At 46.0% G+C, this 71,600-nt stretch overlaps 4 protein-coding genes across 5 annotated transcripts; 3 read left to right on the top strand and 1 right to left on the bottom strand.

Moving 5' to 3' along the window:
- Positions 1-32,344: 32,344 nt before the first annotated feature.
- LOC127341587 (probable glutathione S-transferase GSTU6) lies at positions 32,345-33,347 on the bottom strand. Its single transcript, XM_051367449.2, has 2 exons — positions 32,957-33,347; positions 32,345-32,878 (listed from the first exon to the last, which is right to left on the bottom strand). The coding sequence occupies exons 1-2, from the start codon at positions 33,272-33,274 to the stop codon at positions 32,489-32,491; spliced, it is 708 nt and encodes a 235-aa protein (XP_051223409.1). The 5' UTR covers positions 33,275-33,347; the 3' UTR covers positions 32,345-32,488.
- A 3,105-nt stretch (positions 33,348-36,452) lies between these two features.
- Positions 36,453-37,510, top strand: LOC127341588 (probable glutathione S-transferase GSTU6). The gene is made up of 2 exons (XM_051367450.2): positions 36,453-36,892; positions 36,971-37,510. The coding sequence occupies exons 1-2, from the start codon at positions 36,575-36,577 to the stop codon at positions 37,358-37,360; spliced, it is 708 nt and encodes a 235-aa protein (XP_051223410.1). The 5' UTR covers positions 36,453-36,574; the 3' UTR covers positions 37,361-37,510.
- An 18,029-nt stretch (positions 37,511-55,539) lies between these two features.
- Positions 55,540-59,239, top strand: LOC127341590 (uncharacterized). 2 transcript variants are annotated; one of them, XM_051367455.2, is made up of 10 exons: positions 55,540-56,334; positions 56,865-57,013; positions 57,112-57,183; positions 57,289-57,354; positions 57,458-57,529; positions 57,634-57,709; positions 57,955-57,994; positions 58,110-58,179; positions 58,383-58,524; positions 58,963-59,239. In XM_051367455.2, exons 1-10 carry the CDS (start codon positions 56,332-56,334, stop codon positions 58,972-58,974), a joined length of 702 nt encoding a protein of 233 aa, XP_051223415.1. In that variant the 5' UTR covers positions 55,540-56,331; the 3' UTR covers positions 58,975-59,239. The 2 variants fall into 2 exon arrangements, with proteins under 2 accessions (XP_051223415.1, XP_051223414.1); XM_051367454.2 differs by having other exon boundaries at positions 57,943-57,994.
- Positions 59,240-64,827: 5,588 nt separating this feature from the next.
- LOC127339368 (protein FAR1-RELATED SEQUENCE 5-like) lies at positions 64,828-66,319 on the top strand. The gene is made up of 4 exons (XM_071827223.1): positions 64,828-64,938; positions 65,041-65,118; positions 65,241-65,423; positions 65,477-66,319. The coding sequence occupies exons 1-4, from the start codon at positions 64,828-64,830 to the stop codon at positions 66,317-66,319; spliced, it is 1,215 nt and encodes a 404-aa protein (XP_071683324.1).
- The last annotated feature ends 5,281 nt before the right edge of the window (positions 66,320-71,600 follow it).

Here is a 71,600-nt window from a genome sequence, read left to right as displayed (position 1 = left end):
TCTCTCGGCGTCTCTTGTTGGCGTAACTCTTCTGCCTGGATTGCGCCGTCTTGAGATATTCGCGAATCTTGTGCACCTTCTCTTCAGCTTCACGAAGAACATCAGGTCCAAAGACTTGACTTTCTCCGACTTCCGACCAATTCAGGGGGGTACGGCACTTCCTTCCGTACAGAGCTTCAAAGGGGGCCATCTGTAAGCTGGCTTGGTAGCTGCTGTTGTACGAGAATTCGGCGTACGGCAAACAGTCTTCCCACTTGGATCCATATTCCAGTACACATGCTCTCAGCATGTCTTCCAATATCTGGTTGACTCTCTCAGTCTGTCCATCGGTCTGCGGGTGATAGGCGGTGCTGAAATTCAGACGGGTTCCTAGTCCTTCATGCACCTTCTGCCAGAATCTTGAGGTGAATTGTGAACCTCTATCTGACACTATTGACTTCGGGGTTCCGTGCAGAGCGACTATTCTAGAGATGTACAGCTCAGCTAACTTTGGGCCTTGGTAGGTGGTCTTGACAGCGATGAAATGGGCTACCTTGGTCAATCTATCAACAACTACCCATATGGAATCATTTCCTTTGCTGGATTTGGGCAAACCGGTGATAAAAATCCATTCCTACAGAGTCCCACTTCCATTCTGGAATCTGTAGTGGTTGCAGCAGTCCCGCGGGTCGCTGATGTTCTGCCTTGACTCGCTGACAGATATCACACTTGGCGATGTAGCTTCCGATCTCCCTCTTCATACCATGCCACCAAAATTGTTCCTTCAAGTCTTGATACATCTTGGTACCTCCGGGGTGAATAGAGTATAAGGTGTCATGGGCTTCCTTCAGAATAACTTGCTTCAACTCTGAGTCTGACGGTACACACAGGCGTCCGTTGTACCAAAGGACTCCTTCTTCATCTACGGTGAATCCCGGTGCTTTTCCTGCGGCTATCTGGGTCTTGATTCCATCAATGCTGGCATTTCCCTTCTGAGCTTCCTGGATCTGACCAATCAAGGTGGGTTGTAACTCCATGCTGGCTAGGAATCCTTCACTGACTAACTCCATTCTAAACTGCTCAAACTCCTGGTATAGGCTGGGTTGTTCTTCGGCTATCATTGAGTTCAACTGACACGGCAGTCTACTCAACGCATCCACTACCACATTGGCCTTGCCGGGGTGGTAGTGGATCTCCATATCATAATCTTTGATTAATTCTAACCATCTTCTTTGTCTCATGTTCAGCTCCTTCTGGGTAAAGATATACTTCAGGCTCTTGTGATCCGAATAGATCTCGCAGCGATTACCCATGAGGTAATGACGCCACACCTTCAGTGCTAAGACTACGGCTGCGAGCTCGAGGTCATGGGTTGGGTAGTTCTGCTCATGCTGCTTCAGTTGCCGGGACAGATAAGATATCACTTTGCCTTCTTGCATAAGCACACATCCGAGACCAAATCTTGGATGCATCAAGGTAAACGTCAAAGGGCTTGGTGATGTCCGGCATGATCAGAATTGGGGCTGAGGTCAGTCTAAGCTTGAGTTGTTGGAAACTCTCCTCACATTTGTCAGTCCATTCGAACTTCTTGTCCTTCTTCAGCAGTTGGGTCATTGGTCGAGCGATACTCGAAAAGCCTTCTACAAATCTACGGTAATATCCGGCTAGTCCAAGAAAAGCGCGGACCTCGGTCTGGGTGGTTGGGGCTTTCCATTCTGCAACAGTCTTGATCTTGGCGGGATCTACGGCAATCCCTCCTGCAGACAAGATATGTCCCAGGAATCCTACTTCCTTCAGCCAAAACTCACATTTGCTGAACTTAGCATACAGCTTATGCTCTCTAAGGGTCTCCAAGACAGCTTCTAGGTGTTGTTCATGTTCTTCCTCAGACTTGGAGTAGATGAGAATGTCATCGATGAAAACGACAACAAACTTATCCAGAAAGTTCATGAAGATCTTATTCATGAGATTCATGAAATAAGCGGGGGCATTGGTCAATCCAAATGACATGACATTGTACTCATACAATCCATATCTGGTGGTAAAGGCAGTTTTGGGAATGTCCGATGCACGAATCTTCAGCTGGTGGTATCCAGTCCTGAGATCAATCTTTGAGAATACTACGGCACCGGTCAGCTGATCAAACAGGTCTTCTATCTTTGGCAAGGGGTATTTGTTCTTGATGGTGACATCGTTAAGCTTACGATAGTCAGTACATAAACGACTGGCACCATCCTTCTTATCCACGAATAAAACTGGGGATCTCCAAGGTGACGCACTTGGTCGAATCAGACCTTTGGCTAACAGTTCATCCAGTTGCTTCTTCAGCTCCACCAGCTCTGCTGGGTTCATGCTATAGGTTCTCTGGGCGATAGGTCCGGTTCCGGGGATTAACTCAATGATGAACTCGATATCCCGATCTGGGGGCATACCGGGTAAACCATCAGGAAACACATCAGGATATCGACAAACGACCCTGATCTGATCCAAGGTTGGTTTGACTACACTCTGGTTGCAGGTAAATTTTCTGGGTAGCAGTTCAGAGACATGTTCTACAATGATGCCGGTGCTACTGGTCATGGTGATGGCTTTCTTGGCACAGTCAATCATTCCATGATGCTTTGCCATCCAATCCATACCCAGCACTATTTCCAAACCTTTGGTTCCCAGAATTATCAGATTGGCATAGAAATCTACTTCATGTATTCTGATGGGTACATTTTTACAAAATTTTCTGGCTTTAGTGGTTGATCCAGGAATTTGAACTATCATGACATGTTTCAAACTGAGAGGTTGAATTTTACTTGTTGATGCAAAGTCTTCGGTGACAAAAGAATGAGATGCTCCGGAATCAAACAACACTCTGGGAGGTACTGAGTTGACAGGAAACATACCCAGTACAACATCTGGTGCTTCCTGAGCTTCTTCGGCATTCATGTGGAAGAGACGGCCGTTGCGGTTATTGGGGTTGTTGGGGGCGAACTTCTTTCCGGTGGAGACGCGGCGTTGCTGCTGAACAGGTGCAGCGGTGTTGCCGGCGAGCTTGGCGAGTCTCTTGGGGCACTCGTTGGAGTAGTGTCCCACTACACCACACTCATAACAAGTGATGGTGGACTTGTCCTTGGTTGCGACGGGGATGGCGTTGCTCCCAGTCCTTGGAGCGGTGTTGATGTTGTTGTTGTTAGTGTTGGGGGCTCTCATTGGGGCACGGTTGAAGTTGTTGGTGTTGCTCTGGTAGTTGTGGTTGTGGTTGGGATGGCCTCCTGGCCTGGGGTTTCCTCCACTCCGGTTCTGGAAACCGGGGCGTGAAGTCTCCATCTGGGGTTTGTTGTTTCTGGGGGCAAAACCTCCACTTGAGCTGGGGCGATACTTTGGAGTATTGCTGGGCCCACTCTGGTGCATCATGCGGCGTTTGCGGTTCTCATTGGCTTGGTTCAACTTGCCCTCCATTTGAATGGCGGAGTCAACAAGGGCTTCAAGGTCGGCAAAGGGGATGTTGACTAGGACAGTCTGCATCTCATCATGCAGTCCGTTCAGGAATCTCTCCTGCCTCTTCTCTGTGGTGTCAGTCTCATCGGGGGCGTACCTTGACAGTGTAAGGAACCCGTCGCGGTATTCTACCACCGTCATCCGTCTTTGCTTCAGTTCGCGGAATTCATCCCGCATCTTCTTGATAAGACCCGGGGGCACATGGTACTTGCTGAACTTGAACTTGAAATCTGCCCAAGTCATGACTTGACCTCCGTTCATGGCACGGGTGCTGGTCCACCAGGCTCGGGCTGGTCCGGCAAGGTAGTGGGTTGCAAACAGGACCTTCTCATTGGCTTCGACTCCGGCGACCTCCAAGTTGTTCTCCATAGTCTGGAGCCAGTCGTCGGCGTCGAGGGGTTCTTCAGTCTTGCTGAACACCGGAGGGTTGGTATTCTGGAAGTTCTTGAGTTTGGATCCGGGATGATCATGATTCCCATGGCCTTGGTTAGCAAGGTTTTGCAGTGCTGCGATGTTGGCTTGACGTTCAGCCCTTTCAGTCTCCCTGTCTTGAAGCAGGGTTTGCAGCAGTTGCATCATGGCATCATTGTTGTTGCGATTGGGAGGGGCCATCTGAATATACAGGAGATTATAAGATAAGAGGGAAATTTTATGGTTTATTTTGAATAAGTTCAAAAACTTGTAAAAACTTGAATGCTTTGGATGACACACACAAACATTCATTCATTCATTCATGCCACATCACACATTACAAACTAGCAGTTCAACACTCCAATGGTTTTAAGAACCATTTCACATGCTACGATACAACTGACGGGATACAACTCATGCCTACATCAGTGCTCAGGTGTGGCTACCCTCATCCTCAATGTCGATGGGAACGACATCATCAGGTCCTGGCTCCAGGAACGCGTAATCCTCCTCCTCAGTGAACTCGTCCTCCTCGAAGTCGTCATCGTCACTCAGGAAGGCGCCTCCTCCCTGAATATCGATACCGGCTTCGTCTTCCTCCATCTCCAGCAGCTGCTCCTCCTGAGCCTTGACAGTGGTCTCAAGGGACGCTATCTGAGCGCGAAGGCGCGTGATGGTAGCATCCTTCTTCGCACACCGCAGGCGAAGCTTGTTGCGATCCCGAGACAGCATCTTGATAGCATCGCCATGGGTGGCCAGGGCGAGGTGAGTCTGGTTCGCATACATCCGGGCGTTATCCAGATCCAGCTGAGTATGATACAGCATGAAGTCTAGATGCTCGGCGTGGTGCCTCAACTCAGGGTGAGACTGCAGAGCCATGGGTACTCCTGCGGCATCACGCTTCACTAGGTGAGCGAAACGGGACGCAAGCAGGCGCACATCATTCTGTCCGCAGAGGCGTGCCAGTGCCTCCTGCAGGCCTCGTGCAAGCCCATCAAGCCAGTTGCTCTCACGGAAAGAGAACAGGATTCTCTCCGAGGTGGGAGACTCCATGTTTCCCCTCAGATCTGCAGTAATGATCCATTGCAGCTCTCCGCCAGGCTGATCATTCACCTGGATCCCATGGAACTCGGGCTGGAGGCGTCCCAGAAAGTTCGAGACCGCGGTGAGATCGTGCTCGAAAATCAAGCTGCCTCCGTTACCAAGTTGATAAAACTTGGTGTTGACGGGTGCGTTGGGCTCCATCTGAAAGTGAATTGGGAGAGTAAGTTAGAGATTTGAACAAGTGTGGCAAAATTTTAAGTAGACATAATAAGAAGGAACATGATTTAGCAAATTTCGAAAAAGCCTCCAAGACAAGAATATGAATAATTTTTCATAAATATTCTCTTCATTTTGATTTCAAAGTTAGGTTTTTATGAACGCCCATTCTAACTAAGGTTTTCTAAGGTCAAATAATGGCTCTGATACCAACTTGTCAACACCCGGATTTTTAAGTCCAGATGCCTATTATGTCATTCATCGCAATCCCAGGATAATGTTGTTGCGAGGCATAATAGTCGAATATCACAGTCATTATTTATTACAAGCCATAATGTCTTACAATCTTGAATCACATGATTCATCTTACATAAATAGTTGATCTTTCAATCAACATACATACACAAGTTCATACATAGCGGAAGCGTAATAGTAAATGGACTCTCTAGTCCACAGGCCAACATTTGACGTCAGAAACCCCTAGTTGTCGTAGGCGTCCTGCTGGTCATCCTCGTGATAGTTCTGTTCATCATCGTACTCTGGCCATTTGAATAGCCAGGGACAAAGCCGTAAGTACTTTAAGTACTTGCAAACTAATACTAATGTAAAATGCCAACTAAAAGTACTAAGCTCTAGTTTAACTTGCATAAGCCAAATTTTAGTTCACAAGCTTGGATCATGTGCTAACTAACTTAAGTGGGAACATTAGTGTCATTCCCACAACATTGGTATAATTCCAAACAAGTCACCAAGTCACCATTCACATTTACTAAAGTTTTCAAAAATCTGACACCGGAAACTGTATGGCCCTTCCAACCGTCCGTAACCGTGGACATGGCTATTCGAATAGATTTACACTCTGCAGAGGTTGCAGACTTGTGCCACAACATTTGATTTCATCCGTCGGAATAACTCCGAGTCACCGTAACACAGTACGCGGATCATCAACCATAACCTTTCACTTACACATCCTAGTATGAGCACCTCTCCCCATGAGCTTGGCCTCCCAGTGAAAACCAACTGTTAACCTGGGAACTGCACAGGGATTGGCCGTACACTTTCACCTCAATTCACATCATTTCTCAACAACGGAGGCAGCCTCGGCATAACCCCTATGACGTGTGTTTAGAGGGAACTCATACTAAAATCTATAAACTTCCAGTTAAGCCCTAACCATAATCAGGTATTCACTACAAGAAAAGTTGCCATGGCCGACGAAGTTGAAGTCGCGCCGTGGTTGCTGGTGTACCATGGCCGACGATTTTGGGTCCCTCCGTGGTGCATGTCAAAACTTTTTTTTTTCTCGTTTTTGAGGCCACCTAGCCCGACGAAAGCGGCCAAAACGTCGCGTATGGTGGCCCGGGACGTGGTGCATCTCGAAATCTCAGGTTCGCCGGCCGAGTCAACGCAAATCCGCACCGCCGAGGGATGTAGGGCCCAGATGGCAGCCTCTCTGGCATTGTTTTTTTTCTAGATCGCGCCATCTCGTTCAACGTTCTCCGATCGAGCCGTTTACGATGCAGGATCATGGGTCCCGCATGTCATCCTCTATGAACCAAAATTCTTTCTATTCTTGGATTTTTTTTGACCCCCTGATTTCTGGCTACTTCCTTTTTCTTTTGATCCCTTGCCGCCTTGGAAATGTTGAGACCGCTGCTGCTAAATGGGACCCGCATGTCATCCTCTATGTGCAATCAACTTTCTTTTATTGGAGTTTTTTTTGGCACCTCATATTTGGTCACTTGCCTTTTTTTTTCGATCCCCTGCCGCCTCTCAAACGGTGATACCGCTGCTGCTAAATGGGACCCGCATGTCATCCTCTATGTACTATAAAACTTTCTTTTCTTGGATTTTTTTGGCACCTCATATTTGGTCACTTGCCTTTTTCTTTCGATCCCCTGCCGCCTCTCAAACGGTGATACCGCTGCTGCTAAATGGGACCCGCATGTCATCCTCTATGTACTATAAAACTTTCTTTTCTTGGATTTTTTTGGCACCTCATATTTGGTCACTTGCCTTTTTCTTTCGATCCCCTGCCGCCTCTCAAACGGTGATACCGCTGCTGCTAAATGGGACCCGCATGTCATCCTCTATGGACTATAAAACTTTCTTTTCTTGAATTATTTTTGGCTCCTGATATTTGGTCACTTGCCTTTTTCTTTCGATCACATGCCGCCTATCAAACATTGAGAAAGCTGCAGCAACATGGGACCCGCATGTCATCCTCTAAGAACAATCAACTTTCTTTTCTTGTTGTTTTTTTGGCACCTCATATTTGGTCACTTGCCTTTTTCTTTCGATCTCATGCCACGTTTGAAACGTTGAGGAACCTTGGCTCATGGGACCCGCATGTCATCCTCTATGTGCTATAAAAGTTTCCTTTGTTGGATTTTTTTTCACCCTCTGATTTTTGGCTTGCCTTTTTCTTTTGATCCCTGCCCCCTTTGAAACGTTGAGTAAGGCTGTTGGCTCAAGGGACCCGCATGTCATCCTCTATGTCCATCAACTTTCTTTTCTTGGATTTTTTCACCCCTAATTACTAGCTACTTTCTTTTTCTTTTGATCTCAAGCCGCATTACAAACATTGAGACCGCTGCTGCAAAATGGGACCCACATGTCATCCTCTATGTACAATAAATCTTGGATTATTTTTGGCTCCTGATATTTGGTCACTTGCCTTTTTCTTTCGATCTCATGCCACCTTTGAAACGTTGAGTAAGCTGCTGGCTCATGGGTCCCGCATGTCATCCTCTACGAACAATAAAAGTTTCCTTTCTTGGAGTTATTTTTGACCCCTATTTTCTGGCTATTTGCCTTTTTCTTTTGATCCCCTGCCCCCTTTGAAACGATGAGGACGCTGTTGGCAGGTCGGTCCCACATGTCATCCTCTATGAACAATAAAAGTTTCCTTTGGTGGATTTATTTTTGACCCCTAATTAATTTCTGGCTATTTCCTTTTTTTCTTTTGATCCCCTGCCACCTTGGAATTGTTGAGAATGCTGCTGCCTCATTTTTCTTTTGGTCCTGTGCCGCCTTGGAAACGTTGAGACCGCTGCTACAAAATGGGACCCGCATGTCATCCTCTATGTACAATAAAGTTTCTTTTCTTGGATTATTTTTGGCTCCTGATATTATGTCACTTGGCTTTTTCTTTCGATCTCATGCCGACTTTGAAACGTTGAGGATGCTGCTGCCTCATGGGTCCCACATGTCATCCTCTCAGAACGATAAATGTTTTCTTTTCTTGTATTTTTTTACCAACTGATTTTTGGCTTTTTTTTATTTTCGATCCCCTGCCGCCTTTGAAACGTTGACGATGCTGCTGGCTCATGGGTCCCCGATGTCAGCCTCCCCGTACAAGAAACATGTGATATTTTATTTTGCAGACAATAAACGTTGTATTTCGCTCTGAGCTATTGCAAACGGATAAATTAAATCTTTATATCTACATAAACAAACTTATATGTTGAATCTCCTTGTTTTTTGTTTTTGCGAAGCATAGGACTTTCCTGCTTTTTTTTTGAGAAAAATCCGACCTTTCCTGTTTTGGAGTGGGCTGAAATTGTACGAGTCAAAAGGCCCAGCAGGATAGTTCGAAGGCCCAGATGTCCAGATACAGCCCAATTGAAATCTTTCTTTTCTTGGATTTTTTTCACACCCTGATTTCTGGCTACTTCATTTTTCTTTCGGTCCTGTGCCGCCTTGGAAGCGTTGAGACCGCTGCTACAAAATGGGACCCGCATGTCATCCTCTATGTACAATAAAGTTTCTTTTCTTGGATTATTTTTGGCTCCTGATATTATGTCACTTGCCTTTTTCTTTCAATCTCATGCCGACTTTGAAACATTGAGGAAGCTGCTGGCTCATGGGTCCCGCATGTCATCCTCTATGAACAATAAAAGTTTCCTTTGTTGGATTTATTTTTTCCCCTAATTTCTGGCTATTTGCCTTTTTCTTTTGATCCCCTGCCCCCTTTGAAACGATGACGACGCAGATGGCAAGTCGGTCCCACATGTCATCCTCTATGAACAATAAAAGTTTCCTTTGATGGATTTATTTTTGACCCTAATTAATTTACGGCTATTTCCTTTTTTCTTTTGATCCTGCCGCCTTGAAATAGTTGAGGATGCTGCTGCCTCATGGGTCCCGCATGTCATCCTCTCAGAAAGGTAAATGTTTCTTTTCTTGAATTTGTTTACCAACTGATTTTTGGCTTATTTTTTCTTTCGATCTCCTGCCACCTTTAAAATGTTGACGACGCTGCTGGCTCATGGGTCCCCAATGTCAGCCTCCCCATACTGCAAATCCTCTTTCTGCAAAGGTTGTATTTCTAGATAGATAAGGTGGATTCGAATCTGCCATGGTTCAGGCAGCTCAGGTAAGCCTTCTTGCACTGATTAATGGAAGTAGTGTATAGCAAGGTCAAGACATGTGGCTCGGTGTAATGAATCTATTTGAATCATGTTGTGGGTTCAATCTGATAGTTCTCTAACAGGTCAGCCAAAATAGAAATTAAGTTTTTTTCTAAAACGGAAATGCAAATTAAGATGAACACAAACATTAGTTATCATAATAGCTGATCATACATACATACTTGCTAAGAGCAAAAGCTTGCGTAGTTTTACCACCCATACAATTAATTAGCAGTTCAGATAAGATAACCTTATATAAGTATAACTACAAATGCATTTGTTAAGGGCTCATGGGGAAACAGAACTAGACAACCGCGAACTTTATGACCAGCATGTCACAGCGGCATCGAAAGATCTTGACCTTCAACTTTGATCCAATGCGAAGTTTGGCACCGTCAATGAACTTTTTCCACCTGGAAGTAACAGCCAAGCGGCCATCTGTGGGACTGACGGAGTACCGTCCCTCCACGGTGAGACCTTCTCTCTCCATGACGAGGGATATCTTGCCCCTTCGGCCAGCATTGAGATCCTTGGAGATACTTTTAGGCAATTTCTGATTCAAAGCAAGAGATACCACCAAAAATTAGTCAATGGCACCAATGCACTGAACCATGTGAGACTTTGAGCAGAGAAGACATCAAGATAAGAGCAGTTATCTTTGTCATATACTCACGAACATAGCCTTCGGATGCGTCCTGGTCACCACACGGGTGGCCACAGCAATGAGCCGAGACCTCGGTGATCTGGTGGGGCGGTGCAGGAGCACAGGCTGGTACACGAGCTGGTGCTGATGCAGGAGACTGCTGGGCAGGTGCGATGTAAACGGTGCCTCTAGAGGAACCGGTGCTGATGCAGGACTAGCTGGGCAGGTGCGATAACGGTGCAGCTAGAGGAACCGATCTTGATGCGGGGAGCTGCGGGCAGGTGTAGTATATGGGGCCTCTACAGAACCAATGCTGATGTAGGGGACTGCTGGGTAGATGCAGATAAACGGAGCTGGTACAGGAACCGGTGCTGATGCGGGGAGAGTGGGAAGCCGGTGCCGGTCTTTGGTGTGGTTGCCCTTTGTGACATCCGCTCATGTTCCATCGGGGATCTGCAGCTTTGATCATGTTAAACCCAACAAGCTAGAACAGAGGGAATGGTTTAGAACAAGCACTCAGAAACGATTATCAAAAGATATGAGTAGAAAAAAGTTACATATTATATATTTGGAAGTGTCTCCAACTACGTAAGCGATTACGTATATCTGCCCGTTTGAGTTTCTGATCCTCAGCTCGTCGCCCTTCTTCAGACCGTAGTCAAAAGCAAACTTTCTCCAATCATGTCCATACAAATATGTGATGGCCTGCGTCTTGTAGACATACACCTCATAGACCGTGTAGGTGTTCATCAATTTGCCATTGCCATGCATAGTGAAAGACCCTTCATGCGGACACATCTGGTTAATCATTGGACGAAGTTCACAAGGTACAGTCTGCATGTGAAAATTGATACAAATGTAAGAAGCAGGAAGACTAAAAACAAGACTTTACTATATGCCAATTCATGCTAAACCACTGAGAATACATACCTGTAACTCTGTGAAGGAGCTACTAGAAAGGTAGATAGAGCCATAGGAGGTGTTATATGCGGGGTATGTACATGGGCCCGCCATATTCCCGCAAGCTCGGCATCGGGATGGTGAAGGAAACATGGGAGGTACTACTGGTGCGTAGCGCTGAATGTAAGTGGAAGAATTAGGTTGTGTAAAGTGCATAGTTCAGAGCAATGCAAATGTTGATAAGCGAGTGCATAACACTATGTTACAAGCTGAACAGTGAAAAATTAGTGTATGATGAATATAAGCATGCTAATTTGGTGTTTCCGAATTCCAAAAAGCATTAGACAGAGCCGGTAATAATATCAGACATAAATCATGGCATGTATATGTGGCTTAAGAAAATATACCCGAACCCTTGGATGGTTACGGCCCAGCTGGTCCTTGGACTTGAGCTTATATAAGCATCCAGAAGGTGGGGCCGATATAACTTGGTGGCAGCCTCTGCAGATGCCTCATCGGCAGTTGCAATCCTTTTGACCAATGAAGGGTTAGCAGTTTCAGTCTGCATATGAAAATTGAAGAGCAACAGACATCAGCAGTGATATATAAAATGAATCTATGAGACACTGATGCATATAGTGCTGGATGTAAGTGTAAGAATAGGTGTGTGTGTTTCTGAACTATTGGTAATAGCCGGCAATAAACAGACAAAAATCAAATCATGTATGAGGATTAAGAAAATATACCTGCTTACTGAAAAGGGTATCACCCAGCTGGCCCGTGGCCTTGTGCTTGAGGAGGTTTTCAGAAGATGGTGGCGGCACCATCGTCTTCACAGCAGCCTCATCAGGATCATTTTTTATCCATTTGAGTAGAGGCACAGAAGTTTCATCCTGCATATGAATAGCAACAGAACTCATCATTGATATTTAATAAATCTATGAGATAGACTGATGCAAATAGTGCGGGTGTAAGTGGAAGAATAGGGTTGTGCATAGAGAACAGTTGACAACAATGCAAATGATTACAAAAGAAGCCAATGGAAATCAACAGTTTATATACTGGATGAGACAGACTGAAAAGTGAAAAATTAGTGTATGATGATTGTAAGCAAACGCAGTGTTTCTGAACTTTTGGTAAGCATTAGACAAAGCCAACAGTAATTAAACAGATAATAATGAAATCATGTATGTGGATTAAGAAAATATACCAGATTCATTAAAAGGTCACCACCCAGCTGGCCCATGGCCTCGTGCTTGTAGAGGTTTTCGGAAGATGGTGCCGGCACCATCGTCCTCACAGCAGCCTCATTAGCCTCATTTTGCATCCACTTGAGTAAAGGCGCAGCAGTTTCAGCCTGCATAAGAATGGGAACAGATCTCAGCAGTGATATTGAATGACTCTGAGACAGACTGATGCATATAGTGCTGGATGTAAGTGGAAGGGTATGGCCGTGTATGGACAACAGTTCACAACAATGCAAGGGTGTGTTCGGTTCTGAAACAGCGTGGAATGGAATGGAATGGTTCCATTTCAGAGGAATGGAATGGTTAAATTTTTGTTCGGTTGGGATAAATGGAGAGCAGAAGAGATCGAGGTTAAACTAACCATTTGTCTCAAAATTGTAATTAACAATTGCAAATAACATTTTAATCTCAAAGTCGTAATTAACAGCGCCTAATGGTGCTCTTTTAATCTAAAAATCGTAATTAACATCATTTTTTGTTGGGTTAGGGGAACTGGAGTAGATGAACATTACTGTATGATGATTGTAAGCAAACGAATTTGGTGTTTCTAAACTTTTGGCTTCGAGATCTTATGGGTTTCAACTCTAGCCTACCCCAACTTGTTTGGGACTGAAAGGCTTGGTTGTTGTTGTTGTTGTTGTAAACTTTTGGCAAGCATAGAAAAAACCGACAATAAACAGAGAAAAATCAAGGCATGTTTTGTGGATTAAGAAAATATACCATATTCATTAAAAGATCACCACCCAGCTGGCGCGTGGCCTTGTGCTTGTAGAGGCATTTAGAAGATGGGGCGGCATCAACATACTGGCAGCCTGATCAGCCGCAGTTTTGATCTTCCTTTTGAGTAAAGGCCCTAAAGTTTCAGTCTGCATATGAATAGCAAAACAAAAGGCAGACCTCAGCAGTGATATTGAATTACTGTATGAGATAGACTGATGCATATAGTGGATGCTCTTAGCCTTTTGCAGCGTGAACACTAGCTATGGACAGACAAAAAACTAGTTAACTCAGCTTTGTCTAGATATGAATGTACTACCACCATCCAAAAGCTTAAGCCTTATTTATTTTTGAGAAATCAAAACAAGCAAAGTTTGACCAAAATTTTAGAACATTCTATCAACAAATATAATACGTAGATACTGTAGGAAAATATATTTTATTATCTATTTAATGATATTAATTTTGTATTTTGCATGTTACTGATTTTTGGTAAAAGCTTAGTCAAACATGGTATAGTTTGACTTTCTAAAAATAATATAAGCCCAAAGCTTTGGGATGGAGGCAGTAGTATCTAGAGCTAAAACACATCTAGATACATTCGTATCTACAGATAGTTGAGTCAATTAATTTGGATCTGAGGGAGTATCAGATTCAGACTACATCATGGTAAGTTGGTTAAAAAAATTACCCCTGGGCGGTCCCTGCCCAGCTCGGCAGTGGCATTTCGCTTCTTGTGCTGCAGATCGGGCCATGCTCCTGCAGCAGGTGGGGCGCTATTCTCGTTCCCCATAGCCTCAGCACGGAACCTGGAGGTACCAACCTGATACAGAGAATATAGAGCATGGTGTCACAGAGGCTTTACGCACAAACACACGAAGACATGTGCTACTTTAAGCATATTCCAGAACGAGGAACAGATTGAGGATGCAGAGACACTTAAAAGGTAAAGAGTGGATAAGCAAACGGAGTACACAGCCGCGGGGCTGGGGACGCAGCCTCGGGCTCAGCCAACCGCCCACATGTGTGGTGGCCTTACGCTCCATTGCCCCCACCGCCGAGGTCTTACCTTTCTGTACAAGCCGACAAAAGATACGGTGAGGATCAGCAGAAACTACAAAGGTTGCAAATGTCGACAAATAAAGGAAGAACACCCCAATCCAAGCAAAGGTAGCCCCCGCCCCCACCCCCATCAATCATTCCCAGCTCGAGGGTGACCGAGAAAGACACCCCTTCGCCCGAGACTAGGAAAGAGATGCGCAAGATATCGAGGAGAGAAAAAAGAACCGATCTCGAGAAAGGAAAGAACATTACTAGTCCTACCTAATCCGCTTGGTCTAGATGCAGCTTGCCCCTCCAAGCTGGATGCCTGGACGGTGGAGGCGAAAGGAGGGGATCGAGCTAGCGGCTTGCATCCGTCGGCAATCGACACTCGATCGGGAGAGAAGGGGTGCTACATAAAGGGAGGGGTAACATATTTTATTACACGGTGAACTTACTGATGTGACTAGTCATTACATGTCTCATCGAAACTAGGGCCCATAGCGTGGCACCCCAAATTCACTTGAAGCTGCCCGGCAGGACGCATTGGCGCGTCAAGAAACCCCGGATTGTAGCGGGGAAATGAAACATTTCACAAAAATTCGAAATTCAAGCACACCGCCACGCGCCAAGCACGCGGCTGTTCCTTCCTCTTCCTCGGTTCCTCCTCCCCTATCCGAAAAAACCCCAAATCCCAAGCTCAAACCAAAAAAACAAATCCCCGGCCGCCATGCATGTGCTCATTAACCCGCTGGAGATCGTTCCCGGACGATGCGGACCCCGCCCGAGATCCAGAATTCCGTCCACCTCGAGGCACCGCGTGCCGTCTCGCGCAGCCAGCCGGCTTGAGGGCGCTGAAGAGGAAGTTCCGCCGGAAAGTGCTCATGGCAACCGTGCAAGCTCACCGGCGTGCTGCATCCCGAGAGGAACTGGTCAAAGCTTTGCTATTCGCCACACACAAAAAATTGCGGGCCAAGATCTGGTCAAAGCTTCGTCGATGGCTTGCCGCGAGAGGCTTGGAGTCCGAGTCAATAAACTAGCCGCTCGAGGATCAAGGCGGTTTACACGGATTCATATTAACTCGACTCAAGTTTGTTAGTCTAGTTAACAAATGCATCTAGATACATCCATATCTAGACAGAATTGAGTCAATTAATATGAATCAGAGGGGAGTACCTGAAAGTGTTTCATGCTACCAACTAATGCGCTGGCAGGAATCGCTGTAGAAGTAATTGTGCTACTACTCATACGATGAACTGATTGTGTGGGTGTCGAATTTTGCAACGCGATCATCCACTGAATGCTTAATCTAGCGCCAAAGGCGTACAAATCATAACATACTACAGCACCGTAACATAAGAGTACGAATCATAAAGTAGCTCAACATTTTGCATCAGGGCTGGGTGGTCCTGAGACTACCGGGACGCCCCTGATGATCTCCGGGTGTGCATCCTCTTCAACGCAAAGCTGTGTACTCGGTCCACGGCCTCCTTCTATAGGCTGGATAATCTCAGGTGCTGGACCTTCGTCTATGAGAGGCTCGTCATCAGTACCATCCACAGGTGCATCAGGGCTGGGTGGTCTTGAGACTACCCGGACGCCCCTGATGATCTCCGGGCGTGCATCCACTTCAACGCAAAGCTGTGTACTCGGTCCACGGCCTCCTTACGTAGGCTGGATAATCTCAGGTGCGGGACCTTCGTCTATGAAAGGCTCGTCATCGGTACCATCCACGGGTGCATCAAACTGAGATTCATCTTCAAATCTCCCATCAAACCGAGAGACCTCTTCAACTCTATGCTTCGCAATTAGTACATCAACCGATTAGACAAACATCTAAGGGATGCAACCTTTGAACAAATGCCGTTTTACATATTTACCTTCTCATCCGGCACAAAGACATGTCCCGTAGCTGAAACCCGTTTCTGAAGCAAGCGCTTTTTCTCTCCTTCCTGTCCATCCATCTCGCAACAAGTTAAATTTGAGTACGTAACCTTGCACAAAGAATGCAAACTATTGATTGAAACAGCGGCAGCATCAATATAAATAATTAACTACATATGCCGGCACACATACGGTGTGAGCAAGATCTCGCTTCTCCCGCTAAAGGATCATTATATGGTTCACCATGCTAAACCCGCCTAACATATGTGCGGTCCATCCCAAAAATGTGTAAATGATCTGCCACTACAGGGTGAGGCCTCTTCTCACCATTCATACATGTGCAGCGCGGGCAATACACGTCCAAGTTGTGACCTTCATTAGCTCTAATAAACCCCATAAAGGGTTGAACACCATTTATATATGAAGGGGAACATAAGTGTCCATGCAGTATCCAAGTTCTGTCCATCTGTTTAATTATGAGATACAGTGGTTGGTGATTAATTTAAGGCGAAGTAGGAAATGTATATCCCTCGAGTACAAAACTATACTACATGATTATGCATTTCAGCAATCATGTCGAGTACAAAACAAAAAATGCCCATCGACATTTTAGCAAACAGATCGTGTACAAAACTCTGCCATGGCATTTCAGCAAATTAACGGATCAAGTGCAGAACTGACTCTATATGCCCACGCAAATGAACAAATTGATCGATGACAAATCGAGCGGAAAACTATAAAGTGCCAATTAGTTCGAGCATACTGACGAATTTTTTTAGCAGCATCAAGAAAATATAAATCGTTAGGCCATCTTGCCCGATACATGATTGAGCTAGAGATAGCAGCCCTACCGTGGATCAACTTGACCGCCGGTGCATCTCGAGAAGAACGACGGGGAGGGGAAGCTTCTTCTTCGCACGGCGGGGCGGGGGTGGGGACGCTCTTCGCACGGCGGGGTATATGTTGTGTTGGGGTGGGTGGGGGGTCATGCGGCCGGGCCGCCGGGGTGATAATTAAGGTCGGTAGGTGGCGTTTAATGGAGTTGCGTGTGTAATTTGCCGTGCACAAGGTTGAGGAATAGGCGGTTCCCTTTGCCGCGCGCACAATTCAAACTATCCCGCCCATGTAGTTTAAATTCGCCATATTTTCGTTAAATCGACATAAAGTCATGTGAGTGGGGGAAAATTAGCAAAGTTGCTTGAAAAATAGTAAAACTCTGGAATTATCCTTTAAATATGCTCTACTTCGTGTGGAAATCGGGGTGTGGAAGCATGTTGAGCTGTTTTATTTGTACTTTCTTCATTAAAACTCCCATTTTATGCACTTTGGATGGAAAGAAATCATTTGTACATAAATTTTGACAACGCCATTTGCAAACACTAATTGTTTTACATGCCAAGATGCACCCATCCACCAAATATATATGGGGCAAAAGTTTATCACAATCTAGCAGATATGCACAATTAGTGAGGGACCCCTTTTGATTTTGTGCAATTTCCACTAATTAGGTAGAGAGAAGGGGTTAATTAATTAGGCCATGTTAGGGGTTATGTGTTTTAGATTAGGTTGTGTGGATTCAAATACAACTTCTTTATTTGTGTGCTATGATTAATCAAAACTAGATTGATCGATCACGCACACATTATTAGAGGCGCATGCCTTTGCGCACAAAGTGCATGTGTGTGTTGTTGGCCACCAATTAACGAGAGAGAGAGAGACAGAGAGAGAGGTAGAGAGAGATCTACATACGAGAGAGCGATTGAAATCCCCAAATTAAACACATATATATATGCATGGCACATTTAATTTAATTAGAGGACCGCGAGGCACCCCCTGGCCTGCTTGATGCACAATTAAGTGTCATTGGCCTATATATAGGGTTTAATTAGGGTTTAGGGTTTAGGGTTAGGAGGTTAGGGTTTAGGGTCTAGGGTCTAGGGTTTAATGTTTATGGTGTTTAGGGGTTTAGGGATTAGGGATTAGGGATTAGGGTTTATTTAATTAGGGTTTAAGGTTTATGGATCATCGATCGAGTGCGCACACACACATTATTAGAGGCACACACGCCTTTGCGCATAAAGTGCATGTGTATATGTGTGTGTTTTTTTGGCCAACAACGATATATAGATGATCGAGAGAGAGAGAGATTGAAATCCCCAAGAATATGTTCAAATATATATTAAAATATATGCACGAATGCATGCATGGTAGGCCATGCATGCACACTAATTATATATATATTATGAGGAAACTTAATCAAATGTGTTTTCATTCGAGAGAACTTGTCAAAATTCAAGTTAATTAATTTATCATCGATAATTATATAATTAATTAATGAATCTCAGGGAGATGTTATACAACATATGATCGATATAGGCCATGTCGTATATATTAATTGGTGTTAATCTACCGTTTAATTTGCTAGCTAGCTGCTATATATAGATCGAGCATGTTTTTATTAGATCGGGTTATAGCTAGCTAGTATAGTTTAGGGTTATGTGTTTTAATGAACTAGGGTTTGATTAGCTAGGGGTTAGTTATATATATGGTTTAGGGTTAATGCATGGCACATTTAATTTAACTAGAGGACCGCGAGCTAGGCACCCCTGGCCTGCTTGATGCACAATTAAGTGTTGTTGGCCTATATATAGGGTTTAATTAGGGTTTAGGGTTAGCTAGGGTTTAGGGTTTAGGGTTTAGTGTTTAGGGTGTTTAGCTAGGGTCTAGGGTTTAGTTTAGGGTGTTTAGCTAGGGTCTAGGGTTTAGGGTTTAATTAGTGTTTAGGGTGTTTAGGGTTTAGGGTTTAGGGTTTGTGTTTACGGTGTTTAGGGTCTAGGGTTTAGGGTTTAGTGTTTAGGATGTTTAGGGTCTAGGGTTTAGTGTTTAGGGTGTTTAGGGTTTAGGGGAGTTTTAGGGTTGTTTAAGGTTTAGGGATCATCGATCGAGTGCGCACACACATTATTAGAGGCACCCCGCGCCTTTGCGCATAAAGTGCATGCGTATATATGTACGTGTGTGTTTTTTGCCACCAACAACGATATATAGATGATCGAGAGAGAGAGATTGAAATCCCCTAGAATATGTTCAAATATATATTAAAATTGATATAGTCCATGTATATTTTAATTGGTGTTAATCTACGGTTTGCTAGCTAGCTGCTATATATAGAGCATGTTTTTATTAGATCGGGTTATAGCTAGCTAGTACAGTTTAGGGTTATGTGTTTTAATTAAGTAGGGTTGATTAGCTAGGGTTAGTTACATATATATGGTTTAGGGTTAATGCATGGCACATTTAATTTAATTAGAGGACCACGAGGCACCCCCTGGCTTGCTCGATGCACGTACAATTAAGTGTCGTTGGCCTATACATAGGGTTTAATTAGGGTTTTAGGGTTAGCTAGGGTTTAGGGTTAGGGTTAGGGTTAGGGTTAGGGCTAGGGTTTAGGGTCTAGGGTTTAGGGTTTAGGGTTAGCTAGGGTTTAGGGTTAGGGTTAGGGTTAGGGTTAGGGTTTAGGGTTTAGTGTTTAGGGTGTTTAGGGTTTAGGGATTAGGGATTATTAGGGATTAGGGATTTAAGGTTTTAGGGGTTGTTTAAGGTTTAGGGATCATCGATCGAGTGCGCACACACATTATTAGAGGCACCCGCGCGCGCCTTTACGCATAAAGTGCGTGCGTATATATGTGTGTTTTTTGGGCCACCAACGATATATAGATGATCGAGAGAGAGAGAGATCGAGATTGAAATCCCCAAGAATATATTTGTTCAAATATACATTAAAATATATGCATGAATGCATTGTAGGCCATGCATGCACACTAATTATATATATATTATGAGGCAACTTAATCAAATGTGTTTTCATTCGAGAGAACTTGTCAAAATTCAAGTTAATTAATTTATCACGATAATTATATAATTAATTAATGAATCTCAGGGATATGTTATACAACATGATCGATATAGGCCATGTATATTTTAATTGGTGTTAATCTACGGTTTGCTAGCTAGCTGCTATATATAGAGCATGTTTTTATTAGATCGGGTTATATCTAGTATAGTTTAGGGTTATGTGTTTTAATTAAGTAGGGTTGATTAGCTAGGGTTAGTTACATATATATGGTTTAGGGTTAATGCATGGTGCATTTAATTAATTTAATTAGAGGACCGCGAGGCACCCCTGGGCTGCTCGATGCACAATTAAGTGTCGTTGGCCTATACATAGGGTTTAATTAGGGTTTAGGGTTAGCTAGGGCAGATGGTTAGGGTTAGGGTTAGGGTTTAGGGTCTAGGGTCTAGGGTTTAGTGTTTAGGGTGTTTAGGGTTTAGGGATTAGGGATTTAGGGTTTTAGGGTTGTTTAAGGTTTAGGGATCATCGATCGAGTGCGCACACACATTATTAGATCGAGGCACCCGCGCCTTTACGCATAAAGTGCATGCGTATATATGTGTGTTTTTTGGGCCACCAACGATATATAGATGATCGAGAGAGATTGAAATCCCCAAGAATATGTTCAAATATACATTAAAATATATGCACGAATGCATTGTAGGCCATGCATGCACACTAATTATATATATATTATGAGGCAACTTAATCAAATGTGTTTTCATTCGAGAGAACTTGTCAAAATTCAAGTTAATTAATTTATCACGATAATTATATAATTAATTAATGAATCTCAGGGATATGTTATACAACATGATCGATATAGGCCATGTATATTTTAATTGGTGTTAATCTACGGTTTGCTAGCTAGCTGCTATATATAGAGCATGTTTTTATTAGATCGGGTTATAGCTAGCTAGTATAGTTTAGGGTTATGTGTTTTAATTAAGTAGGGTTGATTAGCTAGGGTTAGTTACATATATATGGTTTAGGGTTAATGCATGGCACATTTAATTTAATTAGAGGACCGCGAGGCACCCCCTGGTCTGCTCGATGCACGTACAATTAAGTGTCGTTGGCCTATACATAGGGTTTAATTAGGGTTTTAGGGTTAGCTAGGGTTTAGGGTTAGGGTTAGGGTTTAGGGTCTAGGGTTTAGGGTCTAGGGTTTAGGGTTTAGGGTTAGCTAGGGTTTAGGGTTAGGGTTAGGGCTAGGGTTAGGGTTAGGGTTAGGGTTTAGGGTTTAGTGTTTAGGGTGTTTAGGGTTTAGGGATTAGGGATTATTAGGGATTAGGGATTTAAGGTTTTAGGGGTTGTTCAAGGTTTAGGGATCATCGATCGAGTGCGCACACACATTATTAGAGGCACTACATGCGCCTTTACGCATAAAGTGCATGCGTATATATGTGTGTTTTTTGGGCCACCAACGATATATAGATGATCGAGAGAGAGAGATCGAGATTGAAATCCCCAAGAATATATATGTTCAAATATACATTAAAATATATGCACGAAGGCATTGTAGGCCATGCATGCACACTAATTATATATATATTATGAGGCAACTTAATCAAATGTGTTTTCATTCGAGAGAACTTGTCAAAATTCAAGTTAATTAATTTATCATGATAATTAAATAATTAATTAATGAATCTCAGGGATATGTTATACAACATGATCGATATAGGCCATGTATATTTTAATTGGTGTTAATCTACGGTTTGCTAGCTAGCTGCTATATATAGAGCATGTTTTTATTAGATCGGGTTATATCTAGTATAGTTTAGGGTTATGTGTTTTAATTAAGTAGGGTTGATTAGCTAGGGTTAGTTACATATATATGGTTTAGGGTTAATGCATGGCGCATTTAATTAATTTAATTAGAGGACCGCGAGGCACCCCTGGGCTGCTCGATGCACAATTAAGTGTCGTTGGCCTATACATAGGGTTTAATTAGGGTTTAGGGTTAGCTAGGGCAGATGGTTAGGGTTAGGGTTAGGGTTTAGGGTCTAGGGTTTAGTGTTTAGGGTGTTTAGGGTTTAGGGATTAGGGATTAGGGATTTAGGGTTTTAGGGTTGTTTAAGGTTTAGGGATCATCGATCGAGTGCGCACACACATTATTAGATCGAGGCACCCGCGCCTTTACGCATAAAGTGCATGCGTATATATGTGTGTTTTTTGGGCCACCAACGATATATAGATGATCGAGAGAGAGATTGAAATCCCCAAGAATATGTTCAAATATACATTAAAATATATGCACGAATGCATTGTAGGCCATGCATGCACACTAATTATATATATATTATGAGGCAACTTAATCAAATGTGTTTTCATTCGAGAGAACTTGTCAAAATTCAAGTTAATTAATTTATCACGATAATTATATAATTAATTAATGAATCTCAGGGATATGTTATACAACATGATCGATATAGGCCATGTATATTTTAATTGGTGTTAATCTACGGTTTGCTAGCTAGCTGCTATATATAGAGCATGTTTTTATTAGATCGGGTTATAGCTAGCTAGTATAGTTTAGGGTTATGTGTTTTAATTAAGTAGGGTTGATTAGCTAGGGTTAGTTACATATATATGGTTTAGGGTTAATGCATGGCACATTTAATTTAATTAGAGGACCGCGAGGCACCCCTGGCCTGCTCGATGCACAATTAAGTGTCGTTGGCCTATACATAGGGTTTAATTAGGGTTTAGGGTTAGCTAGGGTTTAGGGTTAGGGTTAGGGTTAGGGTTTAGGGTCTAGGGTTTAGGGTTTAGTGTTTAGGGTGTTTAGGTTTAGGGATTAGGGATTAGAGATTTAAGGTTTTAGGGTTGTTTAAGGTTTAGGGATCATCGATCGAGTGCGCACACACATTATTAGAGGCACCCGCGCCTTTACGCATAAATTACATGCATATATATGTGTGTTTTTTGGCCACCAACGATATATAGATGATCGAGAGAGAGAGATTGAAATCCCCAAGAATATGTTCAAATATACATTAAAATATATGCACGAATGCATGGTAGGCCATGCATGCACACTAATTATATATATATTATGAGGCAACTTAATCAAATGTGTTTTCATTCGAGAGAACTTGTCAAAATTAGAGTTAATTAATTTATCACGATAATTATATAATTAATTAATGAATCTCAGGGATATACAACATGATCGATATAGGCCATGTATAAATTAATTGGTGTTAATCTAAGATTTGCTAGCTAGCTGCTATATATAGAGCATGTTTTTATTAGATCGGGTTATAGCTAGTATACTTTAGGGTTATGTGTTTTCATTAAGTAGGGTTGATTAGCTATGGTTAGTTACATATATATGGTTTAGGGTTAATGCATGGCACATTTAATTTAATTAGAGGACCGCGAGGCACCCCTGGCCTGCTTGATGCACAATTAAGTGTCGTTGGCCTATATATAGGGTTTAATTAGGGTTTAGGGTTAGGGTTAGGGTTTAGGGTATAGGGTTTAGTGTTTAGGGTGTTTAGGGTTTAGGGATTAGGGATTAGGGTTTCAGGGTTGTATAAGGTTTAGGGATCATCGATCGAGTGCGCACACACATTATTAGAGGCACCCGCGCCTTTGCGCATAAAGTGCATGCGTATAGTTTAGGGTTATTTGTTTTAATTAAGTAGGGTTTGATCAGCTAGGGTTAGTTACATATATATGGTTTAGGGTTAATGCATGGCACATTACATATAGTTTAAATCTCAAGAATGTTTATACATGATAGGCCATATGTGCAAAGGAATTTTTTTCCCTGTGAACTTGTCAAAATTCAAGTTTATCAGTGCCAATGGAAACTAGTCCAAAAAATTACATGGAGGACCAAAAGTACTAGACAATAACTAATAGAACCTGCAACTTTACAAAAAGGACCCCAAAACATATAGAAGAAAATCAATCGAGTCCTTCTCGACCGCACATCAGATCTCTGCTCCGCATCCTTTCCAGCAACTCCGTCGCCGGGGACGCACCACTTGGGACGGTGTCGCCGGTAGTCGCCATGACGAAGGAGAAGAAGGGCCTCAGCAACGGCATATTGGCTCTGAGAAGGGCCGCTGAAAGGCCAAGATGTGCACGGGCAAGACGGATGACGCCGTCGTATGCCCCGAGCTTGTGAACTTTAGCAGCTTGACTTCCCCATTGGCCAGATCTGAAGCACTGACCAAAGCAAGCCTCACCGTTAGCGCCATCACATTGATGGCACCAGATCGGGGTTTGGCCGGCAAGATCCGCCAGATTCACCATAGGCCAGATCTGAAGCCGATGACGAGATCCCCGACTCCATTGCGCCATTCTGCTCATGGGAAACACTGGATCTAAGCTTACAACAACACTAACTCCCTCGGATCCAAATTAGCTGACTCAACTTTGCTTATCTAAATATGGATGTATCCACACATGTTTTTACTCTAAATACATACACGTCTAAGGAAAGTTGAATCAATTAATTTAGTTCGGAGGGTGTACAATATACAGAGAGAAGTCGGCCTCGTCTCCGGCCGGCGAGGCCGCCGGAGAGAAGGGGGAGAGGAGCCGGGGGAGTGGGAGAGACTCGAGAGAGAAAGAGAAGAGGAAGAAATGAGAGCTCCCTGGGGAAGAACATTATTTTCGTCGTTCTGCTCGTAGCTTGAAACTGAAAATTTCGGCCGCGCGCCAAATCATCCCGCCGCATCCATTCGAAAATCCCGTGACCAGTTTTACCCTTTTAACCCTGGTCCGGAAGCTACAACCCACCGACCATGGAGGGCTCATTCGGTAACAATGAAATATCTTGCCTAGATCCCGAACCCTCCCCACAGGCCCACACCCACCCACCAACCATTCGCCCCATTAGCTCAAAAATACTCTCACACGCCAAAGCTCTGACTCTCTACAATACTAGATCTGCTTCGCCGCCGGCATACTCCTCCACAGCGTAGCCTTGATCGTGTTGGCTGTCCACCCACCTGATCCGCTCCCCCGCCGCCCTCGTCACCGACGGATCTGCTTCACCACCGACCTCGCCACCGACGGATCTGCTTCACCGCCGACCTCGCCACCGACGGATCTGCTTCACCGCCGACCTCGCCACCGACTACCTCGGCGCAGCGGCTGTATCAACTTCACCGAATCCCTTGCCAGCCAACCAGATCTGCTTCACTAACGCCCGCTTCATACTTGAAACAGGGTCGATTCATCGTCTCCCGCGTTCGCGCCGCTGGAATGCAAGTTGCCGCCCCCGTCCACCCCGCCGCAGCTTGGTTAGTACGCTGGCCCGTTAGATCGCGGTGTTTCTTTAGCCATGTTTTGTGTAGTTATTTGCAGATCTCATATGCCGTTAACTTTCTTGATGTGTTGCTTCGCATGAAGTTTGTTTAAATATTGTACAGTACAAAAGCATTATCCGGTCGCTACCATCCTGTTCATTCTACTGACACCTGTGTGCATCCACATATTTATAGCGTTATACCCATTCATTTGCTGCCAACTGTTTTTGTACTGCATGCTATTGTCGCATCGTTTATAGTCATGCTATGGGCATTTCCAATCTGCTTGTTCTTATACCACGTCATTAGCTCACCGCTAGCTGCTAGCTGTTTTCTCGTGTCTGCTATTCTCACACTGCTTTTATAATCATGCTATGTGCATTTCCAATCTGCTTGCTCTTATACCTCGTCTTTAGCTTATATAGTTATTCTTTAACGTGCATGTCTGGTCTTTGTATTATCGTAGACTGACTTGTCAATGTTATTTTTCCTAGGGATTGATCATGCGAACCACTTATTAGAACATCCAACATTAACAGCGGGGACGCTAGGGAAGGTTGGAATCTGAGTTCTTGGTTGGTAATTTTGGCGCTTTACTTCGTTATTATCTATAACCTATATGCATTGTTCCTTATGCAAGAGATTAACACTTGGAACCCTGCCATAGCAATGCCATTCATGCTTTACTATGTTTCTGCCTATTTGATATGCTTGTCTTGGAGAAAGCTGCGAAGGTGATTTGAACCTGACATTTGGTCATTCTTAATGCCAGTTTACTTTATGTGGAAAACCTTGGCATTACCCTACTCTAAATCTGAATGTCTGAAATTCGTATCTCATGCAAAGCAACATCTAGTTGGTTTTAATCTGATATCTGGTAAATATTGGCTTATTCATTTGGCAGCTCAAGTTTTTTGTTATTTGAAACCAACTGACTTGGTCTTAAATGTGATATCTAAACACAGATTAAGGACAATCGAGCAGGAGGATTAGCATTTCACTTGATGGCTGAACCTAAAATGACAGGCATGTTGACCACGACTAGTGCACGCAAGAGAAGGACCTGCAATGAGCCAAGATGTGCTTAGTACATGCATCTTATCTTATCTTGTGCTTATTTCTGCTACATCTTTGTTATCTGATCTCTACATTGCGTAATACATGTTTGAATAGTTAATTGTTGTAACTATGTTTGCAATGTTACCAGAATGCAGTTTTAATGAAGCAATCATTATTAGAAGATAGTCGCCAAAAAAGGATCTGTAGCGACCCTGTGCAACATTATGATGTAAGTTTGTGCTTAGTACAAGTTCCATACATTGTCTTATTTATGCAACTTGTTATTATCTTATATCTACATTGCATAATAAATGTTTGCATAGTTCATCGTTTAACTCTTTTTGCATTATTATCGAATGCGATTTGTGATGAAGCAATCTTCATTAGAAGTGAGGCCCACAAAAAGTTCGATATTTCTTCCGATGCATCTTCTCATAGCCGTCAACCTAGACCATTGCTTTCATCAAACAAGAATATCTCAAGGCTGTACTTTATAAAAGACATGGTATTGCTGCTTTAAGATCTGTAGCTGATATGTTGACAAAGAGTACACAAGATTCAATCAAGGCGATTGCCAAATGTCAACGTGTTATTGATGATGCTAATAGAAGTCCTCAATGATTCTATGTAATTTTTTTATTTGGGCACATTAATTGCCTTGTAATTTTCCTACTTGTTTTATTTGTGTATGTAATTGTGTGTATCATTGATATCAGATTTTAGGCTCATGAAATTTAATGCAAGTTGACTAGTCAAACAAGTAGGGCACTACAACAGATTGGGCCGGCCCACTTACAGTAGTGTGGGACCCACTTTCATTTTGGGCCAGCCCACTTCTTTAGTAGGCCGGCCCGGTTACACGATAGTGGGATCCACATGCTTATTGGGCCGGCCCACTATCTTGTTGGGCTTTGCTCTATGGTGGTCCCACATGGTAAATGGGCCGGCCCTTTAACAGGAAGGTGGGACCCACCTGTGTTTTTGGCCCGGCCCACTATCTTGTTGGGCCGGCCCACTTGCTATATGGTGGACCCCACATACTAAATGGGCTGGCCTTTTAACTGGAAAGTGGGACCCACCTGTGTTTTTGGCCCGGCCCACTATCTTGTTGGACCGGCCCACCTGCTATATGGTGGACCCCACATACTAAATGGGCCGGCCTTTTAACAGGAAGGTGGGACCCACCTATGCTTTTGGCCCGGCCCACTATCTTGTTGGGCCGGCCCACTTGCTATATGGTGGACCCCACACACCAAATGGGCCGGCCCTTTAACAGGAAAGTGGGACCCACCTGTGTTTTTGGCCCGGCCCACTTGCTATATGGTGGACCCCACATACTAAATGGGCCGACCCTTTAACTGGAAAGTGGGACCCACCTGTGTTTTTGGCCCGACCCACTTGCTATATGGTGGACCCCACACACTAAATGGGCCGGCCCTTTAACAGGAAAGTGGGACCCACCTGTGTTTTGGCCCGGCCCACTTGCTTCTTGGGGCCCCGATTGCCGTAAGGTGGACCCCACATGTTAAATGGGCCGGCCCATTTAAGTTTTGACCCGATCAACCTTAGAGGTTAGGCCGGCCCACGTAACTAATGGACCAGCCCAACTATATAGTTGACCGGTCAAACTATGTCATTGCCCGGCCCGCTTAAGACGTGGCAGCCTCGTGTGGGCCTACCATCTACCACGGGGTTTCGGCGGTTAACGCCGTTAATCGCTTGCCGATTAACGGTGTCCGCCACGTGTCGCTTGCATGACGTCAGCAGTCAACGGGCTCCCGGAAACACTTGCGCAACGGTCCGATTTTCCGTGGCGGAAGGGCGCCCAAGCGCGACGGACCGAAAAAAACGTCGTTGGACTTTGCCTGACGCAGTTTCCACAACAGAACCCATATCGTCGGGTTAGGTCCATATGCGACGAAAAATACCCCTTAGCGGACGATTTTGAGACGTTGTCTATCAGAACTTTTCTTGTAGTGATTGTGGGGGTACTCAAAAATTGGAAAGGTATCGCATTCAAACCAATATCAGGTTTTCATCAAAAATCACTATCTTCTCTTGTTCACATTCAACCTCAAATCATGCAATGGAATGTTTCATCATTCCAAGGTTTCAAATTCAACCATTCATATGTTCCCATCTAGAGTAGTCAAGTTTTAGTATTTTAGCACTAGCACTAATCATGAGGGGTGCTACATTGCTTTGCTATCTATAAGACTAACTTTGCTACTCTAGTAGTTTGATTCACCTATACCATTTGAAATCAATCTTTGAAAACACAACAAGTAAGACTTGTATGGTATAAATGTAGGATAGGATTGTATGAAGAAAGATAAGAATCATGGTGCCTTGCCCAAGGAGGGCTTTGCACTTTGCAAGAGTATTAGCCTGCCTTGGTAGTTCTCTAGGTTTTCTTCTTCCTCTTCTGGGTAGAATTCTCCTTCCTCTTGGTAATCTCCGGTGCTAGCGTCTAAATTTGAATACGAGGGATAATCACTAAACAAGCTCAAAGACCATACTAAGCACATCATTACTTAACACAAACTATGCTAAGCACACACATAAAATAATTAGGTGCATCGATTTTCTTTGTTAAAGAAAAGTAATTTCTTCTCATTATATATGTAATTAATAATTTCCATTTAGTCTTTGAGAAAAATAGTTTCCTCTTATTGAAATCTTCTTAAGATTTAACTTCTCAAATAACCATACATGAATTCATATTGACCTAAGTCAAACATTCATCATCATTATTTGAGAAAATGATTTAAATGAGGTAAATCACCCCATACTATTTTATAATTCCCCAAATGATTTAAATCTCCAAATATTCATATAGGAGTGTTTGGACCAGAGGTGCAAACATGACATGAATTCATTTGGGACAAGATTTTAATGAAGTAAAATACTTCATAAGACTTACATAATATATTTGCACAATATCACTTAACTAAACTAACCATTGTGTCCATTAATTAATCTAGGGCATGATCATGCAAAGTGAACAAACCATTTTCTTGCAGAAACAATTAGTGTAAGTCAAATGTGAGCTATAGGAGTTGGAATTAATTAAATATCTATTTTGGTTGATTTTTAATAATTATTTGAATATGAAAAAGTCCCTGCCTTCTTCTTTTTATCATTTTATTTCCACAACAGATCTCGAGGTGAGACCAGTGGCATAATGTAGATCTTTTTACTAGCTTTCCAAATATATAAAGTTTGTTAAATTTGGCCAAGCCAAACAGATTCTATGAATTTCCAAAGTTGGGTTCAGTATTGAAATTGGTTTAAATTTATTTAAACAAGATTTAAATAAAAGGGCCGGCGGGAAATGCTAACGTGCCAGGTTTTTAAACTAACGGCCTGCTCAGCCCAACAGCGCATCCAGTGCGAGTGGGCCGCCTGACAGCGTGGGTCCCGCATGTCAGCGGCTCTTTAAACCCGAAACGGTATGGAGCATCGCGGTGCGTTGGATTAGAACTAGATCGAACGGCTCACGCGTGTCGTCATCGACGGCGAGAGAGAAGCTCGCCGGCGGCGCAGGTAGGGGGTCGGAGGGCTTACGGTGGCTCCAGCTAGGGTTGGCAATGTGCTTGACGAGGTTGTAGACGACGGCGAGGCTCCTGGTAACAGTGGCGTCGTCAGGGGCGGCCTCCTTCTCCGGCGATTGCTGCAGGGCTTCCGCGGCAGTGATGCGTCGATTGGGCGGTGGCAGTGGCTAATCGAGCATGGTGAGGTGCTTAGGAGGTCGAGGAAGGAGAGGGGAGTGTTGTGGTGTGCTCGGATCGACGAATGGATGCCTCCTTTTATAGGCGCGCGTGGGTGCTGAGGTGCTGCGGCAATGGCGACAAGGGCGCGGCGTTTCTGGTGGGCTAGCGAGCTAGGCGTTGGCGCCGTGGTGTTCACGACGTCACCGCGGTCCTCGGAGCGTCAACGGCGCGGTAAGTGGTGGCGTACGGTGGTCGGGCGGGTGCGTGTACTGTCGCGGCCGTGGCGGGCGCGTTCGTCCTCTCCGGCGTCCGTGGTCGCCACGGCATGACGTCGGCGTGTCCGGCGAGCTCCGCGTGGCGAGGAAAGTACTGTGGCGCGCGGATATGGTCGGGGTACGGCGAGATTTGGCGAGCGCCGCGTGGCCGGGTCGCGCGCGTCCGTGCGCCAATGACGTCGCCCATGCCGCTCGCGGCGTACCTGGGCGTACCTGGGCGCGCGTCGTCCGGGTCCTGTCGTCATCCTCGCGATCAACGGCGTGCACGGGCGATCTCAGCAGGTCGTGGGCGACGCGTTGGACACGGTGGCCGTGCAGATGGTGGAGAGAAAAGAGGGGAGGCGTGTCGAAGGGCGACGTGGCCGGCATGGCCATGTCCACGCCATGTCTGGCCTCTCCTGGGGTTTCCTTGGCATGGGCTCGGTGTAGGAGTGTCCCATGGTCATGGCTAGGGCAAGTGATGGTCAAGTGGTGGCCTGGTTTGATCACATTTTGAAAATGGAGATTGTTGTATTTGTTTCAATGTCTCATCTTTGCTTGCTCATAACTTGTGATCAAAAGTGAATTTGGTATCATGATCTTTACAAAAGTTGTTCACCTTGTTGTGTACTTGGATGACATGCCAAGAGTTGGATTTGTTTAGTTTAAATTTTTTGAAATAGAGAGGCTCAAAGTGGTGACCAGACTATAAAAGTCAGAAATGACCATTATCTCATGTGAGCATATTTGAATTTTTGGATTTGGTTTAAATGGGATATTTTTGATTCTCAAAGTTGTAATTACTCTTTAATATCATATTACAACTATTGGTGAAGATCAAATGGGTCTAGGGTCAATTTTACAAAAATGACATAGACCATATGTTAGGGTTTTTAGGTTTTTTTTATAATATTTGATTTCTTTCTCTTTTTGATGGATTTGATTTATGATGATCACTTGATCACTCTAGAGTTTTGGAGTTCATCACATACACAAAGTAACAATCATCATGGCATATCACTCAAAATGCACAAGTCCTATGCATGGTACTATATGCAAAGTAAAAGTTTTTGTTGGTTCTGAATTTTGGATACTTGGAATTGTTCTTCTTCCTTTATTTGAAATTTGGGATGTTACAGCATGAGATTAATGCTGCAAAAGTAATTATTTTTTAATCATTTGCGCTCTATATCGGCCTCTTTCGTTCATTTCCTAATATCAAGTAACTAATAACTCCCTTGTTCATTTAATTTTCTTTGCCCTGTAGGGTTTGAAAACGGTTCAAACATAAACTAACCGATGAATTCAAAGATGAGCTAGAATTTAGAAGGTTAGTTAATGTGGATACTCAGCCACCGGGGACCAATCTATGTGGATACTATGTTTGTGAGTTCATCCGGAGATACACCTCTGAGCGAAGGCCGGCGGATATCAACTTGCGGAGGAATGACTTGCGGAAGAAGCTTAGTCCAGAAGCTCGCTTCCGACCAATTCAAGAGGAATTAGCATGATTTTTGGTGAGGAAAGTCCTCCATCCTAAAGGAGAACACTATTACGAGGATGAAGAACTTCTGATGCCATAAATTGTGTATGGAAACTTGTTCGAAGTTGTATATGGTCACCCAAGATTGAATATATATTGTATATTCCTCTTGAATTCTTCTTGTTTGAAATTTCAAACTTATTTGAAATTGTACATTCATATGCATCAACGTGTAACATGTATATAGTAGCGTAGAATATGTGTACTGAAACTTCTTTGAAATTAAAATAAAACACAAAATAAAATATAAAAAATGAAACGCAGCAAAAAGAAACCAGATTTAGGGAGGCTAAAACCCTAAACCTGCGGAGGAGGCCAACCGCGACTAAAGGTCCTCCGCCCCGACGGACGCCTGCCGCCCACGTGGACGGGCCTTTAGTCGCGGTTCGTAAGCAACCGCGACTAAAGGGGAGGGGGGGGGGGGGGGGACTTTAGTCGCGCATAATTAGTCCCGGTTGCGCAATCGGGATTAATGCCCTTTGCGAACCGGGACTAAAGCCCTTTTTCTACCAGTGATGCATTGTTAGCACCATTAATTACTGATACATCGGAGGAATAAAGGGCAGAACATAGCCAACTTTTCTTACAAGTATACATACCGTCTGAAAGTTTTAACAGAAATGAAATCACTTAGGAGGCATAAACTGGAATTCAAGCAAAATATAAAAATAAATCTAGTTGTAGAAATGTGCGGATTATGAAGTCAAGCTGCACAGACAACAATTATTGAGACTGTTTTATTGTGCAGTAAACAGGCTTTTTCAGTTGGTTTGATTAGTTGTTCGGCGCCGTAGCTGCAGCTGCAGCCATCCGGGCCTGCCTCATCTTAGCGAATTCAACCACCTTGTCCACGTCCGGCAACTCCGCCTTCGCAACGGTGAGCTCGCTGAAGCGCGCCATCCACGCAGCAAGGAGTGGGGTGTTGTCGCCGCCAATGAATTTCTCTCCGGCCATCACCTCCGCCGCCTTGAGCCACGAGAGCTGGCTTCCCAGCGCCAGGTCCACGAGCCCGACGCTTGCCCCGCCGAAGAACGCCTTCCCGTCGGAGCACTTCACCAGGGCCCCCTCCAGGGTCTCCAATGCCGCGAACAAAGCCTTCTTCCCATCAGATTTCTCCTCCTCTGTCTTCCCCCTGAACAACATGGTGGCCCACGATGCCAAGAGCTGCGCACCGCACATCATAGTGATCAGAAATGACGCTGTGTGTAGTGACAGACGTGAAATACAGAGTGAAACGTATACCTTGTCGTCGACATAGGCGGCCCAGAAGCGAGCAATGGCTCGTTCGTACGGGTCGGCGGAGAGGATGGACGGGCCGGCGAACACCTCGTCGACGTACTCCACAATGACGTTGGACTCACAGACCGGCAAGCCGTTGTGGATGAGCACGGGTATCTTCTTGTGCACCGGGTTGGAGCTAAGCAGGAGGTCGCTCTTGCTGGCGAGGTCCTCCTCGGCGTACTCGTAGGTCAGGCCCTTGAGGGCGAGCGCGAATTTCACCCTGATGGCGAATGGGCTTGCCCATGTGCCGAGCAGCTTCAGGTCGTCTCCGCCGGCCATGGTGCAAGATCTAGACGTATCTGTATATCGTGAAGGCTGAGATCGTTTTGGATTGTGTTCCGTTGTGTAGTTGTGGGATTAATCTCACAGCAGGGGGAACTGTATATATAGTGCTCGTGTTTGGCACATGGACGGGGAAACATCGTGCGTCATCCGTGATGCTGCTTTGAGGCGAGCGTCAGCCGTGATGGAGAAACAAGCCGTAAGTTTGCTTTGATTTGGACTCCTCACTACTTTATCATAGTATGAACCTGAAGAGCTCCTTCATATCTATGTCGCATAATGGATGTCGATCGATCTCCTAAGACTGATGTATTCAAAATATGGAACCAGTTTTAAGACGAACTAGCAGGAAGCAAGGGCAATATGTTTCTAACTGGATAAACTTTATTTTGTATCGCAAATAGAAACATATATTAATCTATTAGGATTTAAAAAGTTCCCTAGTCACTATAAGTATTTATGGTAAATAGAATATCTAGTGTGAGGGAAACATTTTAATCATCTTTAATTTGTGTGCTAAAAATTAATGTCACCATAAAAGTCATGCCCAGAGTGGTAATTAGATATTTGTTTATAATTAAATTTCTATTGGAAGCTATACATTTTTATTTGTCTATAGTTACATTTCTATTAGGGTGCGCTTGTTAAAACTCAAGTTATACTTAGTTATTTTAAATCTATTTAGTGGTGAAGAAGGGGTGCCTCCTTCGGCGTCGGGAGGAGAACGGGTGAATGTGGTTGTGGTTGTGGGGGGGGGGGGGGGGGGGGCTTAAAGTTCGGATGGACCGTTTAAGGCGGTAATTTGCATAGGGCGGTGTGGCAACGTGGCGCCGGAGCACCTACTGGGCACAACGGGTGGCGGCTAGGCCGGTTCCGGTGGCAGGGGAGTGGAGGTTGGTGGGGATGCCGGTGCCGCTTGTTTCTCTCCGGTGGTGGCGCTTCTCTCCCTCTGGTCTCATCTTCTTATCTTGGGGTTCGATCCGTTGCACCAACGGGTGCGTGGGGGTAGCTAGACTATTCAAAATAACAAATGTGTGAATCTAAGCATAGTGAATAGTGCACATTTCAAAACTAAAAAAATTGTCAGATTTTAACATTTTTGTGTAACCTAGAATATAAAGAATTTCATGCTAAGAAGTTGCACTCTTATAGCATACATCATTCTTTTCATTTTTTTGAAACTTGTAATTATGTTTTTCAAAATTTTGAAAATAAAGGCCTACCGTGTAGCTTGGCCTCCACTTGTCATATTCATCCATCATAGGCTATAGCCTTTGTAGCCACGTGACTTTTGTAGTCATATCTTCTCTTTGTCATGCAATGTGCTGGATACCAGTGTGACATCATCGAGATTATGTTCATATTTAAAATTTCTAAACTTTAGCTCTTGAAATGCTAATTCAGTTAGTGTCCTCTTTTCACCTTGGCTTAGTCCTAAAATTAGATCTCATCTTGACATGTTTCTCGATAATTGTCAAATTGTTATTACTTACTCGCTTCATTCTAAAACAATTGAAGTTCTTAGTTTGTCCTACACAAGTAAGGATATGCTTAGCGGGGACGGATATTAAGTGGAGCACCACAATCATGTAACACCACTTATAATAATAGTTGTATTGCAAAAAATGGAAAACCACCATAAGTACCTACATTTAGTGTTACCAAATTAGTAGCACATCGCCAACAATATATGGGACCCAGCAGCCCGTCCTTTGGGAAATTAATAGTGGTGCGGCACTCTGTGCAACGCCACCAGTACTTAGTTGGTGGTGGCGTGATATTAAAAACTACCACTAGTACGTCCTTTACGATGGCGTTCCACACTGCGACTAACGAGACCAATGTTTTGTGGGTACCACATGCGGGGAGGGGGGTATCAAAAAATGGTCCACTGGCAGGTGCCTTATCTCTCCCAAAAGGAGATAGATCCCGTGAGGCGCACTTGCGCATACCTCGTCGATATCGTTGCCGCTGCCGCATATCCTCGGCGCTGCCGGATCTCCGATCGTATCTCTTCGGTGCCGCCGCATCTGCCGGCTCATAGCGTCAACATGGAAATGGAGGTGTGCGAGGGCGAGACCCTTCAACCGGCCGCACGAACTCTGCTGCCCGCCGAGTGCATCAGGGTGGGTATGTCCTCACATTTTCCATTTACCAACAAGGTATTTATTTTTTCCATTTTGTCTATTCATGGATAGGATTACATATGTGATCTTATTTGAACCTTGGAAGATCCAATCGCAGAGATGGAGCAAAAGAAGAGGCCGCATGTATACAAAGGAATAAGGTGAGAAATTGAAGGCTCAAATCGGTGGAGTTCAACCGACGGAATATGGTGAAAAGAGATCCATGAGAGGTTTAACAAGAACAAAAAAAAAGTGGGGAAGAAAGGACACAATCGTCTCTCACACATAGATGACACATAACTAATGAATGTATCAACAAAACAAGATACTGTAAACTAGATTTATTTGTATGAATGCTATGAATCACTATTGTGCACGCATTATGTTTGTACGAAGCTATGAATCGCTATTGTGCATGCAATCTTTTTGTATCAACTAGGACCTATTTTTTTAAAAATAATTTCGAAAACTAAGTTTGTGGCATGCTGCAATAGTCGAACGCCGCCGGTGCATAATGCCATAATCTACTAGCAGTGGCACCATGTTAGTGGCATCAGTATATATTGGGCTATTCTGTACCAGTGTTAAGTCAAACTATTTTAAGTTTCATCAAGTATGTAAAAAAAAACATCAATAACTACCACGCTAATTTTTCTCTATTCATTGTAGCAGTTTTTGCAATACATAGTGCAAGCCAAGGTTGGGTAGCTGGTCTAAATGGCTGGCAATATTCCAAGGAGCTGGAACATAAAACTGGAACAAGAAGGAACCTGAAGAAGTACTACATCAGGTCGGGACAGGGATTCAGTGACATTTAAATCAGGTCGGGACATCCAGTTTGCGACACAAAGTGTGAAGGAGATCGTCATGTTGAGACTATGATAGAGCGGGAGTCCAAGTCAAAACGAACCTAGTGCACACCTAATTCAGTAGGCTTCTTCTCCATCACGGCTGACGCTTTTCTCAAAGCAGCATCACGGATGACGCACGATGCTTTCCCTCCAATGCGCCAACCACGAGTACTACATATATAGTTCCTCCTGGCGGGAGATTCATTTCACAGCCACCCAACGGAAGATAACCTCATTTCACAGCCACCCAACGGAAGATAACCTGAAACGATCTCAGCCTTCACGGTACTCAAACACATCGTGATCTTGCTCCTTGCACCATGGCCGGCGGAGACGACCTGAAGCTGCTCGGCACATGGGCAAGCCCGTTCGCCATCAGGGTGAAGCTCGCGCTCGCCCTCAAAGGCCTGAGCTACGAGTACACCGAGGAGGATCTCGCCAGCAAGAGCGAGCTTCTTCTTAGCTCCAACCCGGTGCACAAGAAGATACCGGTGCTCATCCACAACGGCGTGCCGGTCTGCGAGTCCAACGTCATCGTGGAGTACGTCGACGAGGCGTTCGCCGGCCCGTCCATCCTCTCCGCCGATCCGTACAAACGAGCCATAGCTCGCTTCTGGGCCGCGTACGTCGACGACAAGGTATACCTTCTGTCTCTGTATTTGACGCAAGGTGCTAAACAGCGTCATTTCTGATCACCATGATGTGCGGGTGCGCAGCTTTTGGCGTCGTGGGCCACGATCTTGTTCAGGGGGAAGACGGAGGAGGAGAAATCCGAGGGGAAGAAGGCGCTGCTGGCGGCATTGGACACACTGGAGGGGGCCCTGGCGAAGTGCTCCGATGGGAAGGGGTTCTTCGGCGGGGACAGCGTCGGGCTCGTCGACATGGTGCTGGGGAGCCAGCTCTCGTGGCTGAAGGCGACGGAGGTGATCACCGGAGAGGAATTCTTTTGCGGCGACAAGACCCCACTCCTTGCCGCGTGGATGGCGCGCTTTAGCGAGCTCGACGCTGCGAAGGCGGCCTTGCCGGACGTGGATAAGGTGGTTGAGTTTGCCAAGATGAGGCAGGCGCGGATGGCTGCCACTGCAGCTGCTGCGTCAAACAACTAATCAAGCCGGCTCGGCTAGGACACGTCATATGTGACAAAAGAAAGCCCCATTGTTGCTGAATAAAGTAGTAGTCACAATATGTGTCAGGTTGATTTCATAATCTGCATTTTTTTTCGATAAAGGATGCTTTATTACTTTAATAAGCAATTACATCCAGCCTCTGCATAACCAGGATGCACACAGCCGTTTTGTTGTCTCAAGTCCAAAAGGATAAATAATAAAAACTAGGCGAAATACATATCGGAACGATGAATCATATAACGCCTAAAGTGTAGGTGGGGCATCTATCCGTAGACTATGCTGCCACCCATGTAGGGAAAAAGTATCCCTAGTCGTAGCCTCCAACCGTGTACAGACCTCCGTACATAGCTGTCGGTTCTCCACTCGCTGTAGAGGTAACCATGAACGGAGAATACCTGTACATCTGTAGATGACCTGCAACAAAGAACAATTTTTGTCATTAAAGATCTTGTCATTTCTACATAGCCAAAGCGCCCAGATAACTGCTAGCGCCCCCACCCTAAGAAGCAACTTAAACGTTGAATCTATACCATGAAGCCAATTGCCAAAGACATTGGCGACACTAGTAGGAGGATACAAGGTAGACGCTACTTGGATGACAGACCATATAGATCTCGCGAACTGGCACTGGAAGAATAAGTGTTTGATTGTTTCGTCCTGATGACAAAAAACACACCGTGTACTTCCATGCCAATTCCGCTTAACAAGATTGTCTTTGGTGAGAATAACCCCACGACGAAGATACCATCCAAAATTTTTAATTTTTAATGGTATCTTCATCTTCCAAATCTTCTTATTGTTGTCAACTGGTAAGTCAGAAAGAAGGATCGCATTGTAGAAAGATTTTACGGAAAAGGTACCATCTACATGAAGGTTCCATCTAAATTCGTCTGGTTCAGGTGATAAATGAATATCTCCGAGCCGTTGAATTAGGGTATTCCATGCCACAAGTCTTTGTCCAAGTAAAACCCGTCTGAACGTCACATTCGGAGGTGAGGTAGCCATTACAATAGCAATGGTATCCCCTTGGCGACGAGCAATCCTATACAGAGCAGGATACTGTTCACTTAAGGGTGTATTGTCTAGCCAAGCATCTTCCCAGAACCGTATCTGTGCTCCATTCCTGATTGAGAAAGTACCATGGCGAAAGAATACATTTTTTGTCGCCATAAGACCAGCCCAGAAGTGAGAATCCCCAGGTTTCCAAACCACTTGGGATAATGTTTTCGAACCGATATACTTTCTCCGAAGAATAGTTTGCTAAGTCCCATCCTCAGTAAGTAGCTTAAACAGCCATTTACCCAGAAGAGCTGAATTCTTGACCTCCAGGTCATGAACTCCAAGCCCTCCTTGATCTTTGGGACTACAAACTATACTCCACTTAACCAGTCGATATTTCTTTTTCTCGCTGTCCCCTTGCCAAAAGAATCTGGATCGATAGTAATCAAGTTTATGCAGAATTCCTTTCGATAGGATGAAGAATGATAACATATACAGTACCATATTTGTGAGTACCGAATTAATGAGTACCAATCTTCCTCCCAGGGACAACAATTTACCTTTCCAACTACTAAGGCGTTTTTGTAATCTTTCTTCCACTAATTTCCATTCCGCTATTGTAAGTCTCCGATAATGAATCGGAATACCCAAATAACGAATAGGAAATTGGCCTTGCCCACAACCAAACAACTCTGTATACAGAGCCGTATCGTTTTGGGCATCACCGAAACAGAACAATTCGCTTTTATGGAAATTGATTTTCAATCCTGACAACTGCTCAAAAGCCGCCAAAATTAATTTCAGATTTTGAGCTTTTTCAAGATCATGATCCATAAACAGAATTGTATCGTCGGTATATTGAAGTATAGATAGACCACCATCAACCAGATGTGGAATCACTCCTTCAATCTGGCCATCAGCCTTGGCCCGCTCTATGAGTATAGCCAGCATATCCGCTACAATGTTAAACAACATCGGTGATAACGGATCCCCTTGGTGTAACCCTTTTCGTGTTTGGAAATAGTGGCCGGTGTCATCATTAACCCGGATTGCAACACTACCTCCATACACAAAATCATTTATTAGAGCGCGCCACTCTGGAGAAAAACCTTTCATCCTGAGTGTCTGCTGTAGGAAAGACCACTTAACTTTATCATACGCCTTTTCAAAATCTAGTTTTAGAATAACCCCATGTAATTTCTTAGAATGCATCTCATGTACCGTCTCATGCAAGACCGGCACTCCATCAAGGATGTTCCTTCCTTGCATAAAGGCTGTCTGTGATGGCTGGACAACATGATCCGCAACCGTATTAAGTCTAATGGTGGCCACTTTCGTGAAAATCTTGAAACTTACATTTAAAAGGCAAATAGGTCTATATTGTTGAATCCTTTCTGCCTCATTAACTTTCGGTAACAAGATTACTTCACCAAAATTTAGACGAAATAATTCTAGTTGTCCAATATGTAGGTCACTGAACAAATCTAGAAGGTCCGATTTAATCGTATCCCAGAAAGTTTGATAAAACTCCGCTGGAAAACCATCAGGACCCGGTGCTTTGTTGCATTCCATTTGGAAAATTGCCTTCTGAACCTCTTCCTCAGTATAAGGTGCGGTTAGTAGACCATTTTCTTCCATAGATACTTGGGGTATATCGTCCGTTAAGTCCTCATTAAGAGAGAAGGTGCTTTCTTCTGGAGGACCAAACAGACCTTTATAATAATTAGTAATGTAAGATTTGAGTTGCTCATGGCCTTCAATCAACCCTTCATCTTGAATAAGAGAATGAATACGTTTTTTCCGATATCTCCCATTGGCTAAGCCATGGAAATATCGCGTATTTGAATCTCCTTCCAATATGAATTGAGCTTTGGAACGTTGATACCATTTGAGTTCCTCCTCGCGAAGAAGACTCGCCATCTGCGCATTTGATTGATTTTTAAGTTCAATCTCCTGCGTGGACAACGGTCTAACCTCCGCAACAGCCTCAAGCTCATCAATTACATTTGATAAGCGAGCCTTCTCTTTTTTAAGGATACCGGCCGTATGGGTAGCCCAACCAGAGAGATGTTTGCGCATTGTCCGCATCTTATTATTCCATCTCAAAATTGGAGTGCTGCCCCCGACCGGTCTCTCCCAAACCTTCTTAACCATATCATGAAATCCCTCTCGATGTAGCCAGCCAAGTTCAAATTTGAACGGCCGTTTACAAACAGGACGGGGATTCCCAGTAGTTAGGAGGATGGGAGCATGGTCAGACAGTTTTTCAATACGTTCTAGTGCACGGACTGACACCATAGGGTATTTATTTTCCCATTCGGTATCCATCAACACGCGATCTAGTTTCTCGTATGTGGGTTCAGGTAAGCTGTTGGCCCAAGTAAACTGTCGACCGGACATAAACACCTCTCTTAAATCAAGGCTATCAATGACAGCATTGAACAAGAAAGGCCAATGTCCATCGAAACGGCCTTTACTTTTCTCGTGAGGAAATCTTAACAAATTAAAATCGCCTCCGATTAAAATCGGATAAGGATTATCTTTTGTAAGATTTACCAACTCACGTAAAAAGTCAGCCTTAAAAGCATCCTGGGCGGCACCATACACAGCAACCAGACTCCACGTGAAACCGTCTGCTTTATTCTGAATGTCGAGCTTAATGTGATACTCTCCATCAGAACTAGCTAAGACAGTCATGGTGTCTATACGGACGCCAAGTAAAATGGCACCGGACCTACCACGAGGCGGGCGAGAAAACCACTGAAAGTTAATCCCGCCTGACAGTCGGTCGAGAAAACTTTGTGTGAAATTTCGCCTACCCGTCTCCGATATAGCAATGAAATCTAAATCATAATCTCTACAACCATCAGCAATGTGGGAATGTTTAGCCAAGTCACCAAGACCTCTGCTATTCCGAAACATGCCATTCATCGAGAAACTATTTTAGATTTAGTATTCTTCCTATATCTACGAGATTTCTTTCCAGCCGACGATCGAGAACCACGTTCAGAAGCTTGTAGATCAGAACTAAGCTCCACGTGTTCTAAATCGACTTCTGAAATATTACCAATAATAGCCGAGAGAAGCTGACCATCTAGGATGTCATCCTCTTCCTCATCGTCTACTACTGTTGTTTCATGCCCAGTGGAAACATTCGGAACAACCGTTAGACGGTCAAGCTCCGTCTGTCTCAACACATTGGCCGAAACTGAAATCTCATCAGACCTGCTACCCATATTAACTCCTATGCTACTCAAATTTGAAGAAATACGAGTATCTGAAAATGAATTAAACGACTTGGATGGTTGCTTATTACCAGCCGTGTCGAGGTTCTTCTCAGCCTTACGCCGCATGGCTCTCTGCATGGCGTCCTCATCCGTCGGCCCCGCCCCATCCACCGCAAGAGCGTACCTCCCACTCCGCCTCACCATCGGATGAACAACGGGAGGAGGGACCGTGGGTGGCGGCTGCTGCAGGGTGGATACCGGCGATGGAGAAGTCGAGGGCGGTGGAGACCAAGCCGGTGAGGGAGAAGAGGTCGTCAATACAGGGGTAGAAGGTGATGTAGCCCCCTGTATCACAAAGAGCCCCAGCGAGTCCCCTTCGCGGGGGAAGAGGGTGTCGAAGAAGAAGCGCCCTTCGTCCCATCAGCCTGCCCTCGGCCGGCCGGTGCATCGGCCCCAATGCCGCAGCCCGTGGTCACCGCGGCGACGCTGGGGTCACCGCGGCCGACTGCTGCATGTTGACGATAGGGACGCAGCGAGGCGCCTTCTGCACAGCCATCACGGCCCGACCGAACCAGACCCATCGACTTTGCGGCCCACTAGATGAGACCTCCAGTGCCGCATCCGCCGGTTTGAATCGCGGCTCGAGACCCGCCGCGATCAACGGCCGCACCGCCGGCTCCTCGGCCGCCACCGAAGGCGAAGCTGCCGACGTCGCCTCCACCACCACGCAAGGGCGAGCGGCGGCGGTGAAGATGACTCTGGAACGATACGGGACCTGGTCGATCTCCCGTGATCGAATGCTGTTGTCGATAGGGACGCAGCGAGGCGCCTTCTGCACAGCCATCACGGCCCGACCGAACCAGGCCCAGCGACTTTGCGGCCCACTAGAGGAGGCCTCCAGTGCCGCATCCGCCGGTTTGAATCGCGGCTCGAGACCCGCCGCGATCAACGGCCGCACCGCCGGCTCCTCGGCCGTCACCGAAGGCGAAGCTGCCGGCGTCGCCTCCACCACCACGCGACTCAGCGTCGGAGACGCCCCAAGCACCACGGAGGTAGCAGACCCCAACGAAGGATCCACCGGCGCGATCGCTGCCGGCCGACGTGCCGTGGCTGCAGCGAGGAAGTCCCCAAAGACAGGCGCCGGCGTGACTCGACGACGCGGAAGCGGACCTCTCCAGGGCTTCATCCGCGGCATCCGGGAAAGCCGTAGGCCTACCGGCGACGAGGACGCCGCCCTCATCACGGACCTCTTGACCTTCTCCCTCGGCGGCGGCGACGCAGACCTTGCCCGCTCCGACAACCTGCACGACGAAAAACGTACCTCCGGCGACGCAGACCTTGACCATTCCCTGGACTCAGACGTCGGGAATCCGATCTTTGTCCAGAAGTCTTCTCTCACCTCCTCTAGGGACAATTCCGGCAACCGCCCGATCTGCTGCACTGCTGGTTCAAACCCAAGCACCGACCACGCCGCCTCCTCCGCCGTCTCCCTCGTCTTCTCATCAGAATCCTCGTCCTCCGCTAAGCAGCAGAATCTGGATCCAACGGTTGGCCGCGCCGGCGAGGGAGGAGCCGATGCGCCGGCGGCACGCGCAGGATCCGACCGAGCCGCCCCATCACGCGCAGGCCCCATCACGCGCCACGGAACTCCAGTTCTTCGATCCGATCGAAATGCGGGCGATGGGACGGATACGTTGCCTCCGCCTCGCGATCTGGACGTGCAGGGCCGGCGGGATTGGGTAGACCTTCACAGGGACGCCGGATGGACAGGAGCAGGAGCGAGGCGTCGTGAACCTCCGGAGTACGGCGGGAGCCGGCGGCCGGATGAGCGGGATCCGGCGGAGATATACTCTTATGGTCTAATTGGATTCTAGTTTATACTCCTTCCATTCACATAATCCAGATATTTCATGATATGTCAAACAATATTGATTTTGTATTTTGAGTGTAAATATTTTTATAAAACAATTCGATCAAATTTCAATGGGTTGATTTTTAAAAAATAATAGAAACTTTAGATAGAAAGAAGGTAGTACCTTCTAAGTGGGCACATTATTAGACTCAGAATTAGTCAATTCAGGTGATGTCATCGAATTTTATTTACAGCTCATGAATAAGACGAATCACAAAGCAATTTAACTGTCTAGGTTATCTTTTTTTGGTTGCAATCCATGTTGCAAATATTAAAATCTCAGTTACAACCTCGTGTGTTAGTGTGTTGCAACTCAGATAGCACGAATCATGATGCAATCCAACAATTAGAAAGGTATAGAGAGTACATGTACTCCGTCCCTTCCGAAAAGTATGCAGATACATCTGAATTTAGATAAATCTGTAAAAAAAATTAGACTAGGGAGTATCATTTATAATTGATGCACAATCCCTACAAAAACCCACGTTCCGATGAAGTGCCTGAATATACAAGGCAAAATTATTGAATTGGCCACATTTTTCCATTGTGTTTTCCATCTCGAATTTAGGGTTTTGTCTCTGGTGCTGTCTCACCGTGTTGGCTGGCCCGTGCAAAGACAAAAGAAAATGGAAGAGAAACAATACTGGCAAAGATCGTAAAATTAAGTATCGTAAATTTCATTCAAATTACATGATACAAATAGGACAACAGTGGTTTGGTACATACTTTGGTCATCGATTTTGGTGACAACGACAGCAAAACATTTTACCAAAATGAAGTTCCAAAACGAACTATACAAAACAAGAAAAAGGAACGACGGTTTACTTCCATTGCTCGTATAGCTGAATGGTTGAAACCCTCTGCTCAGGGGACAGGTCGTCGAGATCCTTCTCCCGCCAGTTAAGTTCAATTAAGTTCCAAACAAACTTTACAAAAACAAAAACAGAAAAGAACGGAACCATGGCTACATCCATACCACAGTTCCACGTATACTTCAGACCCTATGCTACGGGGACAGCTCGTCGAGATCCTTCTCCGGCCAGCGTCCGTCGTCGTCCGTACGGGAATCACTGCGGCGGACGGCAACCATCAAGTACAACGCTAGGACCATGGCGATGCCGGCGAACACCCACAGGAAGATCTTGAGGGCCAGGACCGACGCCGCCTTCACGACTAGTATCGCGGCCATGCTGCTCCAATGAAGCGAGATTGCCCACGCGGCGAGCCTGAACCGCTGCCGCTCGCGCGCCGCTGCCGCCGGGTCGCCGCCATGGTCTCGCCGGTCGAGCTGGAGCATCCATAGGCAGAAGCACCAAACCGCGAGGTAGAAGGTGCTGAGCACGAACACGAGGTCGTAGCCCTGGCACAGCCCCCACCCGAAGGCTATGGCGAGGAGGATGAGAATCGTTGGGAACGCCCAGCGGGCCCATCCTCCATGCGCCGGGCCCTGGCCCTCGCTCAGGTGCGCTGCCTTCGTGGGTGGTTGCGGCGGGTCTTTCTCGCCGGGGAAGGAGGTCGCTGCCGGCTCCATGCACGCCTCTGGATGCCGGGCGAGGTCTTCGTGAGCTTGAGGTGCAGCAGCTGGCGGCCGGCGTAAGCAGGGGGCGTACGTGGACGGATTGAGCTATAGTGGTCGGTGTGCTGCGAGTCCGTTTGTTTGCAGTGAGCAGGGGCCGCTCTTACTGGTTATAGGACAGCAAACAGCGCACAGAAGCAGCTGGGAAGCGACTCTGTCCACCATTGGAGGCAAAACAGCAAGCGCATCTAATAAGAAAAAGAAAAAGAAAAAGAAAAAGAAAAGCTTTCCCCTCTCGCCAGATGTGGTTAAGAGCATCCTCCAGCCCTTGGGCTCCTCGGGCCGTAATCCGGGGCTAAATAGCGCCAGGTTAGACGAAAGTTTGGCCTGGGGAGCACCTGCAGTCATCTCCCCGATAGACACCCGGGGTTCGGCGTTTTTTTAGAGGAAAACGTCCCTGGATATCAAATTTCCGGCATAATTTGGCGATTTGATCAGTGTTGCTAATATTTGGCTTATTTTTACAAATAAACGTTACAGTTCAATAAAATAAAATAAGTTTTCAAACAAAGCAACGGGAGGGGAGGAGGGATTTGCGTCGGCAAAGTGGTGGGGTTCGTCTATTCTCTCGTCGATAGAGCGGGCCTGTCCCCGCTTTTCTCTCGTTCGGAGTCCCCGAGCACACCAGGGGGATGGCATGGGCTCTCCGGACGGATGAAAGGCCTAATCCGGATGAAAATGAGGAGCCGGGGGCGCGACTGAGCTGTTTTCGTCCATCCGGATGAAAAAAAAAAGCGTCCTGGGGGCCTCGTCGGGGAGACGGCTGGAGATGCTCTAAGCTTCTGACTTTGCACATCTGACCAAGTGGATGAATTGACAGAACAACTGCCGTTTCTCCAAAAAAAAAAGTGGTAGTTGACAAATTCTGCAAATGCCCATGGGAGAAGATTCGTTCTTGACATGAGAAATACAGTGTGGGTAACTCCGGACCTCGAAATTGCAGGCGAGTCAAGTTGTTGTTAATTATACCCACCTGCTGCGCATTACCTCGTGAAGCTTTTAGGGTGTGGAGTGTGGACCGTGGCCTTTCCTTGGGCTAAACCGACTACCCACTATGAGCCTTGACAAGTCTTCCATCACAAGCATTAAAAAGAAAAACGGATGATCTGTTGTAGGAGCGAGAAGACAAAGACAACAATCAACGAAAGACTCAAGGTGTATTCTTATCCCGCGGCCCTTCTTCGTCTTGCGCTGGGTCCCTCGACGTACCATCGTGACGAGGAGGAATTACCACAGCGTGCATCAGCACGCGTGGCCCACATGGTTGGCGCAAGTAACTAACCACAACACCCATGGACGCCATTGGCTTGGCACCTTCCAAACGGCGGTGTAGGCGGAGAAGGCCTATCACATCGCATTGGTTAGCCTCCACGACGTTGATCCGAAAGTCGGCTTACAAATTGGTCAGCCATGGCTGAAGGACATCAACCATCATGTGGTCGGTGACCGCGAGGCTCGGGAGGATTGGGAGGCTCGTGAATGCCTCACGATGAAGCGGGCCGACTGGGACTACATGGAGGAGCTCCGCCTCAAGCATATGGGGAGCATCGAGCGAGAAAATCGTTGATGACAACGATGACTCCATGAAAAGGGTCACTATCAAAACATAGCCAGACCTCCCGAGTCGCTCCCGCGAGCGGCCGGGAGGAAACCCTAGGCGCCGCCGCCGGGGGTCGCCCTCCTCTTCCCATCCCTCCCGCCGCCGCCGGAGGGCGTCGCCGGGCAAAGCCCGGGCGGCGTCGGCGGCGGCCGGTCATCTCCTCTCGCCCGTGGAGCGCGGCGCGGGCGTGCCTCTTCGTCGAGATCCGGCGGATGCGCGGGCCGAGGCTGGCCCGAGCGGCGGCGGCGGCGACGCCGGCCGCGGCTCGGCGTCAAGGCGTGGAGGCAGGGGCGTGCGTTGAGTGGTGGTGCTGCAGCGGCGGGCGCGAGTTCCCCGGTCCAGCGGGAGCTCGGCATGGAGCGGCGGCGGCGCGCGCGGTCGTTTCGGCAGCGTCGGCGGCTGTTCCAGGCAGACTCGGGCGGCGGGCACGACGACGGTCGGCGGGCGCGGCGGCGATGGGCGGCGGGCGCGGCTGTCTGCGGTGACGCGCGGCGGCCGTGCGAGGTCGTGGCGCTGCTGTTGGTGACGGCGGGCGGTGCGGGCCTCCCGGGCCCGATCTGGGCCGCGCGGGCGGCGCGGCGGGCTGTGCCGCGGAGGGCCTCTCCGGCAGCGCGGGGACGGCCGGTGGTGCTGCCCATGTCCGGGCAGGTGCGGCGGTTTGCCGGGGCGGTGTCCCCGGCGGCGGCGGCGGCCGTGACCAGAGCTCGTCGCGCGCGGTGGACGACCAGCGGTGCTGCCCAGCGCGGGTGGGTGTGGTGGCCGTGGTGGAGATGGGGGTTGAGGGATGGAGGCGGTCTGGCCTTGAGCACGATGCAGGATGGCGCGACATGTTCCGGGCTAACGCCTTGTCCTCGGTGGCTGGCTGGCCGGCCGGCAGCTGGCCGAGGCCGGCGATGGCGACGGCTTCGGGCGCCGCTCCCTTCTTGAAGACATCGCCGAGGTGTTGTTTGTCATCCTGTCTGGTATGCTCCAGGGTAATCCCTAGATCCGACATGATCGGTCGATGGCGGCGCCCTTGCGTCGTCTCCCCTCTTGAGGGCATCGATTTGGAGCTGCTTAGGTCGGAGGGACCCGTGGAAGATGGTTGATGTTGGCGTCGTGGGCTGCGTGGCAACGATGACAATGGTGAGCGGATCGGAGTTGCGGTATCGTCACCCCTACCATGATGGTGAAGTCGGAGCTGCGAGGCGACTTGTGGCAACGATGCCACTTGTTTGGTGCGAGCGTTGGTGCAAGGCGTGCAACTTTCTCCTATGAAGGTCACGGTTGGAGTCGGAGCTGCCTCCTCCTCGACGTGCTTGGGGGGGTCGATTGTTTGGCATAGGCCCACTTGGGCTCCGATGTCATTTGCGGCGAAGGTCTCGGTGGTGGTTGTCTAAGGCGAAGTCGGAATCGCTGGCTCGTGGAGGAGTGACGACGATGACGCTCGATGGCATCCTCAACGATGGCTTTCTTCTCGATGGCGTGTGTGCTTTGTGTGGGTAGCCAGGTTGGCCGAGGTGCTCAGTGTGCGTTGTTGGTTTTCGCCCGATTTTCTCCTAAAAATCGGGCACTTTCTTCTTTATCAATGAATTAAGGCAAATCTTTTGCCTTTTCTTCAAAAAAAAAAAGGGTCACTATCGAGAGTTTCTCGAGCAACGAGGATGAGTTGTAGACAAGATTTAGGTTAATTTAGTAGTATTATTAAGTTTATTACGTACTAGTTTGAATCAAATTGGGATGAATTCGTGTAAAATTGCGATTCATATCGGTGTTACTCCGATAAATTTAGGAATTCGATTAAAATGGCTAAACTTTAGAGGAGAAAATATACTGCTCTAAATGATACTTGGCCGGTTACTCCTCTAAAATTGGAGGAATCGGTTAAGCTGTGTGTTCCGGTGTCCCCCACCCACAAGGAGATCTAGATGGAGGTGCAATAAAATTAGCATACGAAGAGGTATCAGTTAAAGATGTTCTTAGTCTGATGGAGTACCAAGTCCAGAAACCATCATCGGATGTCTTAAAAAGATGTGCCTGGATATACGAGGCAAACCTATTTATTTGGTCACAACTTCTTACTATGTGCAATGTGCAGGTTTTCTTATCTTGAGTTCATGGTTTCGCGACTGGTGCCCAGTTACCGTATCGGGAATTCAGGATTCGGGAGGCCGTCCAAAGAGGCATCAAAATGGAACGGAAAACAGCTGTGGCAATCAAATAAAAAGTGTGGTAAATACAATTGTAAGTTGAACTATACAGGAAGGAATGGGTCAACGATATTTGGTCATCGATTTTGGTGACAACGGCAAGTCGGCAACTAAGAAAAGGGGAAAGCAATGGTTTACTTCCATAGCTCCATTCCACGTATAGCTCAAACCCTCTGCTCCGGGGAGAGCTCGTGGAGATCCTTCTCCGGCCAGCGCCCGGCGTCGTCCGTTCGGTAATCGGCGCGGCGGGCTTCAAAGCACAAGTAAACCGCCAGGACCATGGCGAGGCCGGCGAGCACCCACAGGGCGACCCTCAGAGCGAGGCCCGGCGCCGCGCTCGCGACGTGCACCGCGACCATGCTGCCCAGCCCCAGCGAGGCTGACCACGCGACGAGCCCGACCTTCCGCCACTCTCTCGCCGCCGCCGCTGGGTCGCCGCCGGGGTCGCGCCGCAGGACCTCGAGCTTCCAGAGGCAGAAGCACAGCACTGCGAGCAGGTAGGCGGTGGGGCCCGGGAGGAGGTCGTAGCCGAGGTCGTAGCCCGCGCGGCGCAGCCCCCACGCGAAGGTGAATACGAGAAGGACACAGAGGATCTGCGGGAAGGCCCAGCGGACCCATCCTTCCAGCGCCGGGCCATGGCCCTGGCCCAGGTGCGCCGTCTTGGTCGGCGGTGGTGGGTCTCGCGCGACGAGGAAGGAGGTCGCCGCGGGCTCCATCTGCGCCGCTGCCAACCGGGCGAGCTCTTTGTGTGCTTCAGTTGCAGTAGCTGCCGGCCGTCGTACGTCGGCTGATTGAGTTGCAAGTATCGGCGCTGCGCGGGCGTTTGTTTGTTGCGAGCATGGTTGTCGGTCGTGGTTATATAGGACAGACACCGGGCTGAGCAGTGCATAGAAGCAGCTTGGACAGCGACTATGTCCACGACTGGAGCCAAATCAGCAAGCGCGTCCGATGGAAAAAAAAAATACTCGACAGATATGGTAAGGACTCCTCAGCTCTGACCAAGTGGTAGTTGACAAATTCTCTCGTCACGTCTTTGCCCTTAGTGCTAGTTCGTTTCTTCATAAAGAAACAACAAACAAACTATCCTCCCTAATTACATCTCTCTCTTCCTCTTCTTTTCGTGTGACGACAAAGAAATTTCGTTGACATGATGAAATTCTTGGTGATGCAATCATCTACGGTTATTGTACTTGTGTCATTGGCACGATTTAGTCCTCATACTTGCCAATTGCACAATCGTGCGCCTGAACCTGGCATTTTGACTCGATTTGGTCCAACTCACCTCAGTAGTTGAAATTTCGGTGACGTGCAAGACACGTTCCACCCGCGCAGGAATTTTGTAGATTGCCACTAAGCCAGCGCCCCCGCTGATTCAGCTCATATGTACCTTCAACTAAAACGCACCACAGAAACTGGTCACAATTGAGTTATCTATTTATAATTGTAGTGTTTCTCCTATATAACTAATTTTAGGGCATTTTCACAATGATAATATGTAGAAAATGTAGCATTCCATGTTTATAAAACTCTTATTGCAGTAATAGAAGCTAAGACCTTAAGCCAATTAGCTAAATGGATGTCCCATAGGCCCAGATCTTGAAATGGATGAGTTTAAATTAAAATCAAAATGATTCGACAAAAAGCAGGAAAAACAAGAATCCCCTGTCCAAGGAGGCCCAGATCTCGGAACAAACAGATTCAGCAAACTCATCCGTTTCACAAACAAACATGAGATTAGCCTTGTGGCTTACACGATTGCTGTCAAATGCTCCAGCTAGACACTGATGCAGAGGCCATTGTTGGGGGTGGTGGTGGGGGGATAATGGCTAAACATATGATATTTTAGACAAAATTTGCCAAATATAAAGGGATTTTAGAAAGAAAGAAAAAAGTTGTTGGGCTGGGGTCGGTGCCCCCCTCCCCCGAGTTGCACATAGCTCTGCCTCTTTGTAGAGGTCTTATTTTGTACTCCTGGCTACCTACCTCTAAATGACGAGGTGAGTACAAACTTCTTCATCTTAGTTTGTCTTGCTTGTTGTGGTGGGCAACAATGCTCATGTTCTTGTAGGCGCTGGTGCGCGTGGGGTTGGGGGCGTGGGGGGCTGGAAAACTCTTATTGCGGTAATAGAAGCTAAGACCTTAAGCCAATTAGCTAAATGTATGTCTCATAGGCCCAGATCTTGAAATGGATGAGTCTTAATTAAAATCAAAACTGATGCGATAAAAAGTAGAAAAAACAAGAATCTGCTGTGTCTCAAAGGAGGTGGAGGGCCGATTCGAATACTACATCATTATCAATGTTGGGTAAAAACATCCTTGACCACCCGCTCTAAACACGTACACACAACCGTAAACAGTTTGTTCTGGTCGCTGAAGAATAGAGGACATTTTTTTTTTCGAAATGGGGGCTGACCCCGGCCTCTGCATCAATCGATGCACGCAGCCCTCTTTTATTACCCAGATAACATAATCCTTAGTTTTACAATTCACGAATCACAAAGCGTGTACACAAAAACTAGCCAATGGAAAATAAGAGAGACTCGCTTATACATCTGAAAGTCGTTTAACAGGACGCCAGCCATCCTGGTTGTATATAGCCCGTGCCACCGCATCCAGCCTGCGGCATCCAGCATGCATAGGCTCGCGTTGCGTCTCCGGCAGTAAAAGCGACCATTCGTGGATCCAGTGTGAGACCATACGGGTAACCTGTAAAAAATTTGAGTTCGTACTCTTGTTAAAGACAATATCATTGCGGCAGTTCCATATAGCCCACATGAGCGCGCAAAACCCAATTCTAATTCTGAACTTGGACACTTTGTCAACTCCGTTTAACCAATTTCCAAACATATTTGTAACATTTGTTGGAGGAACAATATTGAAAGTAAACTGAATAACTCTCCAAATAAGTTTAGCGAAAGGACAATCAAAGAACAGATGATTGATTGATTCCGATGAATCACAGAACGCACATTTCATGCAACCATTCCAATTTCGGCGAGCTAAATTATCTTTAGTGAGTATAACTTTTCTATGAAGAAACCACATAAAAATCTTGACTTTCAGTGGTATCTTAAGTTTCCAAATATATTTACGAAGATAGATCGTATGACCGTTCATATAATCTTCATACATGAACTTTACCGTGAAAGATCCAGATGTTGTTAACTTCCATACAAAAATATCCTTCTCCTCTGACAAGGTTACAAGAATAAGGCGTTGGACCAACGCAATCCAAGCATCCCACTTGTTTCCTGTCAAAGTCCTTCTAAACTCTATATTCAGAGGTGTATTTGAAAGAACATCGGCGACTAAAACATTTTTTCGTCGGACGATATTATATAACGAAGGATATTGGGACGCTAAAGGAGCATCGCCCAGCCAAATGTCTTCCCAAAAGCGTACTTGCTGGCCATTCCCAATTGTGAACGAACCTCGTGAGAAGAAATCGTCTTTCACTCCCATGAGTCCTTTCCAAAAGGGAGAGTCGGTTGGTTTCGTAGTCACTTGTGACAAAGTCGTGTTCTTGAGGTATTTATTGTGTAAAAGTTCTTGCCAAACTCCTTCTTCATTAAGAAGTTTATATAACCATTTACTTAACAAACATCTGTTTTTCAGTTCCATGAACGGAACCTCTATGTCCGATGGTAGATAGCCCACAAAACCAATTTATTTTTGGCATCAAACAACATGTTATTTCTAAGTAATCATATAGACCAAATTAAGGCTACATGATGCAGGTAAAAGTTCAAAGCCACCTTAATGTTTACCATATAGTGTGCATAGACCTATAAGGTAAGAAAGATGTTTAATTGTTTCTAGCACGCGGGTAGAGGAGGTTCCGCCACCACTGGCTCCATGCGGGCTTTGCCCGGTGGCAAAGGAGGAGGGGAGGGGACAGGAAGACGAGGCTGCGCTAGGATTAGATGCATCTCTGTCGACCACGCGACACACGAAGCATTTCTTTCACCGCATTGATGGAAGACCGATGTTTGTGTTTAGCCATTTACCCTCACATCACCGAATCTTCAACTCGTCCATAATAGAGAAAGTTTCGAAGGGCAAGAAATGCTTCATCATCACCATGAGACCTAACCAAAAGTGTTATTCCCCAAGCTTCTAATATAATTATGAGTCAGCTTTTGAACAAGTATATTTTCTGTTCGTTGATATACTTGATACAAAAATATAGTTTAGACGTGAAATTTTCCTGGGTTGCAGTGTGCTCTAATTCCCATGTTGGACTACGATCGTTGACGCTTATTGCGGGCCAAGGAAATAGGAAGCGAAATGTATGAAAAATAAGCGAAAATAGTAGTATGAAATCCGTGTAGATACAGTGTGTGAAACATCAGGTGGTAATCGATTTCCAACGTGTACAGGTCAAACCCGGTGCTCCGGTGACGCCTCGTGGTCGTGAAGAACCTCCTCCGGCGCCGGCCGGCGTCCGTCGTCGTCGTCCACACGTGCATCACTGCGGCAGGCGACATCCAAGAAGTAGATCCCGAGGGCCATGACGAGGAGGCCGAGCACCCACATGCCGAAGGGCGGCGCTAAGCTCGGCACCGCGTTCAGGACGAGCAACCACATCCACCAGACCAGATACAGCAAGATCGCCCACGGGACAAGCCTGGCCCGTCGCAGCTCGGTCGCGGCCGCCGGCTCGTCGTCGCCCACACGGGCAACATCACTCACTACACCACGGTATAGATATAGGGGCACTTGTCCTAGTGGCACTTGTCAAAGTGCCCCTAATAGTAGCCAATTAGTGGCACTTTTCCGAAGTGCCCCTAATTGTATACCTATTGGGGCACTTCTCAAATGCCCCAATATGTGTATACCTACTAGGGCACTTTTTGAAGTGCCCTAATAGATGTTGACCTTTTGGGACACTTTTAAGTGCCACAATTGATCATTACTTGGATAAAACAATGTAAACAATGCTATAGCTAGCATATAGTTAACAGGGATAGAAATATAACGGTAGCATATACAAACATCCTATAGCAGCCACCAGTAGCATTGGTAATCCTATAGCTAGCATATACAAACATAACAGCTAGTAGCATTGCCAATCCTATAGTTAACAGGGATAGAAAATTTAGTGCAATCTTTTCATAATCTGATAGAAAGAGGAAACGCTGCACATGGAAGCAACATTCCATACATATATACTAACACTGCAGTTCATTCAGACTTACCCATATTGCATAGTAGCAGTACTTAACAGTAGCATAGAAACATATCAGTTCATTTCTAATAGTCCATACTTAGCAGTACTTAACAGTCACTTAACAGTCCGTACTTAGCAGTCCATTACTTAACAGTCCATTACTTAATAGTCCATTACTTAACTAGATTACTGAAGTCCAACATTTCAAACTAGCACAACAGTGCTATGAGAAATGCTACCACCAAACCAAAATGCTACCACTGGTACCGTTGCCACCGTCTTCATGGGTTCAGGTACCGTTGGCACCGTCTTCATGCTTCCAGGGGGTCGATGAGAAGCCAAGGGTTATGGCCATTCTTATCGACAGAGAAGCAGAAGATGTAGACGCAACCTTCTTCTAAGCCGAACCTCCTTACAGCCTTCGCCCAGCCACTTGTCAGCATTGCACTCTTTAGATCTAGTCCCAGCCTCATCTTGACATTGTAAGACTTTTGATATCCCGCACATTGGACTGGTAGCTCAATTGCATCATCTAGGTACTTCTTGAGGTACCTCTGTGTGAACTTTGCGGAAAATTCCTTGCAAAATAGAAACATTTGAGAATCATTAGGATATAATACACTTGTCAAAGTTAGGGTTTTTTCCCCGCGACACGAAGGCCTAGGGTTCCGCCGGGTGGGCCTGGTTTGCTCCTGTCGATGCGTCCGGCCGGTGCTCGCAGGCGGCGGTGGAGGCGGGTCCCTCCAGCGTGTCTGCCGACCTGCTGTCTCTCGTTCTCGGCTGGTTCTCCTTGATCCTGTTGGTCCCGTTTTGTTTGCCACGGTGAGACGGCGGCGATGTCTGCAAGGCCGTGGTGGCGCGTGCTGGTGGGCGGCAAGTATGGTGGAGCACGACGGCGCGTCCGGGGCGGGGTTGCGAGGGTCGGGAGAAATCCCTGTCGGCTTGGCTGACACCGACGTGGTGACGCCCGAGGGCGCCACCCTACCTTCCTGAAGGGCGTTGGGTGAAGCCCTCCTCCGCTGCCCTGCGTGTACCGGGGGAAACCCTAGGATCCGTCCGGGCAGCAGCGTCGTCATCGTCGCATTCCTTCTTGGAGGTGTTGCTTGGTACGGCGTTCCAGAGTGCTAGGAGCGTGGTAGAAATTTCCGGAGGGCGCAACGGCTGCGAGACATCTCCGTTTTTTGTTGATCCGACCATGTCGACATTCTTTCTCTTTTCTTTCTTTTATGTTTTCTTTTGGGCGTGCTTGTGCTGATGCCCCAGCAAGTTGTATCGGGTTGTTGCTATATTAATATAGCGGGGCGAAAGCCTATTTCGAGGAGGAGAATATTTGTATTCTTCCTAAAGTACTACTCCTTTACATCAGGAGAAGAGCCACAACTAGTAGTTTCGAGGAGGGAGTAGTATATTTGTCTACTTCTTTACATCAGGAGAAGAGCCACAACTAAAATTACACAATTTGAAGAAAAAACAAGATTATATAAATACAGAGTGCCTGGCATATATAAACTACTAGAACAAGATCACCTAAGAAAACAACAGATCAACAAGTAGCACATGATCACGTAAGGAAACAACAAACACATGATCACCTAAGAAAACAAAACAGATCAACAAGTAGCACCTGATCACCTAAGGAAACAACAACACTAACAAACCCTACAAAAGCTGAGTGTAAAACGGCAGTTATAACTAGTTGGGAAGTGTTGTTTATACATAGGCAATTCTCTTTCTTGGGCAATAGTACCTACTACGAGTAGTTGGGAAGCCATCCCAATCTCGCCGCTCGCATGACAGCCTCTCTCTTCTTCCTCGCTCCCCGGCTCCTCTTTTTTCCTCTTCCCTCCCAAGCACACAGAACCTTCCAGACCATTTCAAAACCCTAAACCCTCGCTACCCAGGCGAGCTAATCCCCGCAGTTTCGCAGTCCACCTCCGGCGATTCGACTCGCCCCGATCTCCGGCGTCTCCGATTCGCGCCCACATTGCTCGATCCGGCTGCGACCCCGCGGGAATCGGCGCGGATTTGGGGCAAGGAATTCGCTCTAGCGGCGTCCCCGCTCCCGGATCTCCTCAAGCTTCTGGAACATCCGCCACACGGCGCGGTAGGATCCTCTGGTCCGTGCTCGGTTTGCTCGATTCGGGAGGGGCTTCGCCGGAACCGGCGCGGATTTGGGGCGCGCGCAGGGGGTCGGGATGGCCGCGGCGCGCCATCTTCTCGCCGCGGTGGTGCTCTGGGCCGCGTTCTCCTCCGCCGCGTCTTTCACCGACCCCTCCGATGGTACGTTTGCTCACCCACGGCATGTGGTGATCGAGCTCTCACTCCGTGGTTCCTCTACTCTGTGCGTGCATTACGCGTGCACTTCCTCTGTGAATTTTGTGAGCGCGCGCGTGGTTCCGGTCGTTTCTCCTCTCTGTTCAGTACGCACACGCTGGGCTTGTTTGTATCGCAGTGAGGGAGCTTGCCTGCGCTCATGGATTGGATTGGTGTGCGTGCGTGCAACTCTGCCTTGCGCGCGCTTGTGCTTGTGTCTGCACGCGCTCGCACTTACATTTAGATTTGTGGTCACTGGATATAGAAATAGCATGTCTTACTTCTGACCCTTGCCACAACGATTGCTGTGCCCATGTAGTGCCATATAATATATAATAGTGTGCATGATTTTGTGTTTGTGATCCCTTTGTGCAATGGCTCTATCTGATGCCATCCCGTTGTCTGTGTATGTCTCTTCCTGCTCTCAAAATTTTAAGCTGCCTGTTCTAACAGGTTCACTAATTGTTTTGTTATACTGTTCTTTTGTTACCGTACAGCGATCGGGATGTGGGAATTATATCGCACACTGGAGTCGCCATGGCAGCTTTCTGGGTGGACATTCATGGGTGGTGACCCCTGTGGCGGAGACGGGGAACTTGGATCGTGGCGGGGGGGTCTTTTGCAAGGACTCATGTGTCGTGGCTATGTAATTTTCTCATTTAATTCTTAACTTGCCGGTCAGCTTTGCCTGCAAATTTACAGAAGCATTTATTATATTTTTCCTGTTTTGTTACTTCCTTGCAGAAACATCAGTGGGCTCGGGGTCGGAGGGTGGCTTGGCCCAGAACTGCTCAAACTCCACTCTCTGAAAGAGCTGTAAGCTTATTGTTACAAAATTTGTGGTATCTGCTTACTGGTCGTCATTCTGCAATTTTTGACACAAATTTCTGTTTATGGTGCTTTGATGCATCATGATGATAGTGATGTGAGCTTCAACAACATCGCTGGTGAAATCCCGCCCACTTTGCCCCCAAATGTGGAATACTTGTACATTCTTCTTGCCTCTTCTGCTTATACTCTTTAAGTTTGGCTAAGTATATTTAAGTATGAAATATGAGTGATATGACTGGTACGGTCTGGTCTCTTGCAGAAATTTGGCAGCCAACAAGTTTGAGGGAACTGTACCACCATCATTGCCATATTTGCACTCCCTTAAATATATGTGAGTTGATATTTTTCGCAACTGGAGCATTCCCTAGCCTCTACTCAAAATCTGGTTGCTGAATCAATGATTGATCTGGCAGTCGACATTTTGGTGGCTACCAGGAACTTCAATGAAGAATGCCTTATCGGTGAAGGTATTACTGGCCGAGTTTACAGAGGTGATTTTCCTGATGGTCAGGTATGATACTGTTATCATAACAAGTGGGTCATTATACCTTTCTATATTGCTAATGTGTTATTCTGGAATAGGTTCTCAAATCTAATTTCTATACTTCTATTTTAGGACCCTGACAGTTATCTGGTTTATTGACTATACTAGATTGAATACTTTCCTTGTCGGTATGGCATAACGTCTTGCCGTATCGAGGGCCGTAGCAATACTTATTCTTGATGTCTTAATAAGATTTACAGTTCAATGTGCAGGGAAGGACATTCTTGTTCTCACATGCCACTTTCAAAAAATGTGAATACTTTCAAAAAAATGTGAATATTTTCAGTGTTAAAATTAATATTCTCACATGCTCTTCTATATGAGTATGCGGAAAATGGCTCCCTTGATGATCTTCTGTTTTCATCAGCCACAAGGTCGAGGGCTTTGTCATGGAAAGCTCGGATGAAGATTTCTCTTGGAGTTGCCTATGCTTTGGAGTAAGTGGAGTTTGTCTGGACTGGATTCACACCAATCCTCTAATCAGTTTTATACGAAGTTCTGCAGAATAATGGATTACACCCATCTTGTAACCTTAATAGCTTCGTTCTTATTGTTTAGTTGAGTGCTGCCAACTTCTTTAGACTTCTATAGTGGAACTGGATTTCCCAGATATTTTATAACTATGTTTTTATCCCTGCAGATACTTGCATTTTATGTGCTCTCCTCCAGTTACCCATGGAAATATTGAAGCTACAAATATTTTGCTCGATGCTCAGCTCATGCCCTACCTAAGTCACTGTGGGTTAGGAAAGTTCAGCCATTTTGTCAGCGCCACAAGAATGGTGAGTGTTCCAAGGATAGTATTGCTACTCTATGATTATTTTGTAAGAAAGAATGGTGATGCAGTTAACATTTACTTTATCAATTCAAGGACACTTGAACTATCTGGGATTCGAATTTGAGACATGGATAGATGCATTAGAAATGAATAATTAGAACTGCTCTTTTCCAGATTAGATTTTTTCTCATTCAATGTGAAGCTAGATTATCGGGCACTCACATATGTACAATGTGGTAATTCTGATGTTTTGCGACAGTATTTGCTTAAATCAGAGAGCACCCCTCCAAACAATTGAAAATCGTTAAACTACCCATGCTCCCTCCAAATATAAACAATAAGGTGGAAAAATCTGATGCTATCCAATTTGAATCTGAGCATGGACACTGCACTTCTATTTTTCATCTCCGTTTTGCTGAAACATATTACTGCTTCTCTCAAGGTACAATTCTGAATACTCAAGGTGATGGTGATCACTGATGCCGCACCATCTCAGTCGTCTGGGTTCAACTGAAGGTGATGCTGATCAGTTATGATGTTCAAAGTCGAAACATGGTGATGATTTGACAGTATACAAACTGAGAGTGTCACAATTTTCGTCTCCGTTTTGCTGAATCAAATTACTACAAACTGAGAGTCATAATTTCTGTCTCCGTTTTGCTGTGTGAGACATAGTGAGATATTATGTTGGACGCGATAAAGTGTATTGGATTCTTGTATGGTACTGTGTGTTCTTATTCTTGTATGATAGTATGTGCTCATTCTTGTATGAAATAATGTTCATATTGTGTGCTCATTCTTGTATGACAGTGAGCAGCACATGAAATGGTATTTGCGGAATTTGGAAATTGCCACAGGTTATGGGGCACATCTCAAAGTACCCCTAATTGCATTTAGTGGCACTTGGCATAGTGCCCCTAATTGGATTTAGTGGCACTTGGCAAAGTGCCCCTAATTGGGATTTAGTGGCACATCTCAAAGTGCCCCTAATTGGATTTAGTGGCACTTGGCAAAGTGCCCCTAATTGGATTTAGTGACACTTTTAGAAGTGCCCCTAATTGGATTTAGTAAGACTCAAGCAAAGTCAGCTCTAATTAGATTTAGTGGCAAGACTTCTAAGAAATGTCACTGGTGAGGCCCCAAATACTTTTAGAGACGCAAGTAAAGGTGACACTTAAAAAAGTGCCCCTATAGCTAATTAGTGGCACTTTGGTTCAAATTTGGGGCACTTTGAAATGCCCCAAATCTTATACCGTGATGTAGTGACTGCGGCGGGCGGCAACCGCGAAGTAGAGCCCGAGGCCTATGGCGAGCACGGCGAGCACCCACATGCCGAACTTCGGCCGGAGGTTCGGCACCGCGCTGGGGACGCGGAACGCCATCGAGCAGCCCAGGAACAGCGAGGCCCTCCACGGGAAGAGCCTGACCCGTCGCAGCTCGGTCGCGGCCGCCGGGTCGTCGTCGTCGCCCCGCAGCAGCTGGTGCTTCCTCAGGCAGACGTAGAGCAGCCAGAGGCCGTAGTAGGTGATGCAGTAGTCGCCGACCACGTACACGAGGTCGTGCGCGTCATGGCGCGCACGGTACAGTCCCCACGCGAAACCGCCGGTGACGAGCGAGAGGATCGCCCAGACCGCCCATCCGGGCTGGCCCAGCTGCACCGTCTTCGGCGGTGCCGGTTCTCGCGGGACGAGGAAGGGGGTCGCGGCGGGCTCCATGCGCGCCACTGGACGCCGGGTAAGGTGGTGGTCGTGAGCTTCAGGTTGAGCTCAGCTGCTGCTTTCCGGCGTGCGGGAACTGATTGCGGTGCGACGGTGGTGATGCTTGGTTGCGACTTGCGAGCAGCGGCTGCTCTTTACAGCCAGGACAGAGAAAAGGGTGTCTATGTCTGACTGAGATTTTCACTTAAGAAAAGTGTCTACAATTTTTTTTATTTTGTTTTGGATGACTCTGTCCGGGCAAATATATCGGCATACGCGTGTGAACGCTTCGCCCTGACTCCTCAGATATTTTTCTTTGAACAAAGGAGGACCCGAAGGTCCAGGCTGCTTCATTAAATCGTCGGTAGGTTACAACTTACATCGAGGCCCCTAACAAATAGGGAAATAACTTACATCAACAACCTCCACTGTAGCACCGCTGCCGCTCAGCCTCCACCGGAGCCACCATGAGCAGCGCCGGCAGCGGCTAGGCTGCCACGCCTCCACCTCCCACTACACCTCCCCCGGCCTCGAGCTCCGACAACAGCACCGACCTCCTCGATCCGGTCAGGGACGCCGAGGCCCTGGCTGAAGCGGATAATTTCTTATGTTACATGCCACATTATTGATGATATCTACATGTTTTATACACATTATATGTCGTATTTATGCATTTTCCGGCACTAACCTACTAACAAGATGCCGAAGAGCCAGATTCTTTGTCTCATTGCTTTTGGTTTCAGAAATCCTACAAAGGAAATATTCTCGGAATTGGACGAAATCAACGCCCAGGGTCCTATTTTGCCACGAAGCTTCCAGAAGACCGAAAGGGAAACGAAGTGAGGCGACGAGGCGGCGACACGCCAGGGTGGCGCGGCCCACCTCCTGGCCGCGCGGCCCTGTTGTATGGGCCCCTCGCGTCGCCTCCTGACATGCCCTTCCGCCTACTTAAAGCCTTCGTCGCGAAACCCCCAGTACCGAGAGCCACGATACGGAAAACCTTACTGAGACGCCGCCGCCGCCAATCCCATCTCGGGGGATTCTGGAGATCGCCTCCGGCACCCTGCCGGAGAGGGGAATCATCTTCCGGAGGACTCTTCATCGCCATGATCGCCTCCGGAGTGATGAGTGAGTAGTTCACCCCTGGACTATGGGTCCATAGCAGTAGCTAGATGGTCGTCTTCTCCTTATGTGCTTCATTGTTGGATCTTGTGAGCTGCCTAACATGATCAAGATCATCTATCTGTAATTCTATATGTTGTGTTTGTCGGGATCCGATGGATAGAGAATACTATGTTATGGTGATTATCAATCTATTACCTATGTGTTGTTTATGATCTTGCATGCTCTCCGTTATTAGTAGAGGCTCTGGCCAAGTTTTTGCTCTTAACTCCAAGAGGGAGTATTTATGCTCGATAGTGGGTTCATGCCTCCATTAAATCTGGGACAGTGACAGAAAGTTCTAAGGTTGTGGATGTGCTGTTGCCACTAGGGATAAAACATTGATGCTATGTCCGAGGATGTAGTTATTGATTACATTACGCACCATACTTAATGCAATTGTCTGTTGTTTGCAACTTAATACTGGAAGGGGTTCGGATGATAACCTGAAGGTGGACTTTTTAGGCATAGATGCATGCTGGATAGCGGTCTATGTACTTTGTCGTAATGCCCAATTAAATCTCACAATACTCATCGTATCATGTATGTGCATTGTCATGCCCTCTCTATTTTTTGTCAATTGCCCGACTGTAATTTGTTCACCCAACATGCTATTTATCTTATGGGAGAGACACCACTAGTGAACTATGGACCCCGGTCCTATTCTTTACATCTGAAATACAATCCCATCGCAATTGTTCTTTACTGTTCTTCGCAAACAATCATCATCTTCCACACAATACGTTTAATCATTTGTTTTCAGCAAGCCGGTGAGATTGACAACCTCACTGTTACGTTGGGGCAAAGTACTTTGGTTGTGTTGTGCAGGTTTCACGTTGGCGCCGGAATCCCTGGTGTTGCGCCGCACTACACTCCGCCACCAATAACCTTCAACGTGCTTCTTGGCTCCTACTGGTTCGATAAACCTTGGTTTCTTACTGAGGGAAACTTGCTTCTATACGCATCATACCTTCCACTTGGGGTTCCCAACGGACGTGTGCTTTACGCGTATCAGTTCTCACTCGACTTCTAAATCTTAGGACTGGGTCATGATTTGTGCTAAAATGAGTTGTAGCATGAGCTGCAACTCCCTTGGATCATTGAATTGCTTTGTGATTCGTGCTACCCGTGATTTGCAACGTGGGTTGCAACTAAAATTTGATGATCACCTCAACGAGAATGAACTTGGTTCTCGTACCTTTGTTTATTCCCCTTTCCTGCACAATTGATGTTTGTGTCATGTGCCATAATTTAATTATGCAGTTTCATTTCCATGGGGACCGTAATTTGACAATAATCAACCTAGTCCTTTCCAATTATTATCATACATGAGTGTTCTTTGCGGTATAATAACTATTACGGCACTCCAATACTAGAATTACTTGAGTACATCTTGAGCATATATAGAAATTTCTCAAATTCAAATACCATAGGTAACCAATCCAAATCAGCAATAAATCCAAAGTAAGCAATTCCATGGTCAACAGTTCCTCCAAAAGGTGTCATAAACACTCTAAGTATTAGTTTGGATAAAGTCGATGAACACAATTCCAACCAGAACCCACATTCCAATGAAATGCCTGAATATCGAGGCAAATTTATTGAATTAGCCACATTGTGTTCTTCTTCTCCTTGTGTTTTACATCTTGAATTTATGGTTATTCCTCTGGTGTTGTGTCACCGTGTTGCGGGCCCATGAAAAGACATGTGAAAATGGAATTCAGAACAAACTTTACAAAATACGAAAACGGAACAATGGATCAATACTCCATTCTTTTTTCAAACCCTCTGCTCCGGGGAGAGCTCGTGGAGATCTTTCTCCGGCCAGCGCCCGTCGTCGTCCGTTCCGTAATCGCCGCGGCGGGCTTCAAACGCCAAGTAAACCGCCAGGACGATGGCGAGGCCGGCGAGCACCCACAGGGCGACCCTCAGAGCGAGGCCCGGCGCCGGGCTCGCGACGTGCACCGCGACCATGCTGCCCAGCGCCAGCGAGGCCGACAACGTGGCGAGCCCGACCTTCCGCCACTCTCGCGCCGCCGCCGCCGTGTCGCCGCCGGGGTCGCGTCGCAGGAGCTCGAGCTTCCAGAGGCAGAAGCACAGCACTGCGAGCAGGTAGGCGGTGGGGCCCGGGAGCACTCCGACGTCGTAGCCCGCGCGCCGCAGCCCCCACGCGAAGGGGAAGACGACAAGGACACAGAGGATCTGCGGGAACGCCCAGCGGACCCATCCTTCCAGCGCCGGGCCATGGCCCTGGCCCAGGTGCGTCGTCTTCGTCGGCGGTGGTGGGTCTCGCGTGACGAGGAAGGAAGTCGTCGCAGGCTCCATGTGCGCCGCTGCCTTCGTGAGCTTCAGTTGCAGTAGCCGCCGGCCGTCGTACGTCGGCTGATTGAGCTGCAGGTGTCGGCGCTGCGCCGGGTGTTTGTTTGTTGCGAGCATGGTTGCCGGTCGTGGTTATGTAGGACAGACAACAACTCTGTTCACGATTGGGGCCAAATCAGCAAGCGCGTCCGACGGAAAAAGTACTGATATGGTGAGCTTCTGACTCCTCAACTCTGACCAAGTGGTAGTTGACAAATTCAGTCGTCACGTCTTTGCCCTGAGTGCTCGTTCGTTTCTTCATATCTATACCTAATAATAAAGGAGCTAAGGTTTCTGCCAAAAGTTTCGTCAATGCTTTTTTTAGACCGTTTTACCCTCCCACCAAAGAGGTGTGCTTCGGTGCGCACCCTCTCCAAACTCGCGACTTATCGCCGAAGGGTACGGTGGTCCCGATTTTGTTTTTTTTGTGCTGCCCGCCGAAACCCATATCCAAGCCCAGTGCAAGACTCGTATGGGTATACAGGGCCTGGGCGTATCTATACGGACGACCCCACGTGGGTGGGTCCCACGTGCTAAGCTAATCACCGTGATTAGCTCCCATTGCATGCATCGTTTTCATCGGCACTGGAGATCTGATCGAGCAGTTCCACGCCGTCGCTAGGTTGAACGCAAGCGGTTGTTGCCGGCCCGGCCGTCGGCGGTTGTTGCCGGCACGTCCGTCGCCGCCGGTGATTGTTTCGCATCTCGACGCCGCCGACCGCGCGCGAAGCCCCCCCGCAGATCGACGACCTTGGAAAGGCGCGCCACCGGCTCGGCATCTTCCCCGCTAGGGTTTAAAATTACAGGTACCATGACTTCATCTTGTAGCATAGTAAGAGGACGCAATTCTGCCGGTTTTTCAATTCTAATTATGGTCCAATACTACAGAATATGGAGAACTCTATATCTGGTATGATTGAGGAACAAAACGAGTACGTCGGCTATAATTCCGATGACTCTGAAATGGAGGAAAATTTGCAGCACGAAGCCGGCTGGAGCGAAGACGAGTTTGATGTGAGCCACTATTTTTCATTTCGATTACCAGCAGTCCAGCATCATCAAATTATATATGGTTCCTCATGTCATAATTTATGCAGATTGCGTACGATGAATTTGATAATGATGACAACCATGGCGAACACACAGACGATCAAAATGATGAGAACCATGGTGAACACACAAACAGTCTAAATACTAGTGAGGTATGTGTAGTGACTCATACAGTGACATAAAATGATGCATGAAATGATGGCAACTGTAAAATTTACGGTTACTAAATTTCAAAATGCATTAATAAATTTCAGGCACAATTTGACACGCAGCTTGAGTACGACTATTACCGTGAATCGACTTGGACACGGGCCACACCGATGATGTGGAAGGTGCATCGCCTCTGAGGATTCTGTTGACATGAGCCAGGTTGTTATCTCTCTTTTATCAGTCTTATATAGCTGGAACACATAAATTTATAGTTTTAATTAATGCCTACGTTTTCTACTTGCAGGCGACGCCAGGCGCTAGTCAGCCTGAGAAACCACACAAAGGTAGCAATGGCAATGAATATCCTGATAGTGATCGGGATTTATACTGGATGATAAAAGAGATGACTTTTATTTCTGAAGCAGCAGCATATTCTTTCTACAACAGATATGCTAAAGATTATGGGTTCAGCGTCCGGCTTGACCAGGTTAAGCGGTTTGATGATGGAGTAATTCGGTTAAGGCGTTTTGTGTGTTCCAGACAGGCAGACGTCCCAAAAACCAACTGACCACGGAAGGCCGTGTATATAGGCACAGACCTGAGTCTCGCTGCGGCTGCAAGGCACGTTTGGTGGTCAAGTTTGATGGAAGAACTGGTTTCTGGGTTGTTGAAGATTTTCGTGACAAACATAACCATGACCCAGCTGAACCATGTCAGACTCCGTTTCTTCGGTCCCATAGGACGATCAACGACGCGCAGAGATCTGAGATATTATCAATGGGATCCATGGGAATCAGGAAGCACCTCATTATGAGAAAATTCATTGCAGGCTCCGGTTCATTTGCTGGTGTTGGATTCACAAGAAAGGATTTGTACAACATGTGCTCTAGGGAGAGGAGGAGGCTGCTTTTCGATGGTGACGCTACCACAGCCATCCGCATTATGTCAAAGAGGAAAAAGAGGGACCCTGAATATTTCTTTGAATATGACGTTGATGAAAAAGGCCGTCTGAAGCACATGTTCTGGTGTGATTCCCAGTCACGTAGGGATTACCAGGACTACGGAGATGTGCTGGTGTTTGATAGCACATACAAGATGAATAAATATAAGATGCCATTTGTTCCTTTTGTGGGCTTGAACAACCACCGTAGGACAACGGTTTTTGGGTGTGCCATCCTTTCAAGTGAGAATGAACAAACATATGTTTGGCTTCTAAAGACTTTCCTCAAAGCGATGTGTCAACAGAAGCCAAAGGCAGTAATCACGGATGCAGATGCCGCGATGATCGCCGCAATCGGCGAAGTATTTTCTGGTGTGCCGCATCGCATCTGCAGCTTCCACATTGAAAAAATATGGAGATGCATCTACCTAACAAGTCACTGAACGAGTTCAGGACTCTTTTGTATTACACCACCTCAGAGCAAGTATTTGAGGAGCGATGGCATGCATTTTACAGAAAATGGCAATCCCCAAAAACCAGAACATGGATGAAGAGGATGTACACCAAGAGGAAACTTTGGGCTGCAGCGCATCTCTCTCAAGGATTCTGGCTGGGTATGAAAAGTAACCAGCGGAGTGAAAGTTTAAACTCTTGTCTGCACTCGCACCTAGATGGGGAAATGACAATTGTTGATATGATTATGCACTACGACAACGCAATTGTCCGTCTCCGTGAGAACGAAGCCCACGACGATCGCACGGCTTCACGTACTACACCAAAGTGGCAATTACTAATTTCAGAGAACTAGAGGTTGTCGCCGCAAAAATCTTCACTCCTCGCTTGTGTTCGATATTATTCAAGGTGAGCTTTCAAAGATTGGCGGCATAGAGATCTTAGAAAAAATGCAGGCAGGAGACTCAAACATCTTCATTGTGGCATGGAGGAATAATGTAAGGACCAGGTTCTACGTGGAATATAGACCCAAGGAGGCAGAAATTATAAGGTGCAAATTGTCAAAGGATGATTAGAAAGGGGATCCCTTGCAAGCACATACTGCATGTGCTGCATTTCTTGAAATTTACTGAAATTCCACAATGTTGTGCTCTACGACGATTCACAAAAAATGCCAGGTTAGGGTTGCCAGCTAAACGCACCAGCGACATGTTTGGGTGGGGTTGGTCTGGGGCAGAGGAGCGGATGAAATACAGCAGGATGAATATTAAGGTATCACAGGCTATGCATATTGCATTAAACAATTCAGAGGAATATGATCCGCTGAACAGTACCATTGATGGCATAATTTCTAGAAGAGAGGGGTATGCTAAAGGTAAAGCATATGGTCGCCTCCGGTCGGTGCATGAAAATGTAGATGCTAGTGGACCTGGCGATCTTGGTGTTGGTGATCCTTTGAAAGTGTCCACTAAGGGTGCACCTAGGCAAGAAGCGCAGAAATCTCCAATGACTAAAAATGGAAGACCACTAGGACACAAGGAACACAGTGCGGTGTGTGCGGGGCATGCCAAGGAGAAGGGCATAACAGAAGAAACCCAATATGCATATTTCATCCGAAGTAAGTTTTTCTGCCATTTTGTTTCATATACTTTAAAAGATTCATATGAGTTGTTGTGTAATTTTATGTCTGTGAACATGTGCAGGAATGTGCTGCAGCAGGAAGGGTAGTTCTTTCATAGTTATCTAAAGGGCAGTAAATTTCCTTAATTATGAATGGGACGACTATAGCTTTGTATTTGATGGAGTTGTTAATGTTTGCAACGTACTGATGTTTTTATTTTGTACTGATGTTCTTAATTCTCTGGTGTTCTTTTGTAAAAATGGCAAAAGACATTATATATTGTGAAGTAGGCATTTCCTTATAATCATCATAGCATGCATGTACAAAGATAAAAATAATTGCTTACTTTCGATAATGGGAAATAAAACCAATGTTACAAAATTTTGTAGATAATCTTAACCGAATAAATATTGTTTACAACCGAAGACAATTAAAAATTCAATATTACATGTGTCCGGAAACCTTCTGCGGGAGCAAACCGAACAGTCACACTATCAAATTTATATTTTCCTGGTCTTTGCTAGCAATCTCACTTTGTTTTTCACCCTGTCAAGAATGTTGTTTGGTGATAAAACAATGTTTGCAACTGTACTTTCTCTCGATTCATCGACTGTGGCCTGCCAAAACATTATAAGGTGTTATACACATGGCTTGTTAACATTGTTAAAATTAACCGAGTGCATGGAACATAGTATAGCCAACCTGAGAAACCGGGCAAGTCATCTAATCTCCGTCCCAGTGCTCCATACATTGCAATACCCATAATCCGCATGAATTGCTGGTATATAATGTGACAAAATTTAAAAGTCTCCGCATATACAAAACCGACTTTCTTTATGTGTAATGCAATATAGGTACTTACGTATCGGTTTGCTTAGGGATGTCATAGCTTTTAATAGGCCATTCTTCGACATCAGGATATTCTGTGTCACAAGTATTGTTTGCTTGTTGTATGTCCTCTGAAATTTGCCCAATCTACGAAACAACAAATATATTACCTACGTACATGAGAAAGTACACAAAGACATGTATGTAGAGAGTGTAATACCAAGTCTTCCACAACTGATTTTGACACCCCTAAACGAAACAAAGGATCAAGGACCTGGAATTCCTTCTTCTTTGTATGCATGACAACAGTTACGTAATGAGTTTTCCGTATGTTCAGTGCGAAAAATGTCTACAAGAGAAGGAAAAAACTTTGTCAATTATCATATTATTTTATTCTAATTTCGCATGAAACATTGAAAGAAACTGCTGTTACCTTCTCACGCTTGAAATATTCATCCATAACCCTACCTAAGGCTCCTGGTCTTGTAACTACCTCATCTATATTTCTAATATTGTATTTTTTCTGTATTGTTTTTCTGCTTGTTCAAGGAGATAGTTTGTCCTCCACGCAGGACATAACATTCGATCAGACCCAACACGGAGAGACAAATATCCAATAGCAGCATCAATAATCTGATAGCAACAACAATATTTTCAAATTCAAATAGTTTAATTACGAGTATAACGCAAACTTTTGGTTTTGAAGACTTACATCATCAGATAGCCATTCGTGCGCAAGAACGACGTTAAGCTTTTCTGAAGACAAGCTGGCGCCATATTCATTCTTGTACACTCCTTTAGATGCTTCTTTTGGTAGCTTGGATATTGTTTTAACATATAAAGTGGCAGCTTCTATTTCCTGCTGTGTTGGTACTGCCGAAGATACCCCAACTTCATGTTCTGCAAACAACCCTGATGCACATAATAGTAATAACATATGTGTTACAGGTTGCAGCATCATTTATTTGCCAACAAAGAAATAACGAATAAATGGTGTTACCTTTCTTTACACGGCTTTGACGTTTTGCTCTAGGTTTCGCGACCACATATGGTGATCCATATTTTTGATTCGTCGTCCGTTTCCTTTTCCCTCCAACTTGTACCGCCGCTGCGTTTCTCCTTCTTCCATTAGTATTTGCACACTTTGATGTATTGCCCTTCTTCCTACTAGCCTGTCGTCCCATTGTTTCACCACTATGAGTACTCATAACTTCATGTTCACCGTCATGTAGGTCATCCTTCTGTCCAGCATTCACCTTGGTGGTAGATCTTGCGAAAATGTCATCCGGTATACGTATAGCCGAGGATGATGCCGATTTTGTGGTATCATTTAAGATAAAAGGATTATCTTGTGTACCCTCCGTGTTACCGAGGTTTCCTGGTGTGACGTACACATTATCTCCTGCCTCCGGCACCCCATTATGCTTAGGAGGTGTCACAAACTTACCAGAATTCTTTGTTACATTGCTAATTAAAGCATCTAACTCGTCAGAACTGTTCTTGTACATGAATTCTTTCTTAGACGAATCATTGATGTGATTAGAAGTCTCTTCTTCCTCATCTCCTCCTTTCCCTGACTCTGATCCTTCAACCGGTTTGTACATGACACCATTCTTATTTAGCATTTTTAGGACTTCCTGCAAAACAAGTAGTACCATAATTATTCATTACTGATAATGTAATACTTTCGTGTTTGTAAAATGAATGGCTCCTCACCTCTGCACATCTCTTTGGTACAAGTGCTAATTGTTTGTCAATGTGATCCGTCAGTTCCTTCTTCAAACTTTCCAATATTATGTCCTTGTTACTAAGCCTCTGTCTCGAACGTGTCGAACGTGACTGTTCATCATTCTGCGATGTGTTTTGCTTTGTTTGCGCTCTGGCATTGGCTTGAGTTGTAAGATCATTAATAATCTGCATGTCAAATTAGAAAACAAATGTCATAAATTAATATAACAACACAACGTCGACTATGATATAATGTAGCTAGAAGTAGTGATAAAAACAAAACCTTCACTTTGCCTCTCCCACGACCATTTGCATAGTCGTACTGCGACCTCCTTTCCGCTTCCGCTTCAGTCCAGTTTTTCATTAGTGGCCGAATAGACTTGTGTGGAATATACGTAGGATCATCGACAACTACCACCTTTTCCCAGTATAGTAGCTACAAACAACACATTTTAAATGAAATAAGTTTCAAATTGTCACATACATCAAATATAGTGCTAATCATGTTTGCATACCTGAGTGAGACAAAGATTTCCAACCGGCCATCCCCTACCTTTTCCTGCTGATCTTGTGTAAGCAGACAAATTATCAAGGAGGTATCGCAATGTGAAGTGATTCCAGTTAATGTTAAACAGTCTAGGAACATCCTCCACTAAACAGTAGTGATCTCTATCGACCGCTTTTTGGGCCGATGGCGCAAGAACCGTGCCAATTAGCACAAGCACCGCTTTCCGCACAAAGTCATCATCGGAAGCTTTCTCTCTGTATGTCAGCAATCAAGTCTTCAATAACTAGATTTCCACTAGACTTGCTGAGATAACTAGGCGGTATTTTCCTTCTACTTGTTAGACATTCTTGATCAATTATATCAAAAGCGGAATAACCCTCATTACGTAGACCATAAATGCATTCTATGTCTACAGAGGTTGCAGTTATCGCTCCTGCCTTGTCTTGTACGACGAATGTCTCAGTTTTAGGATCATATAGCTCTATCATAAATCTAATCATATTTGTGCGCTGTGGCTAAGGCTGGCAGTTGCAACATCGTCCGCAAAGTAGTAGAGCTAAACCTCGCACGTTGAGGTCCTGAGAAAGTGGCTACGAGATCCGTCCACAATGTGTAGTCACAATAGACCGGGCCATCTAATTCATCCATTCTGCAAATAACATATACAAACAACAATTATTGCCGACATAGAAAATCTCCTAACCATCTACAACAGAAATGTCAACCTAAAACTTACACGTCCGGCAAAGAATGAAGGTTTAGATCAAGCGCAATCTAGATCAAGTGGGCGAAAGGATCGATGATAAACGAGATTGCAAACGCGCGCACCTGGAAGGCTGGAACACGGATGTTGCCGTCGTTAGATTGAGCTGTAGGCTCCGCCGACGAAAGGACTCCTATCTTCTCCAGACGGCGATGGAAGGCGACGTTGACTTGAAGAAGAAATCGTGGGTAGTTACACGTTGTGCGTCGGACGTGCCGCTAACTAGGGCATCTGCTGTTAATACTATAATTAGGCAAGCTCTCGATGGATATCTGGGCCAGCCCGTTAGTACCCAGCCCATACACGGAGGGCACTCTATGCATG

Source organism: Lolium perenne, chromosome 3 (genome assembly GCF_019359855.2).
Source record: "Lolium perenne isolate Kyuss_39 chromosome 3, Kyuss_2.0, whole genome shotgun sequence".
In the NCBI taxonomy this organism is placed as follows: domain Eukaryota; kingdom Viridiplantae; phylum Streptophyta; class Magnoliopsida; order Poales; family Poaceae; genus Lolium; species Lolium perenne.
Note: the sequence above shows the minus strand (reverse complement) of the source record. Positions and strands in the feature narration are given on the sequence as shown.

Coding starts and splice junctions, on each gene's coding strand:
- LOC127341587 (XM_051367449.2), bottom strand. CDS start 33,274: ATGGCCGGCGGAGACGACCTGAAGCTGCTCGGCACATGGGCAAGCCCA. Junction 32,879..32,956: donor CCGCCTATGTCGACGACAAG/GTATACGTTTCA, acceptor TGCGGTGCGCAG/CTCTTGGCATCGTGGGCCAC.
- LOC127341588 (XM_051367450.2), top strand. CDS start 36,575: ATGGCCGGCGGAGACGACCTGAAGCTGCTCGGCACATGGGCAAGCCCG. Junction 36,893..36,970: donor CCGCGTACGTCGACGACAAG/GTATACCTTCTG, acceptor GCGGGTGCGCAG/CTTTTGGCGTCGTGGGCCAC.
- LOC127341590 (XM_051367454.2), top strand. Junction 57,530..57,633: donor TTGCACTCCCTTAAATATAT/GTGAGTTGATAT, acceptor GGTGGCTACCAG/GAACTTCAATGAAGAATGCC. Junction 57,710..57,942: donor GTGATTTTCCTGATGGTCAG/GTATGATACTGT, acceptor TAAGATTTACAG/TTCAATGTGCAGGGAAGGAC.
- LOC127339368 (XM_071827223.1), top strand. CDS start 64,828: ATGCAGATTGCGTACGATGAATTTGATAATGATGACAACCATGGCGAA. Junction 65,119..65,240: donor CCACACCGATGATGTGGAAG/GTGCATCGCCTC, acceptor TTCTACTTGCAG/GCGACGCCAGGCGCTAGTCA. Junction 65,424..65,476: donor TCAGCGTCCGGCTTGACCAG/GTTAAGCGGTTT, acceptor TGTGTGTTCCAG/ACAGGCAGACGTCCCAAAAA.